The sequence below is a fragment of the Equus caballus genome, chromosome 6 (assembly GCF_041296265.1).
Source record: "Equus caballus isolate H_3958 breed thoroughbred chromosome 6, TB-T2T, whole genome shotgun sequence".
Taxonomy (NCBI): Eukaryota; Metazoa; Chordata; class Mammalia; order Perissodactyla; family Equidae; genus Equus; species Equus caballus.
The window spans coordinates 77,903,414-77,975,502 of NC_091689.1; the positions used below are offsets into that span (position 1 = coordinate 77,903,414).

General features: G+C 39.8%; 1 long non-coding RNA gene across 1 annotated transcript; it reads left to right on the forward strand.

Moving 5' to 3' along the window:
• Window positions 1-4,745: 4,745 nt before the first annotated feature.
• Window positions 4,746-34,529, forward strand: LOC138924798 (uncharacterized). Its single transcript, XR_011440060.1, has 5 exons — window positions 4,746-4,964; window positions 7,249-7,475; window positions 18,462-18,643; window positions 31,080-31,225; window positions 34,113-34,529. It is a non-coding gene; the product is annotated as an uncharacterized lncRNA (long non-coding RNA).
• The last annotated feature ends 37,560 nt before the right edge of the window (window positions 34,530-72,089 follow it).

Sequence of the window (72,089 nt, forward strand, 5' to 3'; positions counted from 1 at the left end):
GATGACTGTATAAGAATTATATCTAACTTCTCCTCAGAAACCATGCAAGCAAGAAGAGAATAGAGTGAAATATTTAAAGTGTTGTGAATAAAAACCAACCAACTTAGAATTCTGTACCCTACAAAATTATCCTTCAAAAGTTAAGAAGAAATACAGACTTTCTAAGACAAAAATGGAGACAATTTGTTGTCGGTAGACATGTCTTGCAAGACATGTAAAAAGAAGTTTTTTAGAGAAAAGGAAAATTACATAGGTCTGAAACTCAGATCTAAGTAAAGAAAGAAAGAGCATTGGAGGAGGAATAAGTAAAGGTGGAATAAAAAATTTCATTTTTCTTATTCTTAATAAAATTCTTATTCTTAATTGATCTGATAAATTTCAAAATAATAATATTAATGATGCATTCAAGTACATATGCTTGTATATGCTTCTGTATAAGGGAAATGAATGACAGCAAAAATACAAGAGATGAGAAGGAGCAATTAGGATTATTTTGTTATTATAAGGTCCTCACACTATCCATGAAGTGGTATAATGTTATTTGAAAGTGGACTTGGATTAGCTGTAAATGTATATTGCAAACTCTAGAACAATCATTAAAAATGTAAAAAAAGAAGTATATTTGATATGCTAAGAAGAAGAGAAAATAGAATCATATAAAATGCTCCATTAGAACTACAAAGAGAAGAAAAAGAGTGAAAGACAAAAATAGGAACAAAGAACAAGGGCAATGAACAGAAAATGGTAACAAATATGGTAGATATTAATACAACTATATCAATAATCACTGTCTAAAGACACCAATCAGAAGATAGAGATTGTCAGAGTGGATCAAAAAACAAGACCCAACTGTATGTTGTCTATAAGAAACCCATTTTAAATATAAAGATACACATAGATTAAAAACAAAGGGGTGAGGGCCAGCCCGGGTATTCTAGTGGTTAAGTTCAGTGCACTCCACTTTGGTGGCCCAGGTTCAGTCCCCAGGCATGGACACACACCACTCAACAGTGGCCATGCTGTGGTGGCAACCCACATACAAAATAGAGAAATATTGGCACAGATGTTAGCTCAGGGTGAATCTCCCTCATTAAAAAAATTAAATAAATAAAAAATAAAGGGGTGAAGAAAGGTATACCATGCTAACATTAATTAAAAGAAAGAAGGAATAGCTATATTAATTTCAGACAGAGCACATTTCAGAGCAAGGAAAATTATGAGGACTAAAGAGGGGCATCACATAATGATAAAGGGATCAATTCTCCAGGAAGACATAACAATCCTTAATGTGTATGCGCCTGATAACAGAGAGTCAAAATGCTTGAGGCAAAAATTGATAGAACTGCAAGGAGACATAGATTAATTCACTATCCAGTTTGAAACTTCAACACCCCTCTATCAAAAATGGACAGATCTTGGGGCTTGCCCCGTGGCTGAGTGGTTAAGTTCGCGCGCTCCGCTGCAGGTGGCCCAGTGTTTCGTTGGTTCGAATCCTGGGCGCGGACATGGCACTGCTCATCAAACCACGCTGAGGCGGCGTCCCACATGCCACAACTAGAAGGACACACAACAAAGAATATACAACTATGTACTGGGGGGCTTTGGGGAGAAAAAGGAAAAAATAAAATCCTTAAAAAAAAAAAAAACCATCAGTTTAAAAAAAAAAAAAATGGACAGATCTTTCACGTAGAAAATCAGTAAGGACATAGTGAAACTCAACAATACCATCAATCAACTGGATATAATCCCCTTCTATATACTACTTCATCCAACAACAGCAGAATAACCTTTCTTCTCAAGCTCACATGGAACATTCACCAAGATAGACACATTCTGGGCCGTAAAACACACTTTAAAAAATTTAAAATAGAAATAACTCAATGTCTGCTCTCAGACCAAAGTAGAATTAAACTAGAAATCATTAACAGAAAAATAGTTGGAAAAATCCCCAAATACTTGAAGATTAAGCAATATACTTCCAGATAACACCTGGGTCAATGAATAAATCTCAAGAGAATTTTTAAAATATGTAGAACTAAATGAAAATATAACTTATCAAAATTTGTGGTATGCAGTGAAAGAAGTGCTTAGAGGGAAATTGATAGCATTGAATGCATACATTAGAAAAGAAGAAAGATCTAAAATTAATAATCTAAGCTTTCACCATTGGAAACTAACAGATGGTGTCTTTCAAGGAATTGGTCCGCAACAGCTAAGTTATCAAATTTGTTCGCATAGAGTTTTCATAGTACTCCTCTATTATCCTTTTAATGCCCGTGGGATCTGTAGTGGTATACCGTCTTTCTTTTCTGTTATTAGTAATTTGTGTCTTCTCTTTCTTTTTATTAATTAACCTGGCCGGAGGCTTAATGATTTTCTTGATCTTTTTAAAGAATCAGTTTTCGGTTTGGTCGATTTTCTCTATCAATTTCTAAGTCTTTGTTCACAGGTGACATGATCATCTATGTAGAAAATCTAACAGAATTGATGAAAAAAAAGCCCTCCCGGAATTAATAAGCAATTGCAGCAAGATTGCAGGATACAGAACTAATGTACAAAAGTCAATTGTCCTATATACCATAGATGAACAAATGGCATTTGAAATTAAAAACATAATACCATTTACATTAGCATCCCCCAAAATGAAATACTTAGAGGTAAAAATCTAACTAAATATGTATATGATCTATATGAAGAAAACTACAAAACTCTGATGAAAGAAATCAAAGAAAAACTAAATAAATTGAGAGATATTTCTGGTTCATGGATAGGAAGACTCAATATTGTCAAGATGTCAGTTCTTCCCATCTTACCGTAAATTAGAGAGCCCAGAAAGAGACTCATATGGATATATATGCAGATATAGTCAACTGCTCTTTGACAAATGAACAAAGACAAAACAATAAAGAAAAGACAGTCTTTTCAACAAACGGTTCTCGAACAACCAGACATCCACAAGCAAAAACATAAATCTAGACATAGACCTTACAACTTTCACAAATATTAGCTCAAAATGGATCACAGACCCAAATGTAAAACACAAAACTATAAAACTCCTAGAAAATAATGCAGGAGAAAATTTAAATGACATAGGTATGGTGATGATTTTTCAGATATGGCACCAAAGGCACAATCCATGAAAGAAAGAACTGATAAACTAGACTTCATTAAAATCAAAAACTTCTACTCTGCACAGGACGCTGTTAAGAGAATGAGAAGACAAGCCATGGACTGGGAGAAAATACTTGCAAAAGACATAAATGATAAAGAACTGTTATCCAAAGCATACAAAGAATTCAAAAACTCAATAGTAAGAAAATTAATAACTTGATTAAAAAATGAGCAAAAGGCCTGAACAGATACTTCACCAAAGAAAATATACAGATGGCAAATAAGCATATGAAAATATGTACAACATCTTATGCCTTAATAGGGAATGGCAAATTAAAACAACAATGAGATACAATGACATGCCTATTGGAATGGCCAAAATCCAAAAAGCTGACAACAGCAAATGCTGGTGAGGATATGGATCAACAGGAACTCTCATTCATTGCTGGTGGGAATGCAAAATGGTACAGCCACTTTGGAAGACAGTTTGGCAGTTTCTTATAAAACTATGCTTATTTTTACCATAGGATCCAGCAATTGTGCTACTTGCTATTTACCCAAATAAGTTGAAAACTCACGTCCACACAAAAAACTGCATACAAATGTTTATAGCAGCTTTATTTATAATTGCCAAAACTTGGAAACAATCAAGATGTCATTCAGTATGTGAATACATAAAAACTGTGGTATATCCATACAATGGAAAACTAGTCAATGCTAGAAAGAAGTGAACCATCAAGCCGTGAAAAGACATGAAAGAAACTTAAATGCATATTACTAAGTGAAAGATGCCAATCTGAAAAGGCTACAGGCTGTATGATTCCAACTATGTGACGTTATGGAAAAGGCACAGCTATGGAGGCAGTAGGATTAGTGGTTGCAAGAGGGGAGGGAGGAGGGAGGGATGAACAGGCCGCGCACAGGGCATTTTTAGGGCAGTGAAACTACTCTGTATGATACTATAATGGTGGAATCATGTCATTATATATTTGTCAAAACCCATAGAACGTACACCACCAATGTAGACTATGGACTTTGGTTGATGATGTGTCAGTGTAGGTTCATCCATTATAACAAATGTACCACTCTGGTGCAGGATGTTGAGAACGGGGGCGCTGTGCACGCGCAGGAGCAGGAGTTTTATGGGGAATCTCTGTATCTGCTACTCAATTTTTTTGTGAACCTAACACTGCTCTAAAAAATAAATTCTAATTTTTTTAGGCATATAATTAAAGCTAACTCTGTCAGACCCCGAGATGTAAATTTTATATAATAAAATGCGAATTTTCTCTTTTTGACTTGAAGCCTTGTCTGTTACTTTCTTCAGGAATGTCATCACAAATAGATTTGTCTGGGAGCTTGATGAGTAAGAAAAGCTATCTGAAAGTAGGCAAGGTTCCATTTGCATTTCACTTGTCTCCATGAATGTGTGCAAATTCTTCAACCTCTTCCTTCCCAAGAGGAAATTCAGACTTTTTAAAGATAAGCATCTGATTATCTATTTTCTTTAAAAATAGCATTTTAGATATTTCCTGTCCTTAAGATGTTGCTGTTGAGCAGATAACAACTTGAACCGTGCTATGTTAGAACGGATGCTGAAAACTAAATGAGCAAGGTTAGTGCTGACATCTACTGTTAGAACTTGAGGATGTGCCACTTTGTCACAAGCAGTTCCTTCCTAAGGAGACGGGCGTTGTGTAGCACTAGTTGCGGGTGCAGGGGGTCAGAGTGACTGGAGGAGAGAATCACCCAAAGCTCCATCATCCTGAAGAAGGGAGCAAGGGAATGACTTCGCGCTTCTTGAGATAAACATGTTGAAGAATCTGGAGCAGAAGATAAATTAATGTCAAGAGGTATTTCCGAATCCTCATCCGGGCGTCTTCCTAAGGCTCTGGCGTCTTTAATAAACCTCCCACTCTGTTTCTCTTGTAATGTTTCTGTCTCTGGCGCTTTAAAGAAAAGGCAGATGTGGCTACTGGGTTTCAGAGCTGTCTGTAGGGGAAGGAGAGAGAGAAAGAGAGGTTGGAAAGCTTCCCTGAACTCGGTCTTTCTCCTGCTCTCCGGCGTTGCTCTAGATTATAAATTGGCTATCTACCTTTTGTTTTAGTCATCTTTATCTTTGTCTGGAAATATTTTCCACTCCAACCTGGGAAATAGCTATGGAATTATGTCACTATGCCTATTTTAAAAGGTGCGTGTCATGTGAGGTCTCACACTCCATCACTCACAGTTACTTATGTGTCTCAGGAATAGCTATTACCTAAATGGGTGAGAAGAGACCCAGAATGCACTTTGTTCCAGTCCAAGAGCAACACGCCTATCCTCACGATGTGCAAAGGGAAACAGCTGTGTGTTGCAACTGTTGTTAGCCAAGGACTTACGTAAAAATTGAGAATGACGGTGTCAGTACCTGATGTCTGTTCAACAGTGTTGTTAATTCCGGGGGAAGGTTGGACAGGCCTGAGAGGATCGACAAGAGGACTCGGGAGCTGTTAATGCAGGTCATCGACCGCCCTGAAAATACAGCTCGTGGTTCTGTGGGGTCTTCTGGTGTTGCTCTCCAGTTCTTGTCCCTTGCTATTGTCCTTCCCTTCTCTGATGGATACCGACTCCCCAACAACAATAGGCTTGTTCCTCAGTACCGTGAAGGACTAACTATGCCCCCACGTGGAGAACACAAAGAAATCACCCACTTTGTTGCCCTCTTATTCACTTGATTTCTAGGCAAATAGGCTAATTTAACTGCCACTTTTTTTTTAGTTTTTCTATTTTTACAGTATGTTATTTGAATATTTAAGATGAGATTAATCTTAAGAAAAATTGCTGATGGTACCTGACATTCTTCATGGAAGATCTAAATATCTTAAAGGATTTGTGTGCTTTTGGGTAAAATCATAAAAATACTTCTTTTATTCATACAGATCTGATCTGAGCACTCTTTGTAAAACTGTTCTTATTCGGTAAGAACAGTTGGCATTTGGGAACCCACAATATGCTATAACACTCTATAAGAATCTGTTTCATAGACCCGTTTATGTTCATGGAAACAAAAAACTTTATGAAACATGACAGAAGAGGTGCGTTCAGTGAGCTAATCAGCTGTTTCTACTCCCGTGATGCTGTTAGAGGTGGTAGTCAGTGCAGGACAGCAGTTAAAAATCCCTGCTCTGGGGGCTGGCCCCGTGGCCGAGTGGTTGGGTTCTTGCGCTCTGCTGCAGGCGGCCCAGTGTTTCGTTGGTTCGAGTCCTGGGCGCGGACATGGCACTGCTCTTCGGGCCATGCTGGGGCGGTGTCCCACATGCTGCAGCTAGAGGGACCCACAATGAAGAATATGCAACTATGTACTGGGGGGCTTTGGTGAGAAAAAGGAAAAAAATAAAATCTTAAAAAAAAAAATCCCTGCTCTGTCAATCATGCAGTGTATGAATCTTTGGATAACTTACTTTGTGCTCAGTGACTCAATTTCCTCATCTGTAAGATGAGGCAATAAGTTAATATACATGTAAAACACTTAATGCTGTTCCTGGTGCTTTGCAAGTTCTCAACTAATATAAGCAGTCATTATTATTAAATGTAAAAAGTTGCTGGTCATATCCTATCTTAGAATAAAAGAAACATCCCAAGTGATTGGCTTGTCTTTCCCATGTAAATGTAAATTAAGTTCTGGGCTTAGAAAATATTTGATTGACTGATAGAATCTCTTTATTTAGAGGATATTAGTATTCCTCTAATTTTCTCTAGGGAAGATTTGTTTTTTTTGAGATTAGCCCTGAGCTAACTACTGTCAATCCTCCTCTTTTTTGCTGAGGAAGACTGGCCCTGAGCTAACATCCATGCCCATCTTCCTCTACTTTATACATGGGATGCCTACCACAACATGGCTTGCCAAGAGATGCCATGTCCGCACCCGGGATGTGAACCAGCGAACCCTGGGCCACCGAAGCAGAAAGTGCAATCTTAACCACTGCGCCACTGGGCCAGCCCCAGGGAAGATATTTTTAATATAATTTTGTTTTGTCAAAAAAAGATAGTTTTTTTTAACTTTGTCTCAATTCTGTTTTATTTTGGTGGTGGTTTGTTTTTGCTTTCTTCTAGTATTTCAGTCTATCTTGTGCTCCCATGTTCTCCTCATTTAAGGGCGCTTCCCGGGCCTCCATCTCCTGTTTTGACTGTTTGGGCTCCAACTTCCAGGATTTTAAGCAGGTTCCCTCGAGGCCTTACTGTGAAAAGAGATCCCAACAGGACAGCGAGCACGTGTGTTGCGGGTGTACAGAAAAGGAACACAGAATTGTTCGACCATCTGCAGTGGGCTCCTTCCTGGTGAGGGATGGAGAAAGGAAGAGGAGCGATGCCAATGACATTAGGTTGAGTACATGTGACCCCTCAGCATTATCTCCTTCTCCCAGACCCACCGCCTCTGTGAGTTGTGTCCACTAACCTGGTGTCTGCCTGGTACCCAGGATGAGCACCTACGTTTTCTGTTTCCTGTGTTTAAAAGACGTTTTAAAGGTATTCATTAGTCCTTTGTCTCTTCTGTATAGTATGAGTAAGTATATACTAACTAACTCTAGAAGAAATTTAGAAATACATGTGTGTTCACTCTATCCCCCCCACGCCAGTTATTAGGCATTCTTTGTCACCGCTGATATTTGTCACCACTGAAATTAAGAGCTAGCTTTCCTCTACTTCTCTGCCCAGATCACTGCTCTGGCCTTGTCTTTTCTGAGCTCTCCACTTTTCTACTACACATTGCTTTCTTCTTTCTTTCTTGTCTTCTTAACCAAAGCATCATCATATTGAGGGCACACTGAGTCACATGTGACATTTGTGTGGTAAAAGATCCCAATTAGATTGACTCAGCTGATGGTGGTTTGTTTCAGGCTTGATTCGACTTGGCATTGAAGTAAGCTTCATGCCCTTCAATTATGTGAAAAGAACAGATAAGATTAACTGGGAGGGGGGTTTCACGAGACTGCCGCCAGTCGTTGCCGTTGACCCTACTCCATATGGTGGGACTCCTACTGTCCTGAGTGGCTCAGAAAAATGCCCAGCGCAATTTACTACACTAAAGTGCCCTCTACAGTTCTGGTACACCTATATTTTTCAGCTAGTAATAGGCCCAAATTTTTCCTTAGTTTTAAAACACACCTCCGATACGCATACTTAGCTTGAAACCAAATATTCGTTTGGAACCCAAGAGATCCCACTGTTTCATTGTCCATCCCAAATGAGATGGTTTGCAGTGCTTTCTTGGTCAAATTTTTCCCTGAAATGGTCTGTTCCAAAAGCCCAAGTCATATTTCATCAATGGCAAGCATTTCTTCAGAAATTGCTGCTACTCTAAATACCAAAGACCTTAAAATAGCTTTTGAACTGGCATTTTTACATCTCGCAGTTTGTTGTGATGAAATCACTGATCCCACAGAAACAAATACTTAGCTGAAGATGTTTATGGTAGTGCTATTTATAATAGTGAGTTATTTAAAACAGTCTGTCAAATGTGGAATAATGGTTACATGCTCCTGATACCTCTATACAAAGGAATTCCATGCCACCATTAAAAATGATGTTGTAAAAGAATATTTATTGACATGGGAAAATATCTTATAAACTGTTTAGTGCAAGAATTGATGTAAAGGAATTTACATGGAGTATATACAGTATGTTCCCATCTTTGGAAAATATGTACATAAATGCATAGAAAAATTCTGAAAAGCTTTCAGACAAAATGCCAATAGTGGCTAAACCTTGGGTGGTGGAATTATAAGAATTTTAATTTTCTTCTATTTCTTAATTTGTATTTATTTTACAATGAACACATGATAATTATGTATTTTTTAAAAGACTTCCCCAAAAAATCACTGCTTCTTGTGAGAACCACCAATAGATGTCGTTTCAGTTCTTCTGCCATGAGAAATGTATAAGGTATTGTGGGAACTACATGGGAAATGAAACTATGTGGGAAATGAAAGAAGTGTACATGAAGGTCATTCAGAGGGTTTTGATGTATAAAACACCAGCATAACCTTGTTACACACAGGTTTGATCTTATTAAACAAATTTATCCAGGTGGTTTCATATTTTGCAAGATATTTTTCTATTGACAGAGCTTTACTCATCCGTATTTAATGGCTCTCTGTAATTTGCATAAGCACTACAACCTTCTGCTACACAGTTCTTCAACCCATAAAAACACTTGAAGCTGCAATAATTTTGTTCTCAAGGAAGATGACACAGGATTTTTGGTCAGGTTCTTCCAGACAGCATGGCAGTTAAAGAGGCTTTGCCTGCTCTGAGCGTGTATAGAAATTAGGAGGCAAACACCAGATGATGAAGGAAGTGCGAATGTAGCTGAACCGGGAAGGGTCATTACAGTCTCCAACTGCAGATGTGAGTAAGTGTCTCGTGTCCTGTCCTACTCTTGGCCTGTGGGCAACAGAACCCCAAAGATCCAGGTGCAAGTCAAGCCACATGAACGTAAAGCATATAAATAAAAATCTGAAATCCCTCCATAGGTTGTTACATATTAAGCCAATCATTTATACAGAGGGCATTGAATTAAACAAGAAGCATACTCTTTTTATCTAAAGCAAACAAACAAGGAAGAAAACATCAACTCCCTGGTGATTTATTTTCTCACCATAGCATTTCAGTTTCTGATGGATTTTGGTACACATCTTGCATGTTCATCTCCGTAGGAATTTCCCTTAAAGGTACCAAAAGAATTGATGCTGCCGATGGACTATGAGGAGAAGAGCTGAGAGTCATTTACAGAATTGCTGTGAGTCCAAGACAGAGGATGGAAAAACCCAAGCCTCTATAGATGTTTTCCAGAGTTTTTAGAGTTTAAGATTCTCTTGTTTAATTCCCAAAGCAGCAATTCCTAGCAGCATAGGATCCCTGAAATATTTAGAGGAAATGATTCCGAAGCAGAAAGGAATAAATCATCCAAGAAATAATCAGAATTAAGCCTCATGTCAGTAGGTGGCATGCGTACACTCGTCTATTCAACAAACATTTATTGAGCACATGCTTAATAAATCACGGGGCCCAAAGATGATTTCCGATGTGCATATGTGACCCGAGACTATTCATTCAGTGGACGTCCTTGGTCATAGGCACTCTGCATGCAAAGTCCAGTTTGAATGAACATCAAGGGCAGCAGTGAGAAAAGAAGGGGCAAGGATGCAACATACAGTGTGTCTGTGTGTATTTGTGTGTGTGTGTGTCTAAAATGGAGGGAGAGCCAGCAAAATTTAGCTTTCCCTTCTTTCCAGGTATCTTTGCCTTGGGAGCTGGGAAAACACTGAAGTATCTCCTTGTCCTTGTCAGCTCTCTTTCTCAAATAAACTCTGGGGCCTAGGATGATTTCTAGGTTTATTCAAAGCTTCCAATTATTGGGGTTATTATTATTTTAGACTTCCTGCCCTGTTCATGAACTGGAGGTAAACTTGCAGTGTAAGTATTTTCTGGAACTAAAAGAATGACAAATTCCTCGATAAAGAGAGGCTCAAAATGCTTTTGCTTTTGTTTGGGTCAGATTTCTTTGCATTACATCATATTGAAAAATATTCCGAATGAGTTATACAAGGAAAAAATTATCTGGAAAAACACAGAGGAAGTTTAATCATTGAAATGGCACTTTCACATTAACTTCATAAAAGGAATCATTAGGTCAATGTGGTTTTATGTGGATTAAATTGTGCTAAATAAAGCACCACGGGGTAAAAAAAAAAAAAAAAAAAAGCCCAAACAAAGGAGGAATGGGTCAAGAAGAAGTTAATTAAGTAATTTATTTACGGCTCAACAATACACCAGACAGTAATCCAAGATTCTTTTGTTACAGATGGTATTTTTCACTGCTTCCCTTGCCTCCTGGTACTTTGTATTTCACATGATTTTAAAAGCAATCCATTCCCAGAGGGTCCAAACGTACAGTCATTTTGGTCTCGCTAATCCACGTGTGCACACGTGTTCCTGCACATCTTCCCTACGTAATAATCACAGATGAGCCAGAGGGAGCTGGACTCAGCATATTCTTCAAGTGCTGTCTGGACAGTGTTGTAAAAATGATGTGCACTGTTGTTTTTTTCACCCATTCTCAGGACTGAGAGTTGTGGAAATTACTATTTCTGAGGACAACATCTGTTCTCATTAAAGAGAAGTAAAATGTTCTTAAGACTCAGCTAGGTGTTTCATTAAAGGTGATCTATGCCATAAGGTATGAGGTGTATCATTTACTCACCTTGAGATGTTACTATGGATGTGCCTTTGTGTAACGTCTGATGGATATAATACAGCGCACTAAAACAGGATCCTTCAATTTAAGAGCTATGTCACTGTGAGTTTGGGAAAGTTACATTTCTCAGGAAGTGTTTAGCTTCAAAGGCTTTCTCTCCCCTTTTAAAATGTGGTAGTATATCTTAAATAGATATACATGTATATGTGTGTGTGTGTGCCTAGATATATAACAGGCGCATAGAATAAAACAAGATAGGTATTATGAATACTTGGAAGTCATGCCACAATAGGAAGTTAAATTGCCTCTGGCAGTTACATTTTAAATCCACACGTTACCGAGATGTGCAGTCAGTCCCCTGAAAGAAAAAGTGTGTCATCCAGGCTGTGGCATGTGGGCCATGAGAAGACTTCCAATCACATGATGTGTAAATAACCAGGGGCCCCCCTTCTGAGCTCTGAAATCTTCAGCACGTCAGTACTCAGGCCCAGCCTCCCACAGGCTGCTCCCAGCCAATGAGTGAGTGTGGCAGGAATGCTAAGGCAGATCCATTCCTGGGAGGCGGAATTCCTACAGCCCACTTTGTCTCCAGCCACCCTCCTCCCATCCCACCCCTGCCCCCAGTAGCCTTGATGAACCTTCTTAGACTGTGTGGCCATCTAGGACACTTCCACTTTCTCTCCTCTCCCTTTCTCCTTCACTTGGGATCAGACTTGCATCATAGTCTCATGGCCTTCCCAGCCTTCTCCGGCTCCCTACCCCCAAAAAATCCATGCATGTTTAATGCCATCTTGACATCTGCTTCCTGGACTAACATACGTCCAAATGAAACCTGATTAATTAGTGTATTAATACATCTCAGGAAAAAATGTTACTCTCAGAAAGACGTTGGTCAGCTCAGAGAGCTCTGTAGAAGGTGCCAAAGAAAAGTGGAATGTCTCAGCTCATGCTCCTCTGACCAGAGCAGAGGACGGGAACACTCCAGCACAAAGACTGTCTTCATTGTGGAATGGGTATGTCTGGTGCCATTAAGTATTCTGTTCATCTGACTAACACACTTGGCTCTGAGATCTTGCTACTCATCCCATGTTCAGTTGCTATTTAACTTCCCAGTAGGTCTCTCTTTAGGGAGAAGATGTGTGCAAGAACCTGGGTCCACAAGGGAATTCTTGGAGATTTTGACAACTGCATACTGGAGACTCAGAACTGTGACTGCTGACTGGACCATCCACCGCCAAGAGCAGTAGCACTGGATACTTGAGTAGGGGTAGAGGGCAGCCTGGTTTCTGCAGGGGTGATTGGGCAGGCTCTGCGGAGGAAACCGTGATGGTGTCTGGCATGTATTCAGCAAGCAGTAAATGTTGGCAGTCATTCTTGTTATTGAGTTGTGGGTAAATTGTCATCTAGAGAGAGAAACTTTAAGATTTCTTCTAAACGTTAGTTTCTTAGCTTCCTAGGGTTGCCATAAAAATGTAACACAAACTGAGTGGCTAAAAATAATAGAAATTTGATTCACAGTGCTGGAGGTTAGAAGTCTAAATCAAGGTGTTGGAAGAGTTGGTTCCTTCTGAGGGTTCTGAGAGAGAATCTGTTCCATGCCTCTCTCCTAGTTTCTGGTGATAGTGTCGGCATTCCTGGGCTTGTAGATGCATCATTTCAATCTCTGCTCCCATCTTCGTACAGCATTCTCCCTGTGCATCTCTCTGTCTTCGCATGGCCATCTCCTTATAAGGATGCCAGTCATGTCGGATTAGGGCCCTCCCATTCCAGTGTGACTTCATCTTGACTTATTACAGCTGAAACTGCCCTATTTCCAAATAAAGTCACATTCTGAGGTACTAGGGGTTAGGATGTCAACATATCTTTGGGGGACACGATTCAACCCATAGCAATCAGATTTGATGATTCTGTAAAATTCCCCAAGAGCATAATTCCATAATGGATGATAAATATAAATTAGGACGTAATTAGAGATGTGACTGACTTTATAGTTGATGTTTCTTCAAACTGGCTTAAAGAGGGGGTGGTGTGTAGAAGAGAGAAAGAGGGGCCTCTTGTAGGAATGGATTCTAGAGAAGGAAGGGGGCCCAGAGAGCAGGTGGCTAATTTCTACATAACAAAGGATTTCCTTTGCTGCCCTTGAGCTCTTGACAGATTTAGGCTAAGGGCTGTGCCCTGAGTAGTTCTCTCACCCCACACCTCTGACCAATTAGATACGCACGCTTTGTCCAACAGTCCAGTCTCCACACATTTCCTTCTAATTCCTTTGCCTCATACCCTTTGTCCCTCTGGGAGGCTAATGCAAAAAATATATCTACTGTTCTGCAATGTTTAAATGATGAAAAAGCACTTCTAGTTGCCACATTGAAGTCTCCTTGCAATGTTAGATTGCTTGCTCTATTTTAGCCTATTAACTATGGGCAAAATAGATTAACTATGTTTTACTTCTCTACATTAGGACGTTAACATCTGACTCTCAGATAATCATTTAAATGTGTGCCACTGGAAATACGATTCATAATTACCTCAGTATTTACATTCCTCAGGGTTGAAGCATAGCAATTTGAACAGATGCTGTTTAAGAATTAATATGGATAGATGGAAATGACAGAGAATTCTACAAAGGCCCAGTGGTTTGGGGAGCTATTCTCCAGCAATTCCTTGTGTTTGATTTAAAAAAAAACAAAACAAGGTAGTGTTGGTGCTCTTAGGCTACTCTGCATTTATGGAATTTTCCAGTGGGGTGTATGTATTCAGGTCACGTACACAGTGAGATTTCCTGCAGTGACAGTACAGATAAAAAGGCTGTGCAACTTGGTGATAATTGTGCTCCATTTAGGCAAACCGTCAGCTGGTGCATTTTTACATTGTCTCAGAAGCACAAGAAATGCTTTTGTGTGCCTATCTTAAATATGAATTCATTAGCACCCAAAGAACAATAGGATGTGTTTTGAAATGCATTTTAATGAGAAATAAGCATTGACAGGGCTTCAGAGTTCATGTTTCTATATCAATTTAAAGCCATTAATTAATCAGTGGTTATTTCCTCAGTAAAATTTAGAAGTAAATAAAACTTTTCCTCCCATTTTCTAGGAGTGGCTTCCCCGAAGCCTGTAACATATTTTGGCTATCCATCATCCCTACCTATTATTATTATTATTGGATTAGAGAAGAAGGTTTCGTGTCTCCTAACCATAGAAGGAGGGGATGGGGGAGAAAAGGAATATTAAAGTAATCTATGTTTTTTTAGTTCAAGGTGTGACCTAGAGTCAAGATGAAAGATTGTGTACTGTCCATGAAATATCTGTGGTTCTCACCACTCCTAGTTACTAAGCATCAATGTCCCCTAACACTTTGAGGTATATCTGTTAGACTTTCAAGTCTTTCTAGAAGATAATCTCCGTGGTGTGTAGTACCATGCTGGTGAAGTGTTGGTTTTTGACTCACTGCATATCAGCAAAGATGCCTTGAGGATTACTCAAAGATGTGGAAACTACTACAAGTATAGTTGGACTGGTGCAGCAACAAGTCAGCCATTGCAAGGAAAAGATGGGTGCAGCACGGAGGCTATGAAAGTTTAAGATGTTTCTTGTCATAAACAAGACAGAAAAGGCCTAACATAATTGAAAGTGTTTAACATTAATTTCCAAAGAATTTAGTCATAAGCTAGACTACCCCCTGGAAAGAGGCTTTTGCAAATAAAATCATTATTAAAATATTGTGTAAATTCCCAAAGTTGAAATAAATATAAGGGGAATTACCTTTTATACGTAGGTTCTCTTAGGAAAGAGAAAGACTCTCATCTCTCTCCTCTCAGTACCTCATGGCGTGTTTAGCTCTCTCTTCACATCTACATTATCCCTGGCTCTCTAGTGTCTAAAATGGTAGCCACTAAGCACGTGTGACTATTTATACCTAGATGTAAATTAATTAAAATTAAATAAAATTTAAAATCCATTGCCTCAGTCACACCTACCACATTACAAGTGCTCAATAGCCATATGTGACTTATGTGACTAGTGGTTACTCTGTTGGGCAACACCAATTATATCATCATTTCCATCATTGAAGAATTACTTGCCCTTCACTCTCTAGCCATTTCTCAACAATCTGGATGATAGGCAGCATCTATCACTCTGCTTTTCTATTAATATCCACTTTACTGATTATAAAACTGAGACTCAGAGAAGCAAAGATTCATGTTCAGTTTCACATAATTAATAAGCAGCAGAACACTCAATCCCAGCTCAATTGTCTCCAAATGAGTTCTTTTGTTTTTCACCATCATATCACTTCTACTCTGAGTCGGTAATAAGTTTTCTTTTCCATATTGGAAATAAAGAATAAATAGTCAAAAATACCACCATTTAAAATAAACACTCCAAAATCAGAGTTAAATATTTGGTTTAACTAATCAGAGAGAAATCTGTGTCATCAGTCAAGTTATCAGTATATTGAAAGCCTCAGTGTAGTGCTCAAGATAGCCATTGCCTTTTCAACCTTGTAATTTCTTTTGATCTGATGGTCGAAAAATGCAATTTTTGCTTGTTTTAATTTTCTCCATAGAATATTCAGTATGATGAAATGAGTAGAAGATTAAGAGATAAGAGACCTGGGACATAGCCCAGGCGGTGCAACTAACTAACTGGATGTGACTGAAAAAGTCAGTTCCATTCTGAGTCCGCTGCCTTAGCCATTAAAGGACAATTTAGATGAGTTTCTATATTCAGGGTTGATAGTTGCTTGATATGCTCCAGTGTGGCCACACTGTTTATTAAATTATTGAAATAGCGCCATACAGTTGGTAAACAGCACCCCCTCCCCAGCCCCCTGGATCTTCCCCGGGGATCTTCCCATCTTCCCATGATATAAAAACTGAAGGGTTAATGCCAGGACAATACGGGCCTCCCAGGACCGTGCTCCAGCCCACAGCTGGCATTCATTCTGAATGTCAGTTTTCATGTTGTAATGGTTATTAAATATTTTGTATATATATATATACATCCTGCATGCATCCAAATATATGTGCACAATATTCCCATTTATCCTGTGTATAGGTCGTCTGTTTGGTTTAGCTTAAGTTTGAAATCTAGACTCGAAGTTGGTAAATTATTCAAGATGTCTATCAGGCTTTCAGCAAATGAGTCAAAAACCGTCATCCCTCCGAGGAACAGGAAGGCAGGAAAACGAGGACAGGGCTGCAGTGGTCGCATTCTGGTTTGCTCTCCATATGTCGATATAGCTATAAGTTCTGGGAGCAAATTCTTGTTGTCTGAATCATTCTACATCAATAGTCAGCTCGGCCTCTTGAAAGTATTTAGATAATGGATCACCCCCCTAAAAAACTAGAAAAAAGAGCTTAAATTATCATCTTTGACATTTAATACATTTCAAGATCATTGAACCAGATTCTCTTCCTATGATTCACTTTATACTTCCTGAACCAACATTAATTTACCTCTTAAGACACCTGACAACTTCGGGGAAAGAAGTATAGAGCATCTAATAACTTATTCATAAGGTTCCAGTCACTGCTGATTTTAAAAGACATATCTGTTAACTTCTCATTCAAAGGTCCCCCTCTCCGCCCTCCCTTAAAAGTTAAAAATGCAATTTCTACAGGACTAAGAAGGAGCAATTTTTAGATTATGTTTCAATCTAAATTCTCAAGTTCAGAACTTGTGCTATTAGTCTTCCAAATACTACTTTTGCTAAATAATTAAGGGTTCTTTCAATCTTTCTGTGCAGACACAGTCTCAGCTTATCTGCTAGTTTTCCTCACAGTAGCAAGATGGCTGCAGAAGCTCTTGGCATCACATCTTCACAAACCAATATGAAGAGATAAGTAACATTTCTCAGAAGTCATCCCAGAAGGCTTATTCCACATCTCGTTGTCCAGTATTGGGTCTTTCCTAAGACAGTTATTGAAAGAGAAGAAGGGATCTCCATGACTGGCTAAGATGAACCAAGATCTAAGGCTAGGGCCAAACTGCTCGCAGCGTTCATGGAGGATTGGGTTCTGTTAGTGAGGAAGAAGATATGGGTGTTGTTGGGTAGGCAATTGTTAGCATCTGCCACACAGAATGGCCTTGTGGGATACACATTATTATTTCCCCCAATTTGTAGTTGAGTAGACTGTAATTTGACATGGTAAACAAGGTGCCCAAGGATGAGAATTGGTCAGTGGTAGGGCTGTGATTTGAACCAAAGTCTGTCTGGCACTAACGCAGGTATAACTGACAACTATGCTCTACTCTCTCTTGGCCACACACTACGTTCACTCAAGATTTTGGCTTCTATCTCTTCACTGCCATCGTTCTCAACATCCTGGGGGATTTTGATATTTGTGTGGGTGACTCATAGAATCCTAACCCTAACATTTCCTGACACAACTTCAGTGGCCTTTGATTCCACTTCACTGTAGCCTCTCACTCCCTTGGCTGTACCTCTGATAACTATTCCAGTGTTGAATCTTAAGTGCTAATGTTTCATGCTCTGACACAACCTGCATCCTTCCTGCCTTTCCTTATTCTTACTCCTTCCTATTTCTCCTTCTTTACTCCCACTATGCCTGTTCTGTAAGCTCCGGGAGTCCTCCAACCTCCCTTCCATCTGGAATGTCTATTAGAATTTATGAACTTTCAGGCATCTCAAAGCCCCAGTCAAACCCTCTTGATGGGGTTCAGGACTCACTACCCCAAAATATGGCACCTTGGGATAGTGAATATTCTAAGCTGAAGGAGTTTGAGAAAGTGGCAGAAGCAGGAAGTTCGCTCTGACCTTCTCCCCTGAAATAGGTCATAAAACCCTCATGTGAGAGGTGCCCTTCTGTACCCAGAGGAAAGAGCATGCTTGTCTCAGAAGACAAAGGGACCCGGAGAAGAATCCTAGCAAACAGGCCTTGCTAAGTTCCCCCAGTTTACAATTCTTACCCTATTCTTTGACCTGTCAGATCTCCCAATGACTGTCCACTCTTCATCAGACCGAGCACAACAATACTTGAGTCTAACTGTTTCTTCAGGTCTCTATTTCCTTAAGAAGGCTTCACGTCACATAAAACTTACACTAAATAAATGTGTATGCTTTTCTCCTTATAATCTGTCTTTGTCAGTTTAATTTTCAGACCCAGCCAGGGACCTAAGACGATCAAGAAAAACGTTCTTCTCCCCTATGCTCTCATCTAGAAGAGAAGGAAATGGAGGCTCAGAATGCTGATCTGAGTTGCCTGAGATCCCACTGCTAGAAATTGCAGCGAGAGACTGGGACGCTGGTCCCCTCTGGTTCCAAGTCCAGGCCAGTGTTTTATTTTGTTTTTTTCCCCCACTCTATCCCTTTAGGTTGAGTCTTTCCTTCTGGTAAGGATTTAAAAATACACTAGATTTAAACAATATTTTAGGATATTAGCCATTTGTACTAAAGTATAATATACTTTATATTTTAAAAAGATTTTACAGCATGCTTTGCTAAGGTCAGGAAAAGGATGTAGTGATGAGATGCCCCAAAGATAAAAACCCTTTTTGCAGATTTCCTCGCTGATGGGAAGTCAGTAAGTGAACAGTCAGAGACAGGCAAGTACTCACACTTGGGGAATTTCAGGCGGATAGTCACAAGATAGATGAAGTTCTCGAACGTTCTCTTCAAAATAGATGTTGTCATGAATTGAATTGTGTTAAGATAAAGACAAAGGCTCAGGAACAAAGTGGTGTTGCATTTTCCTTTGTAGCTGACCTCTGGAAGGCATAGCTTAGATTCCTACTTTGAAATTAAAAAAAAAAAAGACCCAGCATAAAGTGTAATATGAAAATACTCAGTGCTACTCTATTTCCTGGAAAACAGGATTTCCTGGGAGTATGAATGCTTAATTTCATTGATCTGAAATGACAGATTTAGGTAATCTGGAGATGTTGTTGTCAGTGCCGTGGTGCCAATTCCAACTCCTAGTGACCCTGTGTACAGCAGAGCTTTCAGCATTACAGCAACATGCAACTGCCACAGTATGACAACTGACAGACAAGTGGTGTGTAGTGTGGTTCCCTGACGCGGAGACCAATCTGGGCCAGCGGTGGTGAGAGCGCCGGATCTTAACCACTAGACCGCTGGGGCTGACCAGTCTGGTGATGAGACCTTAGTATTTCCAAACACATACAAACGTTGCTCTTTCTTAATGCACTAGATGGGTCTTAGTTGTTTACTGGCTTGATCAGAGTCGTATTGGCTCACACAATAATACCACTTACACTGAAATTGGCTTCAAGAAAACACAAAAGTGTTGATCAACAAATGAGCGATAAGATATTGAGGGTCACAAAGAATTCCCTACTTTGGCTTAATTTGTATTGACTATGACTCATCTTCTGAAACAGACTTTATCTGTGTAATCGATAGTCTTCCAGTTTGGGGTGAGGTGATAGGATAAGGATTTTGGAAGATGTTTTTGACTGTAAGAAACTTCGTAAGTACCCATCACAGTTCTCAGTTAGGCTAGGAACAGAGAGTATCCTGATCATTTAAAGTATTTGTTTAAATTTTATATAATTACTGTGGCCTGAGAACAGATCTCCAGGCCAGCTTCAGTACCGTCCCCAGCCCCGCCCCGCTGGGGAAAAGAGAGAAAGAAGAAAGGAGACAAAGAAGGAGGAGGGTACAAAAATTCTGTGTTTAATTGCGGCTGTAAATGCCAGCAGATGACTCAAGATCTGACGGAAGTTTTCGCTGTGAATCACAGGGAGGAATGTGGAGAAACTATTTTCAAGACTTCCACATCCTTGGAAGATTTTCCTCAGTGGTAAGCATGCCAACAGTGGCCATCAGTCTTAGATCAAAAATATATGCTGTCTGGCACACTGGTCCTTGGTCACTTCCAATCTCTTTGGAGTCTGGGGCTATTTTAGTTGTGCCTTTTGGTTGTGTGGGTATCACAGACACATTTCACTGCTGCTCTGTTCCGGAACTGGTCTATCTTTTGGCCACATATCTTGCAAACAATTCATGGAGGAGACAGAGGAATGGACCTCAAAATTCTGGAAATAAGGAAAGTAAGATTGTTTCTTGAAAATTAAACTAAGAAATAAGTCCATCATAATTTGGAGAAAAGAGAGAGGTATAAAGTCCCACCAAAATCATGGGCAAATCTGAGTTTTGTGTATCTAAGCAATGGCAAGAAGTGGATTTATCCAGTCTACCTGGCCAGTGTATTTATATGATAGAGATGGACATGGTGGGCTGTCAGTGTCAATGCTTGTTGCATATTCTGTTTGCTTAACTAATTCCCCTTGTTCCATTTCCAGTTCCCCAAAGTAAAATTCTCATGTATTTTGCACTGGTAAGACTGACTTGAATGTGGGGGTCTCCTTGACAATTATATTTCTCTTTAAAATTTAATAGATTGGCATCCTGTGTTTCTACCTTATGATCTTTTTAGTTTTGTTAGCATAAGGTACATCTCTAAATCCAAAGAACTCTGGGTTACTGATGAGTTTCAGAGACCACAGATCTGAGATCATTTCCTAGAAAGTGGTAGCTTCCTTCCCTGAGATGGTCTCCTTGTGAGGACCTGTCTGGGCTGCTAGCCAGCCCCCTCTAGGCAACGCCCCACCTGTCTCTTGAGTGCGCCTGCTTCACTGTCTGTCAACCAGCCTCAGGAGAGATGCCATCGCTACCATGTTCTTTTCCTCAGGGAGTCCTTCAAACACTTCGTTTGGCAGTCATTCCTCTTCCGGTAAGGCCTTGTGGTGCTCAGCTCCACAGTTGGATGATTTGGCCCCACCTACAATGGAAGAAGGAATATAAGTAAATCAGAGAGAGAAGAAAAAGCAATCACTCAACCCAATGGAAAATCCATTGCTCTGGTGATGTATAGGATTAAATGATTGTAACACTTTTTCCTGGGAGTTTCGTGTGCATGGATCAAAAGTAGACTCTCCTTCCTTTATAGAATGCTTTATTTCAAAGAACTCATCAACCTCAAGATTTCTCACTTAACCCTCAGGCTTTCTTGCCTAATCCGATTCCATAGCTGTCACGTCAAATTCATCTTTAGTGCTAGGAAATTCAACTATGCAGTGCACTTTTTCTCAAGAGAAAATTGTAACAGGGAGCTTTATGGATTGTCTTTATTTTATTAGATTTGTCATCCAAATTTAACTTTTTGTTCATGACCAGAAAATGTTTCAAAATATAAAATGCTCAAATTAGTGTCAACTTTTCAAATGTGAAGTCAATATAAGTTTCATACCACTTGGTAACTTGTGTTAGTGTTGACTTAATAATCCACGAGACTTAGAAAAGCAATATGCTTATTTAAGATAAAAGTAGATATATATATATATATTTGTGTGTGTGAGGAAGATTGGCCCTGAGCTAGATCTGTTACCACTCTTCCTCTTTTTGCTTGAGAAAGATTGTCTCTGAACTAACATCTGTGCCAATCCTCTATTTTGTGTGGGATGCCACCACAGTGTGGCTTGACGAGCGGTGCTAGGTCCACACCTGGGATCCGAACCTGCAAATCCCAAGTCACCAAAGCAGAGCACATGAACTTAACCACTATGCCACCGGGTTGGCCCCAAAAGTATATTTTCAAAATAAAGAGGCCTAGGCGTGTATGTCACTCTGCGCATAGCTCCCCTGTGGATCACACTCTTCAGTTTCAATATTTCAGAGCCTCTCCTGGTTACCAATCATTAACTGTTGTCCTTTTAGCTACCAAGAAGGCTGTGTTATATCACAGATTATCCCTGACTACTGAAATGATTAATTTGGGGGTGGGAGGTGGGGAAGATTTAAAAAAATATAAACTCTACTGAATTCGAGTAAAGTTACTTTGTAACCGTTCAAGTTGTCATAAACCAACTAAATCTAGGCAAATTCATTTAATAATCAGAGAAAAGAAATAGTGACTAAATCAACGGAACTCAAGCAGCGCTTCAGATCGTCTGCCACACAGCCAGCATTGTGGGATATACTGAGGAGTTTCAAGCATTTTACAGGAAAGGGGCTCATAGAAAAGATGGGACAACTAGGGGCACCGTCAGCTCTAGGTGCAATTGTAGTCTGCTTATCATTGCAATTCATATTTTTGTGCATTTCTTTCCTCTAGAGATGGTGAGTGTCATAGGCAGTAGCAGCTGAATTCATTTATGTTTCTACATTCTCAGCTCCCCTCCACCCTAGCTATCCATTAGCTCTCAGCGCAGTGATGGGCATGAATAAATAGAGAAATAAGACATGAAAGGGATGCATAGAGGCTGCAAACTATGGTCCTTCCATTTCCTCCTACAAAGTAGATGCCCGAAAGAAGTCTTCAGGAATCAGCCTCTCCATAGCTCAGCCTGGCACCACCCTCTTCTTCTCTCTTCTCCTTGTGCCTGTGGAGCCATCAGGTCCACTTCTATGACTAGATGGGCTGATCGATTCGAACAACTAGTTGATACAGCTTATAAAAATAGCCACACTGGCCTTGTCGGCACAATCGAGATTTCAGGGAAAATGAGTAGTGGTCTGAGTCAGCTGCTCATGAAATTCAAGCAGGCAGGCAGGACAGTAAGGACAGAGAATTGATGGTGACCAAAATGTCCCCAGACAACACAATACCCACTGAGGAAATGGAGACAGAGATAAACAAGTGAGTAGAGGAAGGTGCCAGTGGATTTTTAAAGAAAATAATTTCAGCTGACATTCTATTTTAAAAGATTATGTCAACCTGCATTTATTGCAACATAAATAGAACAATTAATTTAATGACTTTTAAACATGACAAGTAACATGGTGATTAGAGTGGTATAATTGTCCGCAAAAATTCCCACTATTACCAGATTTAATTTTCTAATAGTGAACCTCACAGGCCTTTGGGAGAGTCTGCAGTTGGACCAATGTATGGAATATTTTGAAGCCAGAAAAAAGATTTTATTCTCTGTTAGGGTTTCTGTCTAGCTAGTAGATTTAATCAGAATGCATGTGTGATAATCATTAGTTCTCTCTCATCTGTTTAATATCCATTTGGCTTAAAAATCAGAATATTGTATCTTTAAGAAATTTGAAAGAGTCAATTCTGTTGAATCCTGCTGGTTATTTTTTACGCAACTGAGTGTGTGTGATCACGCATACCTGCAGCGGGTGTGTGGATACCCACTGTGTATTTTCCTTGCTAGTACCAACCAAAAAGTACGAGAGGCAGGAGGACAAAGATGACTCCAATACTTGGAATAGTGGTTCCCATGAAAGTGGAATATGCATTACCAAAAGTGGCGAAAGTATGTGTGCATATTTGTGCCAAAGGTTCTGCAGACTCAGTGATTAGCTTCAGTAATTAATTGGTCGATGGGTGATGTTAATGCTTTTTTGGGCTTTTAAAATTAATACTTGTAGTAGTAGATACTTGTCATAATAAATACTTTTAAAGTTCGAGAGGAGACCCCATCCCTGCTGGGCAGGAAGAAGGAGAGGTGGGGGAACTTACCTCGACTGCTTTCCCAACAGAAATGGACCCCACTGCCCCAGGGCGTCCCTTCTTACAACCGGGACTAACAGAGCTTAGTCACAGAGCGATTTCACAAACCTCGACATCAACCTGTGGGGTCTGAGAGAGGAGGAACCCGAGGCACCAAGATCTGAAGGCCTCTCTCAGGAGAACACAGCAAGGGATAGAGACCGGATTTAAATCCAAGTGTTCTCCGGACCCCAAGCCCTTGCCAAGGGATCACTGGACAAATCGCAGGCAGATAGCACTCGTTTCAGACAGACAGCAATGAGGCAATGTGAAATCTGGGAATGTAAATGAAGGCCAGCTCCTAAAACTTACAGGCATCTTAACTGATGAGACCTCTTAAGATCCCCCCAAATTTCTTAAAACTGTCAGTTATTATCCACATAGCATTATAAAAAAAAGAACTTTCAGATTTAAGGATTTTAATGGCAGAATAAAATTCATCCTAGAATAACAAGAAATTTTCAAAATAATGTACATATATTTTTTAAAACATTCCCAAAGCTGCTTTGGGAACCAGAAGAGCATAAAAAGATTAATAAAATTAAGTCTGAAAAGACCAGAGATTCTGGGAGGGAAGAGGTGGTTCGATGCTTTGAAATTACACTTAGGCTAAATGACTGGAGAAATACGATGGTAATTATATTACAGTACAGTCTCCTCAGGTCTGAGGACATCAGCCAAGGGCCAGAGTTTCACTCTGCATATCTCAGGCTTTTGTTGGAATAGTTTTCTAAATTTTTGTCTTCTTCAGAGAAGAAGAAAGCAAACTAATGTCAGGTTTTCCTCTAGAGGACACACAGACACACACGCACACACACATACCCCACACCCTCCTACTCATAGATCCTGTGCAGATGAATTTAGTAGACAGACCACCCCCTCAGGTCATTCTCTTTAAAAGCCAATTCAATGGGTATTTTTTAAAGACTTTTTTCTCTAAAGATCACTGAGATAGTCTTTGAAAGGTTGTAAAAAATATGCCGAGCACATTGTAGATGCTTGTTGCATATTTCTTGGCTAAGTGAAACAGCGTGGCTTGAAGGGGGAGAGAAAGGGGATAGCGAGGCCAATTAAGTGACTGTTTCAACAGTCCGGCAAGCGGTGATGAAGACTTATTTGGAGGCAGTCGGAAGAAGAGGACAGACACCAGGGCCACCAGTAGAGTGGACTTCCTTATTGAATATTTGGTATCTTCCCACAATCTAGAGAAACTATTGAAGACTCTCCATTAAGTTCCTTTATCTACTTCTCTGACCTTACTCATTCTCTGTGAAAAGGTTTGTTCTCTCCTAATCATCTGGGAAGTAATCAAAGCTAAAACACTTAACTAAAATCAATTATATTCCAATAACATTGGAGGCAATTGCTACACTCTTCATGATATATTTTACAGATAAAACATTCATTCATTTAATGCAGTCAGGTCTGTAAAGTTTAAAATCAAAGCTAAAAAAAAAAAAAGGAGTTTTTATCCTCAGGAAACAACAATATCAGAAGAAAAAAAGAAAAGAAAATGTCGGACTATCTATCACTTACGTGAATTCTGGAAGTGCATGTATTTGCCAATTACATTTTGATACTTTGAGAATTTAGGGAGAGTGGCTCCTAAGCAGTCTGAGCCCTGTTGTTGAGACTGGTTCTTGGATGAGCCAAACTAGATCTCTCAGGAAGAGAAGTTTTTTCTCTAAACAGAGTGCCAGTTCCCTTTGAACTTGGTGACAAATGTGAAACTGAGTCCTTGGTTCCTTCTCTAGATTCACTCCTGTATACAGAATTCATGAGAGTCTGCTAGGATTTGTCCTCAAAAATTGCATTGGCTTCATCTGTTGATGCCTGTGGACTACTTTTGGTTGGGGAGGCAGAGAGTAAAAGGAAAAGAGGTCACCTGCAATCCTAATGTAGACTCTAAGGAGTTCAGGGAGAGTTTAAGAAATTGGAACTAGTGTTAGTTCAATTCAATGATTGTGTATAAAGTGACGGCTATACGTTTATCAATGAGCCTTGCAAAAATTCTTACATTAAATTGTTGTCATAAGATTTTTAAAATTTCTGGTCTGTGCATTTGATTTGTTTTCAGCATTCCTTCTTTTGATGCATCCTAATTTGACAGGATATGTTGTCTCCATTCTCATGAGTAGTTAGCACAAAGAACTCTCATCCTTGTTACCTGTTATCTTCATCAACAAATAAGAGGCATAAACTGCAAGAGAAGCAAAAAGTTTATTTGGGGTCTCAAGAATTGCAATTAGGGGAGCATAGATTCAGATAGAAAGCCAAATAGTGTCTCACTAGGGAGTAAAAGTCAGGGGCTTTTAAAGGCAAAGAAAGGAGGTTGTATTACAAAGAATTTTAATTAGAGTTGGAGGCAGAGAGCTAGTCTTGGGTAAACATTGATTGACTATTGATTCTATTTTCAGAAAGTCCACAATCCTCAGTCTTTGTAATCCAAATGTCCGTTCTCTTGCTGACTTCTCAAACAATCACTTGTAAAACAATTGCTGTTTTGGCCCCGTCCAAAGGTTTGGCCGAGTCCAGGGTTCAAGACAACAAGGCAGTTTCTCTGGAAAGGCAGCTCTGACACCATTTAAAATGGCTCCACTATAGTCAACTTTGACTTCTCTTATGTGTGTCTTATTATCAGCTGGTTAGAGGTGCTGAGAAAGAGTGCTATCCTAGAGACAGGATTTGCTATCAGGCAGAAGTATCCGGTAGAGAATTAACCACATATGCTTGGAGTAAAGGGTTGTAGTGTGTTGAAAGGAACAGTTAAGGCTACAGAAGGATATTTTAAAATTATGGCTCATGTGCAGCATCTGTAAAAGTATGCCAGTGTTCCTTCCACTTATGTGGCCTGATACTTACGTCATTCACTTCAAAGTTGGAAATGGCCTTATCAGTATTCTGCTTTTATTTTGAGGATTTCAACTTTTTCTTTTCCCATATGCCCATGTAAATGAGCCATGGCTGTAGGGGTTGGTAGAGGGCAGTGGAGGAGTAGATGAACTCTCCATCTGCGGAAATAAAGCGTTTGACATATGCTCCAGTGCAGGACCTGGATAGGTCACGTGGGATGGAAAGAATTGCAAACAATTCTTCTTAAGGGCACTAAGGACAAGCCAGAATGACTCCCTGGTGCCTTTGAGGTCCATGTGCACTCCAAGTTCTGGAAATAGAAAGGGTTTCAGCAAGTTCTGCCAGATGCCTTGTCCTGGCAGGTTTTCCTCTTATTATTCCCCTTGACCGCCGCAGTGCAACTTCCCCATTGCCATGTGCAGGTCAGCAGCTGTGCAATCAACAAATCAATCAAATAGGCAGCCATTGGCTTTTAGGAACTGGCTCCAGGGCCACAGTAAAGGCTCCTGTGAGGATTATGCTCAGCCAAATCTGCCAAGGGCACAATGAGAAGGATCTGTCCTGGGAGATTTTATTGTTCTCAGCTCCGAGGCATTTCTCTATGAAACTTACAGGGGTTGTTTTTGACAAGAAAGTATGAATTCGGGGTATTTGGTGTGAATGCATTTCCTCTGCATTTGTCAGGGTTGAAATGATTAAGGCCCATATGTAGCAACTTTTTTCTGGATTGGGAAGTGATTAAAGCAAGGGTGGAGACACCTGGCCCTAGTGCGTTTGATTTCCCATCTGTATCCATGGTGGCTGCCGCTCATCCATCACGAAGTTCCATCATAGAGTTCCCACTCAACCCAGCCACAAAGCTTTCTCCATCCAACATTCCAGGAATTCTATTGGCATTGTATGTGAGATGCAACTTCTTTGCCTAGATTAGGGAGCTCCAGTTCAGGCTTATTCTAAGAAAGCTATATTTAGGACAGGATTCCTTAGCTGACCCCTGACTTGCCCTGGAGAGGAAACCAAACCTTGGAATGATCCAGAAACTCACCCAGGCTTTCAGAAAGTATCAGGGTAAACAATGCCAACTGTCTCTGTCTCATCCTAGGTTGTGTTAATCATAAATCTGGATTTATTTCCAGAGAAGAAAAATGCCAATCTTACCTTTATTCAGGCTGCACTGTCTCATTTCAGACTGTGCTACAAGAGAGTCCATAATTTTTGCTTTAGTGAAAAAAAAATGATTCTGCGTGACTTGTAATGCTCTTGAGTAATTAGGTGAAAATTACTTTAGGTAGTTCCTTCTCCAGAAATAATCGGATTCATGCAAGCAGGAGTGGCAGAAGGAGAAATTATGTGTATAAAGTATTTCTGTTAAGGTAACAACATCCATTTAACCAATACTTATTATGTGCCAGGCACTGTTTTAGTTGAAGGCCAACAGAGAAGAACAGCACAAGGGTCCTGCTTTTCAGAAGATAGAGGGTGAACCCTAACCAATAGTCAACACCAGTGTGTACCTGTTGTGCAATAGGGACTATATGCGCGATAAGGAAAGTATGAACCAGATGCTATGAGAGCCCAGAGAAGGAAGTGCCTGATACCTGGGACCTCAGGAAAGCTTCTCAAAGGAGGGAAGCCATTGAACATACATTATGGTTTCATGTTAGATATTCTCTGGAGCATGGAAAGAACGTCAACCAACTCAAACTCAAATGACTCAATCTGTGCATAAGACAACTTGTGGCTTTGAAAGTTTGCCTCTCGGTTCTATAAAAGTTCACAGCTGCAGAGCTCAGAAGAGTTACAAGGATTCTGCTTCCCCACTGTCACATTGTGATCCTGGTTTAATGCTACATGGAACTGTCTTGACAAGGTCTAGATCAGGTTTGATTTTGGCTTTGGCTTTTAGCATACAGTGTATTCTCCTTCACACGTCATGTACTCAGGTCACACCATGACCTGGTCCAAATATGAGGGCACCACTGGTTTTGCAAATGATTGAAGCATTACTCAGAACCTGCGGGGGATAAATCAGAGGGCTGTCTGAGTTCTAAGAGCTTTACTCTCAGGATGGCTTGGCTTCTCTTCATTGCAAGCTATTGAAGCTATTCCGGATAAGCCTTGGCAGTCAAATCTGGAAAACCTCAGGAGCCATTGAGATGATCTTTGCGGAGCTCCCACTGGTACAGCCAGGGCGAGGATCCTGATTTAGAAGTTTCTACTTTGGGTGAGGACACACAACCTTGGTCAAGAATTCAGTGTGGCAATAAAGTGAGTCATTTGCGTAAAGTGAGTGCCGGCAGGTGCTCCTGCCCAGTTACTGCCCGAGGGCTTCCACCAAACACTCCAGGCTGCCCCACGGCCAAGGGCAGCTGACAGGGTAGAATTGCAAGGTCTTTCGCAATGGCAGAATTTTGAACCACTTCGTTTTCTCTCTTAGAAAAATGCACAAAGTTGGGGGGCTTTTTAGTTATTGCCACAGCGTTGAGGAATTTCTATAGCCTGGTTCTTTTTATCTGGAAGCATCTCTTTGCTCAGAATGGTCTAGCCCTGCAGTGGATTTGATGATTTTTACTTCAGGGTTGAAAGAAGACTCGTATTTGCGTGTTATCATTTGTCAAAGCCCACCTAATGTGGGAGCCGCTCAGTAGGCCTGTTTTGTAGTAGATGCTGGAAAAGCTTTGTAATTGGAGTCCAAAGACCTGGATTGAAGCCTCTAGCTCTGCCCAGTATTAACTGTGTGCCCTAGGGTGAGTGACTTAACTTCTGTGAAACTCCAGATAATTACGCATGCACCATGGGCAACAGCTCTAAACCTCAATTGTCATTTTTATAAGAGAAAGTGTCCAAACTATAACTGTTTTTCTAACATGTATACAACAGTTTATTTCCTTTCGTTTTTTAAGGGAACATTTTGCAACTAATTTTTCCTGGAGGACTTGATAGAAGACTATGCTAGGTGACTTGATATATCTCATAGGAGCATTACTGAGTGATTTCTTTAGCCACTGTGCCAGGCATTAAACTAGGTGCTGAGGACACTGCTCTGTCCTCAAGGACTTTACAGTTCTGAGAGGGAGAGAGCCAAGTAAAGGGAAACCTACAATGGAGTACAAGGCTGTGGTGAGATTCATCCATACGGTGCCAGGACAACGACCAGATAGAATGCTCCTCCTGTTGGATGTACACAACCCCGCCTCAGAGGTAGTCTTGCAAAAAATTGAACTTGAGGGGCCGGTCCAGTGGTGTAGTGGTTAAGTTTGCATGCTCTGCTTTGGTGGCCTGGGGTTCCCCAGTTCGGATCCTGGGTGCAGACCTACACACTGCTTGTCAAGCCATGCTGTGGCAGTTGTCCCACATATAAAGTATAGGAAGAGGGGCATGGATGTTAGCTCAGGGCCAGTCTTCCTAAAAAAAAAAAGAAAAAATTGAACTTGAATTTGATCAAATCACTAACAATTTACAGGAAATACAGGGAACAGAGGAAATGATACCCCAGGAATGCAGTCGAAAAAATCCAGATGGTGGGAAACTCTACAGGACAAAACACTGTCTTTTCAACAACAACATAATTTGCAAGGAGGGAAAAAAAGGTGAAGAGGGTACCTACAGATTAAAGAGATTTAAGAGACTTATTAACAATTAAAACGTGTGGATTCTTATTTGGACCCCGATTCAAATACTGTTGAAAATAAAAAAGACTATTATAAGAAAATTGCAGAAATACAAGCACTGATAAGATCATTGATACTAACAAATTATTACTGATGCACGATTGTGATAATGATAATGTGACTCTGTTTATAAAGCAGATCCTTGCTATTTAGATATACATGCTGAAATATTTACAGATGAAATCATATGAATCTGGAATCTGCTTGAAATGATTCTGGGAATGCGGTGGAAGTGGTTGAGAGTATGGAAGAAGCAAAATTGACTCTGAGTTGATCATCGTTGAAGTTGGTTGTGGGGTCTATGGTGGCTTATTATGTTATTCACCCTATGTTTCCATATGTTTGCAATGCTCAAAACTGAAAATGTAAAAAGAGAGCAAGGCTGACTGCTTCAAATATCCTGCTGAAATATCCATACCTTTCTAAGAGCACGATTGGCTCTGGTTCTGAGGCAAAGCCTTTGTGTATCAGCCTGTGAGTTATTCACAGAGACTGTCAAGTGGACGGTTCCTCTGGGAGTCCAAGGGGCAGGTGCTATAATGGGTCCTTGACCAGGGCAATCTTAGGGCAATGTTTGGGGAGCGAGCCCAACTACGTTGGGTTTAGGATGACTGTTGACCAGGAAGTGAAGACAATTAATGTAGACTTCTGTTTTAAGGAGCAGGGAGAAGATTTGAGTTAGAAGGGAATTGGGATTAAAATAGATTTTCCCTCCCAGATAGAAATGATTGAAGTTGTGGTAAACGTAAACAAGACGGAGCCAGCAGATAAGCAGCGGCACCCCAACAGAAGTAAGGAGTGGAGTGACATCTGGAGGAGACAGGAAGAAAGGAGTGTGAAAGAGTTGGGAGTTTGAAAATACTGGTAAGTACTTAAAACAGTAGTTGTGGGCTTTATATCACCCTAAATTAGAATTTTGTATCGTATATATCTGATTATATCAGAAATGACTTGCAATAACTTATGAAAAAGATAACTTATTACAGGACTCCAGGACTGTCTTACAGAAACTTACAGGAGAAATGCACCTGCCTTTGGGGAAGGGCTAACGCCAGGAACTGGACCTGTGCTCTTCTGTCCCTTGTCTCTATGTGTCTTTGTACATGTGCTTCATTCTCTCTAGAACTGGCGTGGAATCTGGCCACTCCATATTTCTCCAGAATATAGGTTATAGCTACTCATGGCAAAGTAAACATGTTCCAATGTGTTACAAATTCCCAGCAGAGTCAATCTAATTGTACTTCCAATCTAATCAACTATAACCAGGGAGCAAGATCATAAATAGGAAGAAGCAACCAGAGGCCCACAAACTGGGCTGGAGAGGGAAACAGTTGTGAAAGGAGAGAGGCTGGGAACAAATTCCAGTAGGTTTCCACTAAAGGTTTAAATGTAAAAATAAACCATGATCACACAGCTACCAGCTGGAAAGGGAGGAGTATTTTAATAGCCTTTCAGATAATTGTGAGTATTCTTCTTTGATGTGATATGATAACCTGGCAAGTGACTTTTTTTTAAGGATTCGTTGTAATATGGAATATGAAACTATATTAAAGAACATATTATGCATTTTAAAATCTATTGGTCTATCTTTAAAACAAAACATGAAAATACTAAAATAATACACCAATAAATAACTTTGTGAAGTTTAGGGAAGATCTTCCCAAACATGACACATAAAAATGGAAAGCTTTAAACATCAGGAAACACAATCAACGAGAGACAAATGATACTCTGGAAAAAGTATTTGCAGCATACATGGCAAAAGAGTTGACATTCTTAATGAATAATGAACACAATTAATGAAATAATTATACATTAATACAAGAAAAAATGCACATTTAAATAGAAACAGATAAAGGAAACGGCTAGGCAACTGACCAAAGAAGAAATTCAAATGGCAAATAAACATATAAAAAATGTTAAATTGAGTAATATTCTTTAAAATGAAAATTAAAACTATGAGCTACCACTTTTTCCTCATCAGAGTTAAAAATAGGTGAAAAAGAGTAGTGCTGTGTTGATGTGGATGCGGACAAATAAGAACCGTTATGCACTCTTTTGGGGACTGTATTCGTTTCCTATTGCTGCTGTAACGATTTACCCCAAACTCGTGGCTTAGAGCAACACTTACTCTCTTACGGTTCTCAAGACAAGAAGTCTAAATGGGTTGGCAGGATGATGTACCTTCTGTTGGCTCTAAGGAGAGGCTGTTTCCTTGCCTTTTCCAGCTTCTAGAGGCTGCCCTGATTCTTGGCTCACGGCCCCTCACCGCTCCAACCTCTACTTCCATCATCCCTTCTCTTGCTCTGACCCTTCTGCCTTCCCCTTAGAAGGACACTTGTGATCACATCGGCCCCCCCAGATAATATAGAATCATCTCCCCACCTCAAAATCCTTAATTTCATCACATCTGCAAAATCCCTTTTTACCAATAAGGTAACATATTCACAAGTTCTGACGATTGAGACGTGGACGTTTCTGAGGGGAGGGTCATTATTCAGACCACCAGGAGGACTGTTTCGGTATAAACTTTCTGGAGGAAAATTTGGCAATATGTATCAAAATCCTTATAACGTACATTTCTTTGATCCAGTAATTCTATTCTAGGAATTTATCCTAAATGTTAATTAAATAAGTGCGCAAAGCACAGGATCTGTCTGTAGTATTTTTTTAATAGAAAAACTTGGAAATAAAAAGCAAGATTTGGATTAAATATATTGTACGTCATCCAAATAATAGACTATCATACAGCCATTACTAGTGATAATCTGATTTATATTTATCAATATGGAAAGATCTCCACTGTTAAGTAAGATCTCCAAGTACCAAAAGAGTTGACATAGTATGATTCCATTCTGTAAATGTATATTATGTATATATGTATACATGTATGTTTACATAACAAATCAGCAAGGATATGCACAAAAATTCTAGTGCAAAATATTGTTGAGTTGAAGGATTTATTACTTTTTCTTTTTGTTGTGGAAAATGGAAGTGAGACCTGACTGGGGTGTGTAAAAGGATGGGCAGGATTTAGCTGAGTTTGAAGGCCATGAATCTGCAGAAAGGACCACAGGAAGACCCTTGAGGATATTAACAAGTGGCTGGATCTTAGAATCTGGGTGGGCGAGGGAAACAACAAAAGTTCGGAGGGGTCTTACAAATCAGGAGAAAATGGATGGAGGAATGGAATGGAAGTCTCTTTCTAGAGAACATAATCTCATTCTCTGCTGCTCAGTTTTTGTAAAAAGTAAGAAATAATATTCACTAAGAATTGTCAGAAGAATGTAAAGCCCCTCCATTTCTCTTCTAGAAGTTTTCTCTAGATAAAGTCAAACAAGCAGCTAGAACTCTGTACTGAATAGAATTGTCTAGGAGCCTTTGAAATCACTTACCTTAAAGGGCATCGGCGCCAGAGCTTCAGCCTAAATGAGGGGTGTGAACAGTAACAGCCTAGAAAATTCCTCGTTGCCTTGACAGTAGAGCCTGCTGCTGCGCTCAAGGTCACCACCCTGGAGCCCCACCTGAGAAATTTCAAGACGTGACTTCTACTAAACAACTGGTATCTTGTATCCAATGTGGCGAATCTGGTCAGGTTTCTCTCTTCAGCTGCTAGAAACCTGACAGCAAAAATTGTGGCCGCTTCTGTAATTGCGTCTCACCCAAGAGCATAATCTTCTCATTGTCTTCCATGAGCTGTTCTATTTTTACTTTTTCTTCACCCTGATTTCTTTTTTTTTCCCTTTTTCAGGAAGATTAGCCCTGAGCTAACATCTGCTGCCAATCCTCCTCCTTTTGCTGGGGAAGACTGGCCCTGAGCTAACATCCATGCCCATCTTTCTCTATTTTATGTGAGACGCCTGCCACAGCATGGTTTGCCAAGTGGTGCACAAGTCTGCACCTGGGATCCAAACCAGTGAACCCCAGACCGCTGAAGCAGAACGTGCGAAGTTAACTGCCGTGCCCCCAGGCTGGCCCCACATTAATACTTTTTAAAAGCATCATTTTAATAACTACATAATATGTTTTAATGGACGTACCACAATTTATTTACTATAGTACATTTAAGGTAACACAGTTAAGATAAATAACACTAATAAACATCACCATCCATATATTTTTCCTACATTTCTCATAGTTTCCTTAAAATAAAATCCTATAAATTAAATACTTTATGTTCTTATTGAATTGTGCTTAATTTTGTGAGTTGATTTACAATATCTACCAACATCAGATTATGTGAGAATTCAGTGAGATGAGGTATGTTCCTATTTTCCTGAGCTAAGTTGGAATAAAAGTTGTGGTCATACAAGCACTTGAAGAATATTAAAGATCTTCTTGACCATTTCTTCTCCACTAAAAAAAAGGGAGGAGGGAAGGAACAACTTTTGATGTGGGATCCTTCCCAGATTTTAAATTATTGTTCCTTTCCTCTGGGTTCTCTAAAGTCTTGCCTTAATGACCAGACTCTCTCTAAAAACAGGCTCTGAGACTCTGACCACAGAGGGAAGGTTCTCTTACAGTCTCTACACAGTTAAGGAAAAGGCAGAGACCAGGGAGCCCTGATCCAGTGACTTGCAGAGAGAAATTAACCTTCAGTTTTTTGGGGTTTTTTGAGGAAGATTGGCTCTGAGCTAGCATCTGTTGTCAATCTTCCTCTTTTTTTCCCCCCTTCTCCCCAAAGCCTCAGTACATGGTTGTATATTCCAGTTGTAGGTCCTTCTGGTTGTGCTACGTGGGACACTGCCTCAGCACGGCTTGATGAGCAGTGCACAGGTCAGCGCCCAGGATCTGAACTGGCGAACCCTGGGCCGCCATAGTGGATCATGTGAACTTAACCACTCGGCCACAGGACTGGACCCAACCTTTACCTTTTCAAGGTAGAGAAGAGAAAGAAGTTTGTTTTTCTTAGACAATGCCTGACCTTCTTTGTAAAGTCTAATTCTATTCTTACATGTTGTAGACAAGAATGTTTCAAAGTTATATCCTATGTAAGGTTAAGTCACTTTACTGAGCTTGAAAAATACTGATTCATTCCAAACTCTCCTACCAGTAGACTGTACAGTTGTTCATAATTGAGGAAATTGGATTAGAATGAAGCTTCACAGAATCCAAGGAGAATTCCTTATTTTTCAGTTGCCTCCATGTCCAATTGTGTGAGGCATAATTCTAAGATGGCCTCACAATTCCAGACTCCTGGAATAATGTCCTGTATAATCTCTTCCCCTTTCACGTGTATGGGACTTAGGAATATGGTAGGATTTCATTCCCATGATTAGGTTACATTATGTGACAAAGGTGAAAGGATTGCACAGATGTAATTAAGGTCCCTAATCTGCTGACTCTGAGTTAATCAAAGGCATAAAAACCAAACAATCCAATTAAAAAATGGGTAAAAACTTGAATAGATAGTTTTTCTAAATAAGATACAAATGGCCAATAAGGAGATGAAAAGATCCTCAACATCATTAATCATTAGGGAAATGCAAATCAGAACCACAAGGAGATACGTCTTCACACCTAGTAGGAAGGCTGTTATACAAAAACCAGAAAAAAGCAAGTGTTGGTATGGATGCACACTGTTGGTAGGGATGTAAAATGGTATGACTGCAATGGAAAACAGGTAGTTCCTCAAAATTAAACATTGAATTAGCATTCCATCCAGCAATTCCACTCCTGAGTATATACCCAAAAAAATTGAAAGCAGAGATTCGAACAGACGTTTGTATACCAATGTTCATAGCAGCATTAGTCACAAAAGCCTAAATGTGGAAACAACCCAAATGTCCATTGATGGATGAATGGAGAGACAACATATGGTATATACATACAATGGAATATTACTCAATTTTAAAAAGGAATAAAATTTGAATACATACTACAGCATGGATGAACCTTGAAGACGTTATACTAAATGAAATAAATCAGACACAAAAGCACAAATGCTATATGATTCCACTTATATGAGGTACCTAGAATAGGCAAATTCATAGAAATACAAAGTAGAACAGTGGTTATTAGGGGCTAGGAGGAGGAAGAAATGGGGAGTTATTATTTAACAGGTATACTGTTCAGTATAGGATGATGAAAAACTTCTGGAGATCAATAGTGGTAATGATGATTGCACAACTATGTAAATGTGCTTAATGCCACTGAACTGTGCACTTAAAAATGGTGAAAATGGTTTGGCAGGGTGCATTATCCTGGGTGGGCCTGATCTAATCAGGTGAGCTCTTTATAAGAGAGCTCATGGCTTCCCTGAGAAAGATTTATAGCAGCAGAGATGCTCTCCTGGATTTGGAAGAGTAAACTGCCATGTTGTGGGGAGGGCCATGTGGCAGGAAATAGCAGGTGGCCTCTGGGAATTTAGGGCTTCAGTCCTACAGCCATAAGGAACTGAATTCTGCCACCAGCCAATGAGCTTAGAAGAAAACCCCAAGTCTCAGGGGAAATCGTAGCCTCAGCCAGCATCTTGATGTCAGCCTTGTGACATCACTGAGTAAAGAGACTCTGAGACTGTGAGACTCTGAGTAAAGCGTACAGCTAAGCCTCGACTCCTGAGCAAGAGAAACTATGAGATTATAAATACATATTGTTTGAAGCTGCTAAATTTGTGGTGATTTGTTCTGCAGCAATAGAAAGCTAATAGACAGACACTGCTGTATTTATCAGTTCTCCTCATTAATTAGACAAAATATAACTGTGCTACTCTCACTTTTGTGCCTCAGTAAAGCAGGGCCCTGAGATGAGGACTTGCCTGTGTGTCTGTGTGGTTCCTTTGCCCATCCCAAATCTTGGATGCATATATTTTTTTAAGATTTTATTTTTCCTTTTTCTCCCCAAAGCTTCCCGGTACATAGTTGTGTATTTTTAGTTGTGGGTCCTTCTAGTTGTGGCATGTGGGATGCCGCCTCAGCGTGGCCTGATGAGCAATGCCATGTCTGTGCCCAGAATTCGAACTAGCGAAACCCTGGACCGCTGAAGCAGAGCGCTCGAACTTAACCACTCGGCCACGGGGCCGGACCCAGATGCATGTTTTGATTGATGATGATTGTCCTCAATGTACAAGATCCTGTGCTATCCCCCCACCCTACCGTCGCTCCCTCATGCACTGGAATCATCCTGAAATGATTTGTAACATTCCCTTCATCCCTGGCTCAGGGTGTCCTAAGGTCTTTGGGACCAGCGGTCCCTAAATCACATGACAGCTTTTCCTGTTGTGATAATAGGGTGAGCACAGTGGCAAATCGGTGGCTGGTCTGCTGCAGCAGCTCAGGTGATGCATTCCACTGCTGCCCCCCACACTGACCTCATGCCCGAGTAGACCAGCTTTCCCCTGCTTCCATCCACAGACACAGTTATCTTTCAGGCTCAAGGAGCCTCAGCATCCCACCCTTCACAGAACCAGCACCTTCTCCCTTGCAGGCCAGTGGATCCTTTTTTAGATTCTCAAACACAAACATCTGATCATCCACCTTTCTCAGGGGCTTGAGTGACGACAGGAACACAATGGTGGTGGTGGAGAGGGGTAAGGAGCTGATGTCATCTTTCACACTTCAAAGGTATTCAGCAACCCTGGGACGACCAAGGTCACACACATAGACACACTTCTTCTCTGGAAGACCATCTCCTCACAGATTGCCAGCCCCGTGGTTACCCTCGAATGAACCCCGTCTCCAAGAGGTTTGTGGGGAAGCCAGGAGAGAGGAGGCAGATCGCGCATTCTGTCACATGCATCACTGGTTTGGGACAATTATTTTAATCCCCGTGATAGGAACATGTTCATATTTCCATGTTTGCACAATACTTTTCAGTCTACTTAACTTGATATCCAAGGACACTATAAGCCAATATCCAATTTAATAGTTTTATTAAGAAAACAGTAAAGAAATAAACTTGAGTCAAATAGATGGCCTCATACAAATGGTATCTCCAATACCGTCAGAGACCAAGCACGTGATGGACGACGCTATTGTAGTTTTCTTTAAAAAGAGCGCCAGAGCACTGCGTCTCTAACACCCTCCCAAAGGTGACTAAATGCTAGCGGATAAACTTGTATCCCCACTAGGGACAGAACAGCTCATTTCTTACCTTAAAAAAAAATATTTTCTGGCTTCACAGGTTTTTAAAGAGCCTGTGCTTGAAACTGAAATCATACAACACGCTGGAGCAGGGACAATTCCTGAGTGTTGCTGGGGCTTCTTTGGAAAGTTACCCACATAGAAACATTGAAATTTCACTTGAGTGTAGAATATATTTGCAGAGAAAAAGAGAATGCAAATGAGATTGCAATCAGAAGCACCGTATTTCCCATTTTTAAAAAAATATGTTTTTAGAAGTGCCTTGTTTTTCAAAATAGGCAAATAAGGACATGAAGACATACAAACACTCAAGCATTGACAAAGAAAACTTCTTCTTTCATGACTTTTTATTTATTTCTCTCTAGTAGACCAAACTCCAACCTGTATATTCAGGACTGGAGCGAGAACCAGGATGGAGAAAAATTTTAAGGACTTTGTGTAAAGAAGGTCTTGCTTCCCTCCCGAGGCCAGCGAGAGATGGTGAAGCAAGCAAGGATGGAGCAACACCCCAAAGCTGTGACACGCAGGCCCCACCAGCGACTGGCCTTGGGCCCCTTCACCCCCGTCACTCCCTCCACCACCTCCCCAGGCTCTCCCAGCTCCCTGGGATCCCAGGCTCTCCATGCCCGGCCCAGTCTGCGACCAATGCCTGGGCTAGGCCTGGCTGGTGTCTCCTTGCCCTCTAGGCCTTTGCCTCTTCCTCCAGGGAGTCCTCCCTAATGCCCTTCCCAGACTGAGTCCGTCTGTGCTGCATGTGTCATGTCTGTGAAACGTAGAGGACATATGGCTCCTCCAGTAGGGGCACAGGAGTCTGGGAGGGAACCAGTGGGAGGCTGGCAAGAGGAAGCAAGGAGAAGCCAGCACAGATGCCTGAGCAACTGACTGAAGCCTTGTCGTCTCTGACCTTGGAAGTCAGGCCCTCGCTCGGTTACCTGATCTCACGGCTCAATTTGCAACTGGAAGCACATCATCGGCTCAAACGAACGTTGGTTGAATGAATGAACTGGAGGAAAAGAACCGGGGAGGCAGAGGGGGTCTGAAAACCTCGGGTCGGGTCTGCATCCTGCTGTGTAAAATGAGCTCACACGCGCACTGCAGGAGATTCCAACAGCCTGGCCTGGGGTCTCCTCTTCCATCAGGGCTCAGCTGAGCCACCGCCTGCCCCAGGAAGCCTTCTCTCAACCCCACAGTTCACTGGGGGTGGGGGCAGGGGCACCGTGCATAAGCTCGTTGTTGGAGGGAGTAATGGACCAAGTCCAGAAAGTTCCATTGCAAGATGATGAGAGTCAGGGAGGCAGGGTGGCCTCATGGGCTTTGCCATTTTCTTTTTCTTACCTTGTTAAATTAAAAGCAATTTTCAAAAAAGTGAAAAGAAAACTCTCTCCCAATAAAAGGATCTTCCAGCTGGAGTTGGGATCCTTCCTAGGAGAGTATCAGTATTTTCTCTGTTCTAGGGGGAGTGCTGGAATATATCCTGGGGCAGACTCTCCTTTTGTTCTGGAGGAAGCCACTTCTGTGAGCCGGTTTGGTTTGAGGTCTGTAAGATTCTTCATTGTTGTGGGGAGAAGTCCCAAGGAAAGCCCCAAACCAATGAAGTGATCCTACTGCAGATGTTTCAGAGGGAGGTGTTGAGGGCTTTTCTTAGCGCTGTACCTTGACGTGTCTTCTTGACAGGACTAAGCCTCTGCAGGATCAGAGCCACCATGGAGCAGCATGGAGACTGGGCAGAGAAATCAGCCAGCTCTGCTCACCGGTCCGTGAGGTGCTAGTCTTCCCAGAGAAAGGGCAGCTTTTTCTAATTTTCACGATGTGCCATAGAGACTAGAGTTTCTGAGAGACAGTATACAACCCCTGAGACCATGCCAAGAAGGACCTAGGGATCTGATCTGATCTCTACCATTTACCAGAGGAAAGACTATGAAGAGGAAGTAAACTGAGTTTGGTTTAGAAGCGCTGGCTCCTTGATTTTGTTGCCCAGACGTGGTATTAAGCCTGAATAACCCAGCCTGCAGGAAATGTGTTGTCAGCTGTTGAGAGTGTCTTGTCTGAGCAATGGAGGAGGGAGATGGAGTGGGCAGATGGTATGCTACGTGGAGGGTGGGAGTGCTCCTAAGCCAATGGGTGCTCCCACTGCGAATCAGCCTGGGATAGGAAAAGAAACAGGTCCAGGAAGGGGAGAGGGCTCTCTAGAGCCAGAGAAGTTGAGCCTGGATTTCGGGTAGGAGGACACCAGCAAAGATCCTTGCAAGATGGCAGCTGTCTGAGGATCAAGGAGAAAGAAGACCAATAGGGGATGACCTATAGGAGGGTACGGATTAGGCACCTAGGAAGAGTGATAGCTGGATATTTTTTGACCACATTACAGTCCATTCAGCAATCTCCAAGCCTTCAGTGAAGTTTATTTAGCTTTGAAGAAATAAAGAAGATGCCTGGACCTGCGCATTGGGCCACTGCAGCCTGGACAAGCCGTTACACAAGAGGGGAGTTGCGGTTTGGAGAAAAATGACTGGCTAAAGGGACGAATGCAGGGGAACCATCTTCATGGGACAGATAAGCATTCTTTGAGGACTATCAGAAACACTTGGCGAGGGCAACCAGAAAACCAGGACTTCATGCAGTTGTTCAAGTCAGGAGCTTGGATGAAGTTAGTTGGTGTTAAAGGAAAGGTTGACTCTGGAAGGCTAGAGGTGGTGGGGACATGTGAGATCCCCAGGGGAGAACGAATGGCTAGAAGGGAAGGGAATGTGGCATTGCTGACTCCAAAGTGCCACAACACATTTTTCTTTTAGCTCTCAAAGTGAAAAGCTGACAGTTCCATTCCTATAAGGGGAAGGCATTTTGCTAGATGGAATCTCATTTTCATTTCCTCTCTGTTGTCACTGAAACACTGATTACTTATAAACATTTGTGCAAGAAGAATTCAGATTCAGATTCTTTGTTTAAAAATTACATAATTTTTAAATTAAATACATTCTTTCAGTACTCATTCAAAGACAGAAAAACAAATCAGATTTTATGTTTTTGCCTCTATCACTCGTTCGATATTAACTAGTTACCTGCCTGTTTTTCTGTCTCTCAGTCATCTTAACTCAAATGCCTGCAAAAAGCCAATACTGCTTAGTGTTAAAATAAAATAAAAAGCCCACTTCAGAAAATCGCATATTATTTTATTTTATATAAAAATGCATATTACTTCCAGATGGTCAAGTCTAACCCAACCAGAAAAAGGCTTATTAAAATAATGCATAAAATCTGAGGAAAACAAATAAGACTTAAAAGCAAAAAGAATAGTTATTAGAATTACAGATGCGTAATTTCCCTGGAATGCTAGTGATCTGAAGTAATCTAAGGAAATGTTTACTTTGGTCTACTTGCAACTTAGTATTACTCTATGGTGATTTGAAGTGTTGACACTGAACCAATAAAATAAACGTCTGTAATGAAGTCATAGATGTAAATTCCCACTGCAATTGAACAAGACGCAGAGAATTCCACTCTAAAACACCACTGCCAAGCACTATGGGGACCACTCATTTCTATTTGTTTTCAACAAACAAAATTTAACATAAATTGTAGGTGTTAGCAAACTAATATTTTTTAAAAACTTGAAAAAAATTTTTCATTTTCTCCCAAAGCCCCCCAGTACATAGTTGTGTATTTTTCATTATGGGTACTTCTAGTTGTGGCATGTGGGACGCCACCTCAGCATGGCTTGATGAGTGGTGCCATGTCTGTGCCCAGGATTCAAATTAGTGAAATCCTGGGCCACCCAAGTGGAACACGGGGCCAGCCCCTCAAACTAATATTTTTAATAAATAATGAGTAGGAAGACAACAAAGCTGCCAAAATTGATATGCAAATTAGTCCATAAATGAGCATTTATTGAGCTCCATTCATGGGAGGGCACAGAACTAGATGCTGGAGTTGAAGATGTGCGTGGGACATATGTCATTTCTGCCTCACAAGGCTGACTGGCTAACCTGACATTGAACAAAGAAAGGTAAAGAGTTACACAGAAGTACCCAGAAGTGGGTAGCATGGAGGAAGAAGCATCAGTGAGGTGTGTGCAAGCTCAGTGCCCCGATATATGGGTGGTTAGAGTCCATGAGAAGGGGAGACATCAAAAACATTTCAAGAAATAATGGCAGATTTACTTTTCCAAATTTGATGAAACTGTAAACAGAGTCAAGACATTCAGCAAATCATAAACACAAGAAACATGAAGAAAACTACACAAAATTACATCATAATCAGAATTTTCAATAAAGTAGTATAAAGGGAAAAACTTTAAAATAATGTGAGAAGGAGGGGGAGGCATTACAGAGATAAGAAAGACTATCAATTGTTATTCAGAAACAGTGCACACACACATGTATGGACAGCTAATTTTCGACAAGGAAGCCAAGAATATACAATGGAGAAAGGAAAGTCTCTTCAATAAATGGTGTTGGGAAATCTGGGCAGCCACATGTAAAAGAATGAAAGTAGACCATTATCTTATACCATACGCAAAAATTAACTCAAAATGGATTAAAGACTTGAATGTAAGACCTGAAACCATGAAAATTCTAGAAGAAAACATAGGCAGTACACTCTTCGACATCGGTCTTAGCAGCATATTTTCAAGTACGATGTCTGACTGGGCAAGGGAAACAAAAGAAAAAATAAACGAATGGGACTACATCAAACTTAAAAGCTTCTGCATGGCAAAGGAAACCATTAATAAAATGAAAAGACAACCTAACAATTGAGAGAAAATATTTGCAAACCAGATATCTGATAAGGGGTTAATATCTAAAACGTATAAAGAACACATACAGCTCAACAGCAAAAAAACTAACAACCCAATTGAAAAATGGGCAAAAGATCTGAACAGACATTTCTTCAAAGATATACGATGGCCAACAGGCACATGAAAAGATGTTAAACATCATTAACTATCAGGGAAATTCCAATCAAAGCTACTATGAGATATCACCTCACTCCCATCAGAATGGCTATAATTAACAAGACAGGAAGCAACAAGTGTTGGAGAGGAGGTGGAGGGAAGAGAACCCTCATACACTGCTGGTGAGAGTACAAACTGGTGCAGCCATGATGGAGAACAGTATGGAGATTCCTCAAAAATTTAAGACTAGAACTACCAAGCAATCCAGCTATTCCACTGCTGGGTATTTATCCAAAGAACATGAAAACATAAATGCGTAAAGGTACGCATAAATGCATAAGGTACCTTATGTTCATTGCAGCGTTATTCACTATAGCCAAGACTTGGAAGCAATCTAAGTGCCCAATAAAGGAGGAATGGATAAAGAAGATGTGGTGTATATACATAATGGAGTACTGCTGAGCCATAAGAAACAATGAAATCCAGCCATTTTGGACAATATGGATGGAACCTGAGGGTATTATGCTAAGCAAAATAAGTCAGAGGGAGAAAGTCGAATACCATATGATCTCATTCATAAGTGGGAGATAAAACAACAAACAAACAAACACATAGAGACAGAGATTGGATTGCTGGTTACCAGAGGGGAAGGGGGGGGGGAGGAGGGCAAAAGGGGGTGATTAGGCATATGTGTGTGGTGATGGATTATAATTAGTCTTTGGGTGGTGAATGTGATGAAATCTACACAGAAATCGAAATATAATGATGTACACCTAAAACTTATATAAATGTTATAAACCAATGTTACCACAATAAAAAATAATTTAAAAAAACTTTCAAGTGAGCGCACAGTGGAACAACATTGTTAAAATAATGGGGGAAAAACCTGTCAACTGGCTATAATTCTAAATCTGGCAAAAATATCTTTCAAAACTGAAGGCAAAATGCATTTTCAGACATATAGAAAAGCTAAAATAATTTACCACCAAGAAACCTTCACTATAAGAAATGTTAAAAGAAGTCCTTCAGGCAAAGAAAAAATTATACCAAATGGAAGTCTGGATCTACTCAAAAGAATGAAGAGTCCTGAAAATAATGAATACGTGGATAATAATAATTGCTCTCTTATTAATTAAATCTCTTTGAAAGTTAAGTGATTGTTTAAAGAAAAATAATATATTGTAGAGAGTTATAAAATATACAGAAGTAAGATATGTGAAAACAACACTACAAAGAAAGGGAGGGGAAAAATGGAAGTACATGGTTACATTGTTCTTATACTTAACACAAAATGGTATAATATCACTTTAAGGTAGACTGCGATCAGTTAAAGTTGTGTACTATAAACCCTAACACAGCCACTAAAAACACAATAAGGACTTACACCAACAAGCCAACAAAGGAGATAAAATGGAATCATTAATAAAAAATTAACCCAAAAGAAGGCAGAAAAGAAAGAGAAATTAGAAAAAACAGATGGGACAAATAGTAAATGCAAGATGATAGATTTAGACACGACCAAATTAAATTTAAATAGTATATATAGCCCAATTAAAAGGCAGAGATTGTCAGATTGGATTTTAAAAAAGCAAAACCCAATTATACACTGCCTACAAGAAACACATTTTAAATATAGAGATACAAACAGGTTCCCAGTAAAAGAATAGGAAAAGATTTAGCATGCTAACACAAGTAAAAAGAAAGCTGGAGTGGCTATGTTAATACCAGACAAAGTAGATTTTAGAGCAACGAATATAATCTGGGATAAAGAACGTCATTTCATAATGATAAAGGAGTTAATTCATTAAGAGGATGTAACAATTCGAAACACTTATATACTAATAATAGAGCTTCAAAATACGTGACGCACACACACAAAAATGATAGCATATCAAAGAGAAATAGAGAAATCCACAATTACAGTCAAAGATTTAAACAGCGCTATTGACCAACAAGACCTAGTTGACATTTGTATAATGCTACACGCATTATCAGCAGAGCATATATTCTTCTCAAGTGCACACAGAACATTTACCAAGATATACGATATTTGGGGCCATAAAATAAGCCTCAGTAGATTTTAAATCATTCAAATTACATAAAGTATGTTCTCCATTAGTGATAGAATTAAATTAGAAATAAGTAGCATAAGCATCTGAGAAATCCTCAAATATTTGGAAGCTATATAACACACTTCTAAATAACCAATGGGTCAAATAAAAACTCAAAAGAGAAATTAGAAAGTATTTAGAACTGAATGAAAATAAAGGCACCACATACAATATTTGTGGAAGGCAGCTAAAGTGATACTTGAAGGGAAGTTTATAACACTAATACCCATAAGAGAAAAGAAGAAAGGTCTCAAACAACAGACCTCAGCTTTGACTTAAAAAAAAAGAAAAACGAGTACAAATTAAAGTCAAAGTAAGCAGAAGAAAAGAAATAAAGATCAGAACAAAAGCCAATAAAATAGAAAACAGCAGAAAATCAATGAAACCAAAATCCAGTTCTTTAAGAAGATCAATAAATTAGTAAACTTCTCACTAGACTAATTAGGGAAATGAAAATTAAGCCACAAATTACCAATATTAGGAAAGAGAGAGGTGACATCACCCTAGACCTAACATATTAAAAGGATAAGAAAATATTATGAAAAACCTTATATCAATAAATGTGACAAGTTAGATGAAATGGAAAAATTCCTTGAAAGACACAAACTAACAAAGCTCACTCAAGAAGAACTATATAACCTGAAGAGTTCTATATGCATTAAAGAAATAGAATTTTTAATTAAAAACCTTCCCACAAAAAAAATTCCGGGCTTAGATGGCTTCACTAGTGAATTCTACCAAACATTTAAAAAAGCAATATCAGAATTCTTCACAAACTAGTCCAGAAAATGGAAGAGGGAGGTATGTTTCCAAATTCATTTTAGGAGACTAGGCTTGCTCTGATACCAAACCCAGACAATCACATTACAAGAAAAGTAAAACTACAGACCAACATCCCTAATGAACATAGAAGCAAAAGTGACCACAACTGATAGGGGCTTATTCCAGGAATGCAAGGTTGGTTTAACATTCAAGGGCCAATCAATATAATTTTTCCTCTTAACAGATTAAAAAAGAAAAATCATAAAACCATCAAATAAACACAGAAAAAGGATTTGATGAAAATCCAACATCTATTCGTGATTAAAACAAATCAACCAACCCACCTCTCAGTAAACTTAGGGAGCAACTTCTTCAATCTGAAAAAGGACCTCTCTACAAAAACCCTACAGCTGACATTGTACTTAATGGTATGTTTTCCACCTAGCATAAGAAATAAGACAAGGACATCTGCTTTCATTACTTCTATTCAGAATTTTAGTAAAGGGTCTAGCCGGTGCAATAAGGCAAGAAAAACAAGTAAAAGAGATCCAGTTTGGAAAGGAAGAATTAAAACTATGAGGTGCCTCCCTTGTCTGGTTGCTTCTCAGTCTTCCACTGTCTATAAGTAATGCCTCATTGATTTGGGGCTTGATTTGGCCCGGCGGTCCTCTCTGTGACTCAGACCCCTATTTTAGCTACAGGCCCTTGAATTCTGGTTATGACTCCCATTTGGTCCCTGATTCAGGAATTCCACCCTGTGGGCTTGGACTTGGTGTCGTTTCACTCCACCGCTATTACTCACTCTGGTCAACTTCTGAGCCAGGCTGTCAGGCAACTTCCATGTCCCACTTTCATGTTCCATGTCTCATGCGAATCAAGGCAACTCAGAGGAAAGTAGAGTAAAGCCAAGCCAAGTCAAGTCAAAAATCCTCTCTTCTAATAACTATGCTTATAGATACCATTACTCTGATGCAGCCTGAGAAGCATTGACTTTGAGGGCTCCAGATGTTACATGGGGACAGTCTTCCCTCAGCATTTCCTTTACTCTAATACACTCCCATGCTGTGGGACTTCCACTGCAGTGAGAACTCAGAACATAAGTCTCCAGCCACATGTCTCCCCTATGAACTTCCCCCTTCCTCTTCCCACAATTTCCAAGGCCAGGACAGGGGCACCCTTTCAGCCTTCTCAAGATCACAGCTCTATGATTCAATTAGACAAGACTGTATTTTGATATGTCAAAGTAGGAGCTCTAAAAGAGTGATGTCAACATCATGGTGGAGTGAGCTCTTCCCTTAGTCTCTCCTCACTAAGATAAAATGAAAAATACATTCGTAAACCAACAGAGGACATTCACACAATGCAATAGGCATCTGAAAGATCCATGCAGCCATACATCTGAAGGTATGGTGGCTGCCCCCCAGGAGGAAGTGGAAGGAGGTAAGCAGATCTCCTCTCCCTCCCCAGCAGCAGTGATCTAAGGCATAGAACCTTGTGTGGCAGCTGGCACATGACTTTGAGAGGAGAAGGGGAAAAAGTAGTCCTCTGCAGGAACGCTTTCACTCTCAGAGTTGCCTGCCAGCCCATAGGAACACTCCAGACCAAGGTGGCAAAGCAATTGAGGTGGTGTCCCCACTAAGCTGAGCTGCTCAGGAAGGCAGACAGTGAGTTCAGAGTGGGAGTGCATGGGAAAGAAAGTACCCCTGTCCCCCTCCTGCCTGGTGGACCAGCTCAGCCGGTCAGCCAGAGCAGGGGATCCCTGCCAGAGTGCCTGCTTCTATATATGTAAAGCATCAGCAGCCAGTGGGCAAATACAGACAGGCCCTGTGAGCACAGCTTCCAACTGGACAGGCACAACTGTCAGATGTCACAGTGGGCTCAGAAAACACAGCTTCTACCCCCTCCAGTGGTGGCAGGTGGAATCTGCAACCAGATACTACCACTATGTGACAGTAAAAGTCCACCCCATCAAATAGCATGAAGAAGTATATTAACACTCCAGACCAGAAGGGAAATGACAAGTACCCAGAAATCAATCCTGAAGTCACAGAAATTTACAATCTAAATGACAGAGAATTCAAAATATTTATCATAAAGAAAATCAACAAGTTATAAGAAAACTCAGAAAGACAGTTCAATGAACTCAGGAATAAAATTAATGAACAGAGGAAATTCTTCACAAAAGAGATTGATACTATTAAAAAAATAAGAAATGTTGGAGATGAAGAACACAATGAGTGAGATAAAGAAAAATATGGAGTCCTTAAAAACAGATGATATTATGGAGGACAGAATTAGTAGTTTAGAGGACAGAAATATAGAAATGAGTCAGATGGAGGAGGAGAGACAACTAAGTCTTAAAAGAAATAAATTCTCTGAGAAATATCTGGCTCAATTAGGAAATGCAACATAAGGATTATAGGTATTCCAATGGGAGAAGAGACGGAGAAAGGAGCAGAGAGCTTCTTCAATGAAATAATAGCTGAGAAATCCCAAAGCTGGGAAAGGAGCTGGAATTACATATAAATGAATCTAATAGAACTCCTAATTATATCAATGTGAAAAGACCTTATCCAAGGCATATATTAGTAAAACTGGCAAAAGTCAACGACAAAGAAAAAATATGAAGGGCAGCAAGGTTGAAGAAAATAATCTACAAACAAACCCTTATTGGAGTTTCTCAGTAGAAACCTTACAGGCTAGGAGAGAGTGGAATGATAGCTTCAAAATCTGAATGACAAAAACTTTCAGCCAAGAATACTCTATCCAGTGAAACTATCCTTTGGATACAACGGAGAAATAAAACTTTCTCAGAAAAATGAAAGCTGAGGGTTCATCACCACAAGACACCACATACAAGAAATGATCAAGAAGTGCCTCATACCTGAAAAAAAAGAAAGACTTTACAAAGCCTTGAGCAAGAAGATAAATAGACTGACAAACTCAGAAAATTGCAGCTCCCTATCAGAACAGGTTAGCAAACACTTAATTATAATAGTAAAGATAAAGAGAAGGAAAGCATCAAAAATAACTATAATCACTTCATTTTAATCACAAACTCACAAAACAAAATGGAGTAAGTTGTGACAACAATAACTTAGATGAGGAAGAGGAAAGGGATGGAAACTGCTTAGGCTAAGGAGATAAGAGGCTATCAGAAAATGGTCTATTATCTACAAGATCTTTTATGCAACCTTATGGTAACCACTAAACAAAAAAATCAGAACAGAAACACAAGTGAAAAATAAAGATAAAACCATCATAGAAAATCACCAAACTGAATTGGCAGTCAGAAATACACAGAATGGAAAACAAGAGAAATACAGAACATCTGGAAAACAAGAGATAAAATGGCAATGTTAAACCTTGATATATCAAAAATTACTCTAAATGTAAATGGATTGAATTCTCCAATCAAAAGACACAGAGTGGAGGCCAGCCCAGTGGCATAGTGGTTAAGTTTGCATACTCTGCTTCAGCTGCCCAGGGTTTGTTGGTTTGGATCCCAGGCATGGAACTACACACTGCTTATCAAGCCATGCTGTGGCAGGCAGCTCACATATAAAGCAGAGGAAGATGAATATGTATGTTAGCTCAGGGCCAATCTTCTTCAGGAAAAAGAGGATTGGTGGCAGATGTTAGCTCTAATCTTGAGGAAGGGCTAATCTTCCTCAAAAAAAAAAAAAAAAAGAAGACACAGAGTGACTAGATGGACTAAAAACAAGATCCAAAAATATTCTGCCTTAGAAAATACCTCTCAACTCTGAGGACAAACACAGGGTCAGAGTGAAGGGATGGAAGATAATATTCCAAGCTAATGGCAAACAAAAGAAAGCAGGTGTTGCCAAACTTATATCAGACAAAGTAGACTTCAAGATAAAAAAGGCAATGAGAGACAAGCGGGGCAGTATATAATGATAAAAGGAACACTCCAACAAGAGGACATAACACTTATAAATACATATGTACCATACACAGGAGCTTTGTGTACTTTGGTACATAAAGTACATAAAGCAACTGTTAGCAGACCTAAAAGGAGAAATTAAAGGCAACAAAATAATAGTAGGGGATCTCAACACCCCACTTATACCAATGGATAGATCATCCAGGCAGAAAGTCAGCAAGGAAATAGTGGAATTAAATGAAAAACTAGACCAGATGAACTTGATATATATATAGAACACTCCATCCAAAAACTGCAGAATATACATTCTTCTCAAGTGCACAGGGGACATTCTCAAAGATAGACCATATGTCTGGAAACAAGACAAGCCTTAGTAAGTTTAAGAAGATTAAAATCATATCAAGCATCTTTTCCAACAATAATGCTATGAAACTAGAAATCAACTACAAGGAAACAGATAGGAAAGTGACAAATATATGGAGACTAAACAACATGCTACTGAACAACCAATGGATCAATGAATAAATTAAAGGATAAATCAAAAAATGTCTGGAGACAAATGAAAATGGACCATGCCAACTCATATGGGATGTAGCAAAAGTGATCCTAAGAGGAAATTCATAGTAATACAGGCCCACCTTAGCAAACAAGAAAAATCTCAAATAAGTAATCTTAAACTACACCTAACAGAACTAGAAAAAGAAAAACAAACAAAGCCCAAAGTCAGCAGAAAGAGGGAAATAATGAAAATTAGAGCAGAAATAAATAGAAACCAAAAAAGCAGTAGAAAGGATCAATGAAACCAAGAGCTGGTTCTTTGAGAAGATAAACAAAATTGACAAACCCTTAGCCAGATTCACTAAGAAAAATAGCGTGAAGGCTCAAATAAGTAAAATTAAAAATGAAAGAGGAGAAATTACAATGGATACTACAGAAACACAAAGGATTATAAGAGAATACTATGAAAAACCATATGCCAACAACTGGACAATCTAGAAGAAACAGATAAATCCTTAGATTCATACAACTTCCCAGAACTGAATAAAGAAGAAATAAAGAATCTGAATACACTAATTACAAGTAAATAGATTGAAACAGTAATCAAAAACCTCCTCAAAATAAGTCCAGGACCAGATGGCTTCTCTGGACAATTCTACCAAACATTCAGAGAAGACTTAATACCTATCCTTCTCAAACTCTTCCAAAAAATTGAAGAAGATGGAGCACTTCCTAACTCATTATATGAAGCCAACATCACCCTGATCCCAAAGCCAGATGAGGATAACACAGAGAAGGAAAATTACAGGCCAATATCACTGATGAACATAGATGTAAAAATCCTCAACAAAATATTGGCAACCCAAATACAGCAATACATTAAAAAGATCATACACCATGATCAAATGGGATTTATACCAGGGATGCAGGGATGGTTCAGTATCTGCAAATAAATCAATATGATACACCATATTAACAAAATGAAGAATAGAAACTACATCATAATCTTAATAGATGCAGAGAAAGCATTTGACAAGATTCAATGTTTATTTATGATAAAAACTCTCAATAAAATGGGTATAGAAGGAAAGTACCTCAACATAATAAAGGCCATAGATGACAAACCTACAGCCAACATCATACTCAATGGTGAAAAACTGAAAGCCATCCCTCTGAGAACAGGAACAAGACAAGGGTGCCCACTCTCACCACTCTTATTCAACATGGTACTGGAGGTTTTGGCCAGATCAATTAGGCAAGAAAAAGAAATAAAATATATCCAAATTGACAAGGAAGAAGTGAAACTCTCTCTGTTTTCAGTCAACATGATTATTTATATAGAAAATCCTAAAGAATCCATCAGAAAACTATTCGAAATAATCAACAACTACAGCAAAGTTGCAGGGTACAAAATCAACTTACAAAAATCAGTTGCATTTCTATACTCTAATAAACTAACAGAAAGAGAACTCGAGAATACATCCCATTTACAATCACAACAAAAAGAGTACAATAACTAGGAATAAATTTAACCAAGGAAGTGAAAGACCTATACAATAAAAACTATAAGACATTATTGAAAGAAACTGATGATGACATAAAGCAATGGAACGATATTCTATGCACATGGCTTGGAAGAATAAACATAGTTAAAATGTCCATACTATCTAAAGTAATCTATACATGCAAAGCTATCCCAATCAGAATCCCAATGACATTCTTCATGCAAATAGAACAAAGAATCCTAAAATTCTTGTAGGGCAATGAAAGACCTCAAACAGCTAAAGCAATCCTGAGAAAAAACAACAAAGCTAGAGGCATCACAATCTCGCACTTTAAAATATACCAGAAAGCTATAGTAATCAAAACAGCATGGTATTGGCACAAAAACAGTCACACAGATAAATGGAACAGAATTGAAAGCCCAGAAACAAAACCACACACCTATGGATAGCTAATCTTCAACAAAGGAGCCGAGAACATACAATGGAGAAAAGAATGTCTCTTCAATAAATGGTGTTGGGAAAAATGGACAGCCACATACAAAAGAATGAAAGTAGACCATTATCTTTTGCAATACACAAAAATTAACTCAGAATGGATTAAAGACTTGAAGGTAAGATGTGAAACCATAAAACTCCTGGAAGAAAATATAGGCAGTACACTCTTTGACATCAGTCTTAGAAGCATCTTTTCAAATATCGTCTACTCAGGCAAGAGAAACTAAAGAAAAAAAAGAAACAAATGGGACTATATCAGACTAAACAGTTTCTGCAAGGCAAAGGTAACCAGCAACAAAATGAAAAGACAACCCACCAACTGGGAGAAAATATTTGCAAATCATACATCTGACAAGGGGTTACTCTCCAAAATATATAAAGAACTCATGCAACTCAGCAACAATAAAACCAAACAACCCAATCAAAAAATGGGCAGAGGATATCACCAGACATTTTTCCAAAGATATACAGACAGTCAACAGGTATGTGAAAACATATTCAACATCACTAAATCACTAGGGAAATGCAAATAAAAATGACAAAGAGGTATCACCTTATACCTGTTAGAATGGCTATAATTACCAAGACAAAACATAACAAATGTTGGAGAGGATGTGGAGAATAGGGAGCCCTCATACACTGCTGGTGGGAATGCAAAATGGTGAAGCCACTATGGAAAACAGTATGGAGGGGGCTGGCTCCCTGGCTAAGTGGTTAAGTTCACATGTTCTGCTTCAGCGGCCTGGGATTCACCACTTTGGATCCTGGGTGCAGACCTACACACCGCTTATCAAGCCATGCTGTGGCGGCACCCCATATAGAAGAACTAGAATGACTTACAACTAGGGTATACAACTATGCACTGAGGCTTTGGGAGAAGGAAAAAAAAAAAGAGGAAGATTGGCAACAGATGTTAGCTCAGGACCAATCTTCCATAAGAAGAAAAAAGAAAATAGTATAGAAATTTATCAAAAAATTAAAAATAGAAATACCATAAGATCCAGCTATCACACTACTGGGTATTTGTCCAAAGGACATGAAATCAACAATTCAGAGACCTATGCACCACCATGTTCGCTGCAGCATTATTCACAATAGCCAAGATGTGAAAGCAATCCAAGTGCCCAATGACTGATGATTGGATAAAGAAGATATGGTATATATATATACAATGGAATACTAGTCAGCCATAAGAAACAACAAAATCGTCCCATTTGCAACAACATTTATGGACCTTGAGGGTATTATGTTAAGCGAAATAAGCCAGACAGAGAAAGACAGACACCACACAATTTCACTCATATGTGGAAGATAAACACGTGGACAAAGAGAACAGATTAGTGGTTACCAGAGGGGAAGGGAGTTGGGGGGTGGGCATAAGGCATAAAAGGGTACATATATATGATGACTGAAAAATAATAATATTCAACTGAAATTTCACAATGTTATACATGATTATGACCTCAATAAAATAAATTTTTTTAAAAACATGGGGGCCAGCCCTGTGGCCGAGTGGTTAAGTTCATGCACTCTGCTTTGGCAGCTTGGAGTTTGCAGATTCAGATCCTGGGCACGGACCTAGCACCACTCATCAGGCCATGCTATGGCGGCATCCCACATGGAGGAACTAGAGTGACCTACAACTAGGATATACAGCTATGTACTGGGGCCTTGGGGAGGAAAAAAAAGAGGAAGATTGGCAACAGATGTTGGCTCAGGGCCAATCTTCCTTTAAAAAAAAAAGTAGGAGCTCTATGACATAGAAATTTCTCCTTCTCTTAATAAAGCCCAATTTTTAAGACCATCATCTAAAGATGCAGGAAAAGTCATCTGGTTAGAGACTCAAAGATGATCAATGGTTTATTTGTTTATTAATTCATTCATTCAATAAATATTTATTGTCAAAACTACTTTCCTGGGGTGTAGATACAATGGTATACAGGAAAAAAAGGCCTTGATGTCATAGAGCTTATAGTCTAGTGAGAAGGAATAGAACATATAATCAAATAAATATAAATATATAATCTAAATTCAACGTTATGTTTTATGAAAATAAACAAGGCAGGGTAGGTGATAGAGAACAATGGGGTAAGAGAGGAGATGGGTGCTATTTGGAAAAGAGTGATCCAGCAAGGTCTCAGTGAGATAAATTTAACTTGACACCTGAATGAGGTGACAGAGGGATCTAAATACAGATGCAGAGAAAGAATGTCCAGGCACAGGGCAAAGCAAGAGCAGAGGGCCTGAGGTGGGAACTTGCTTGGAGAGTCCAAGGACCAGCAGGAGGCTGGTCAGAGGCTGGGATAGCTAAAACAGAAGGTGAGAAAGGAGAGGTGGTTAGAGGGAAACCTGGAGACACAGGTAGGGGCCAGATCATACTGGACTTGGTAGACCAGCTGTTTTCAAAGCTGGGGACCCATGGGGTTTCCCGAGATCCTCAGGAGTTCCTCCTTTTCCCAAAGACTTTCCTGTGTGAGGCTTCTTCATGTAGTTCAAACAAAACAACATATTGAGACAGATTGAATGCAGAGGCAAATACAAGAATCCAGCTGTCTTCTTCCAATCCACATATGAAAGAGATTGGCAAAAACATAAATAATGCCCTTCACCTCACTATAGCATTTTTGTTTCTGAAAACATGCCTTTTTTTCATGAAATGTTATTTATGTTAACACGTAATAGGTTTATTATTATTATTTTAAATGACTTAAATAAATATTTTTAAATTTTCTTGGTTTTAATTTTTCGTGTATTACATATCAGTAGATATAGGCCACACAAACAAAAGCTCTTCAGAGGCCTCAATGGTTTTTTAAGAGTAAAAAGGGGTCCTGAGAGCAAAATGTTTGAGAACCGTTACTGTAAGACATAGTTAGGATTTTATTCTAAGGATGATAGGAAATCATTGGGAAGACCTGAGCAGGGGACTGATTATATCTGACCATGGTCTTAAAAGTATCTATCTGACTGCTGAGCAGGAAATTAACTACAGGGAGGGAAGAGAAGAAGCAAGAAATGGTAGAGGTTGCTGCGTTAGTCCAGGCAGGAGATGACCGTGGCTTGGCCTGGGATGACATAAGCGGAGGTGGTTAGAAGTGTCAGATTAGGGATATATTTTGAAAGTAGAGACAGCAGAATGTGTTGATTAAATGGATGTGGAGTATGAGGGGAAAACAGCCAAGCCTGACTCCAAGGACTCTGGTCTAAGTCCCCGGTTGGATGGTGATCCAGTCTACTGAGAAGAGGACAAAAGGTTAGAAGAGTTTCCAGATACTTCCAACGTCCTATCTCCCTGGGGCGAGAAGCTCATGAATTCAATCTTGCACTTTGAAAGGGTAAGAGGAGGGTCCGGCCCTGTGGCTGTGTGGTTAAGTTCACACACTCCACTTTGGCGGCCCAGGGTTTCACCGGTTCGAATCCCGGGCGCAGACATGGCACCACTCATCAGGCCATGCTGAGGTGACGTCCCAAAAGCCACTACTAGAAAGACCTACAACTAAAATATGCAGCTATGTACTGGAGTGATTTGGGGAGAAAAAGCAGGAAAAAAGAAAAAGATTGGCAACAGTTGTTAGCTCAGGTGCCAATCTTTTTTTTTTTTTTTAAAAAAGAAAGGGTAAAAGGAAATAAAAGGGAGAAACAAAAAAGCATCTATTTAATGTTTGCAAAATGTCATCCTCCGTTACATTATACATAGTCTAATCTTAACTATGTAAAAAAAATGCATAGAAAAAAGGCTCGAAGGAAATACCCAAATGTTAAAATGTTAACAGTGGTTATCACTGATCAAAGATTTACTGATGTAGTAAGAGGATTTCATTTCCTGTTGTATAGGTTTCTGTATTTTACAAAGCTTTTACAGTGAGTATTTACTATTCATATACTCGGAAATAAATTATTTTTAGAACTGTCTTAGCCCAGAAGCACTAAGTAGTGTATATGAACTTGAGCAGATCTCTATCTGAAGAGAAGGTGTCCTCCTTTGAAAATATGTCAGTGGACAATGCTTTATAGATCAAGCAGAGTTTCCATCCTGGTTCGTCAGGATATTTATACCTGTACAGGGAACTGTTCTCTACCACAATATTTTCTTCAACTTTTTTTTAAATTAAAATTCAATCCAGTTTAGATTTGACTCCTCGGTGTGAGAAAGAAGGCTTCTCGATAGAGGTTCTGAAAGGCCCTGATTAACACAGTTCCCGAAGAAGCATCGGGCTAAGTTCAAAGTGAGCCACTTGTTTCTTGTGTCCCTGTGCTTGTAGAATGAATTCAACGTCAGCTTTCGAGAATCTTCTTAGAATGAAGACACATTCATCAGCGAGGCTATACATGTGACACTTGAATAAGCAGGGAGCAGATAGAAGGAAGTTCCCACTGTGTTGGTGAGCTGGCTTTCCTAGTGAGCCTGCCATGTCTCCTGGTTTGACAAGCTGCTGACTGAAAACCTTGGTCTGTGTCACTGCTGTGGCCAGAGGTCAAAGTGAGATGGAAAATGGAAATGCCTTCTTCAAGCCTGATAACGCTCACTTTTCTTAGTTCCCTTCACCACCTCAAAAGACTGTCAAGGTAATTTTTTGGTTTGGTATTAAAAGAGCATTTCGTCCCAACCAAGCACTCAGCCATTTTAAAATCAACAAGACTTAGTAAAAAAAAAAAAAATACCTCTCAAATCTCCATAAGGGCCTTTGGTGTTAGAGAATAATGTCCACAACTTGATTATAAAAATAGCCTTAGTCACCGCGGTGGTCCTGGGGCCTCCTGATGTCCAGAGCATTTATGCATCTTTCTCTTTCACAAACTCTACCACTGGAGCAGAGAATCTTCTGGGATACTGGGAGGTTGTGAGGGGTGTGACCGTTGCTCCATGGGGCGATAAAGGCAGCCTCACTGTTGTCTGCAGCCTTCCTCTTCCAATGAGCCCCACTCTCAGGTCTGCCCTCTCACTCCTTCCAGCTCCTTCCTGGATATAACAACCAACTGGTTTCCTGTGCTAGCTGACCATTAAGGTAAGATGGAAAATGTATATAAAATATGTAGGAAATTCAGGCCCAAACCTCCTTGGGTGTCAAGGCCATTCCTTACACCTTATCTCATCACTCCTATTTCTGGTCATGGTTTTATCCAGCCTTGCCATTGTGGGGTCACCTTTCATTTTTCTGCCTGGCTTCTGCCTCGATGCCCATACAGTCACTCCACAAACCTGGAATTCTTCCCTTCTACCCATTTCTCCCAGGGGGGAAAAGAAAACAACTAATGAAGAAGAGAGAAAGTTAAATTAAATTAGGAAGAGTGCATTAAAACATAAGGAATAATCACTACTTTTTCAGATGTCAGATGAAGTGAATTTCCAAAGAAATTGTTGTGCATAATTTCTGGGTTTAGTTAAGAGAAGAAGTGGTAAGTTCATGGTGTGCATGACTGAACGTGTTCATTCACCTACGGGAAGAGTCTTGGGCAACATGGTTTCCTAAAGTCTCTGCTAAAGCTGTGGTTCCATGATTAATACAGGGGAAGTGAATTCAATTCATTCCACAATCTGATTACGTTGACACAATAATCCAGGTGGTAAATACATGGCAGAGATAATAAAAGCACTTGCTAAAATTTTGGAAAGAAAATAAGTAAAGTTGTTCTCTAGGAGGGAAAAAGTGGTCTAATCTATGTATAATGAATGAGATTGGTCATCATGTGGTAAACCTAGAGATGGCAAGTGTGTGCTTGAAGTGCTTTGCAACAACCAAAACTCCAATCAAGGGCATCGTGTAATGTCAGGGAGTCAGGACTATAGTATAAGGGAAAACCTAGTCAGTTTTACTCTACCCTGTCTGGATAAAGGCCATGAGAACCAAAGGATAACGTAAAGCATAGAAGAGAGAAGGCCAAGAGTCCTAAGATAATAGTAGTTGTCAGTCTACATCTTATGAGGAATTTGGCTGAACACAGATATGACCATTTAAATGTGTGTGCTCTGGTGGCATAGGGGTAAGTCACAGAGCCTCATCTCCTCATAAAATATTCCCCCAGTTTATCTACAGTTTTTTTCATTCATTATAGTATTCACAAAGTGACTCGCTAATTATTAACTCAGGTTCCTAGCTACTTCAATATTAATAGGAGGCATCTAAGATAGAAATACAGACAGTCTGGTCGTTAGCAATTAAGATCCCTTACTTTTTCTTTTTCTTTTTTTTTCTTACTTTCTCAGATAAATGCATGTAGTCACTTGAATAGTTGCTCTGCAGAAAACTTTAAATTTAAAAATCCTTTACTTCTTATAAAAATAAAATCCTTTACTGGCACTATGTAGAGAACAACACATACTTTCAATAGGTCGTGAGGAAGATCAAATAGAGAATGTGTAGGACACCTATGTAAGAGCCATAATAGAGCTTTGGTATTTCTCCCCCCCTTCCCTCTCCTTGCTTCCATTCAAATTATAATAAATAAAAGTTGCAAACTAATGTTAGCTAATTGATATGGAGTACCTGCTCAGCAATCTAACCCTAGCTGTCTGTGTCCGTGGGCATGACATTGATCCTCTCAAGCGATCAGACTCCTAAGATAAACTGAGAGTTTGGAGTAGAAGATGTCCAATTTCCCTTCTATCTCCAACCGTCAAGAAGACTAAGTATTGGCGATTGGTCTTTATAGGATCATTATGAATCCATTCAATTGAGATCCAATTATTCTGCTCAATTGATCTTTCTTAATAATAAAATCAAATAATTTAGACAAATTTTCAGGTTAGCACAGCAGCAAATTAGCAATACCTAACAGACCTCCTCTCAAAGTCTCATTAAAATACCCATGAGAACATGCAAAAGGATGAAAAGCTGACCCCAGCATTGTAAACTAAAGATAAGAGGAGAAGATACGTCAAAGCTCAGAGGGACTTTCCACTAACTGCATCATCAATGGGGAGGGATTGAGAAACACATTCTTGGATGGCACAAACACTACCCTTTGAACCAGAACAGCAAGAACAACCCAAAAGCAAGAGGAAGACTTTGACTCTCCCCCACTACCTGCCCTTAACTCCAGGATGAGGGGTTACACTGACCAGAAAAAGCAGAGTTGTCCTCTGAGTCAACCAAAGTCAACCTCTCTTTTTTCTCCATCAGCAATTCTATTTCTATGTCCATGCAGAGACTACATTTCCCAGTGTGCAGCTCAGCCTGAAGTAGAGGAGGCTGGGTAACAGTGTAATAAATACCAAGTAGGGTTAGGGATAAGAATTGTACTGAAAACTGTGGGTGGCAAGTGTTCAGGGCAGGGGGAGGAGTGCTGTTTTTCATGTACTACACTTTCATTGGAATTGCATTTCAATCACCGTCAGAAATCACAACTCCTTCCAGTAGATGTATGCTGGGCCTTTAAGGTATCATATACAAGACCTATAACCCTGTTTCGCTAGACCTGAGAAGGAGAAACAGCCAGTGCCAGAGTGAGCAGCGAGGGAGACTAAGACCGACTCACTCACTCTGTCTGTTGGTAACCCAATACTGAGGCCTATGGAATTATTCAGGAACATCAGAGAAAGAGGTATTTATACTAAAGAGTCAAGGGAGAGCTTATTTTTTAAAATGATTGCTACAGAAGCAAATAGAATGGTTCTTTGTTTTAAAACATTTACTTCACTTTTTTTACTAACTAAATATTCTCAGTCTCTTTTAGTGTTTGGGAGCTGTTTCCTGATTCATCTTGCTTAGAAAGGTTGTTTTGATGGTAGCTTTTCATGAGAATTATCCAAGATAGTGGATTAACTAGCGTAAAAATATCACCTTTAATGGCTCTGTCAACTGGAATAGAGCAGATGTAATTCATCAACTCTGTGATTGAATGTATTCCTAATTTGAAAGTAAAAACCAAATGGAAACCCCTGTTGTGTTCAATAGTGCATTAGACACAGCTCAGGAAGAAGGATTTTGTTCTGCTTTCTCTTCAATAGGTCACATTGAAAGAATGACTGTAATATTCTAAACTATCATATTATTGCTTTCAAACTGGTGCTGGAAAAGTTGAGAGTCTAGGTATTTCCTTATAAAGTAAAAATTTGAATAAATGAAAGGCAATTCAGAACTTGCCCACTTTTCACTTTATCATCGGGATAGCAGATAGCTATATTTTAGATCCTGTATTTCTCCCCTTAAATTTAGATAATGTAGTTTTAGGAATATGTTCATGATTAAGAGATTTTCCCCTTTTTCCACACTTTTAATGCTTTCCCTGTAGGACTAGAGAGGTGACAGCAACAGCAGGAGTGATCACAGCCAATGGTTGTTGAGCACACACTGCTTGTGTGACCATGCGCCCATGCTGTGCTCAGCATTTCATATACACTGTCTCATACGATCTTGACGATCACTCTAGGAGAGAGGTATGTGATTTTCCCCATTCTACAAATAAGGGATGCAAATATCAAACATCCTGGAGAATGTTCTTTGAGAAAGAAAATCTGTAAGAGTGGAAAGGTATTGGTTCATAGAATATTGTGGTAAATTAAATCTTACATGTAACCAAGAGAATTTCTACCTTAATTAATTAATTAAGTTCAACAAATATTTACTGCGTGCCTACTATGAAAATTATTGGCACAGACCGTAAATAAACAAATGAACAAGTTGTAGTTTCCATAAAGAAAAATGAAACATGACAAAGGATTTGACAGTGATGGGAAATGATCAAGGACTTGGAGGGTGTGGAAAGGGTGGCTGTGGATGGTCTCTCTGAGGAGATCGCTTTTAAATTGAGGGCTCAATGACGTGAAGGAGTGAGACGTGAAAATCTGGGGAATAAGGTTCAAGACAGAAAAAACGGCAGTTGCAAAGACCCTGGGGTGAAAACAGACTTGGTAAGTTTAAGGACCAGAAAGAGGGCCAGTGAGGCTGGATCAAAACTAGCAGGAGGAAGATTGAAGAAAGTTTGGACATGTAGCCATGGGCCAGAGTTTGTAAGGGCTTTAAGTCTGGTAAGGACTCTGGATTTTATTCTGTGTGAGATGGGAAGCTCGCTAGGAGTTCATCCAGGTCTCTGCTCTCCTCTTTCTCCTGGGCACACAGCCAGACCAAATTTCACAGTATAAATTGCACTTAGATGTGGTCATATGAATGAGAACTAGCCAGTGGAATATGAGTGTAAGTGATGTGCAAGACTGGCCAATAAAAATCATCCACACACGCATCTCTGTGCCATTTTTCTTTTCTTGCTCTGTGGGATGGAAATGTTAATAGCAACCTTCAAATCCGTATGTTGAAGATGACAGAATCTCCATCACCTGGGACCCTAGTGGCCACATTGAGAAAAGTCTGGCCAACAATCAGTTCACTTACCCACAATTCTTATGTGAGAAAAAATTAACTTCTATTTTGTTGAGCCGTAACATATTTGGGTCTATGTATTACCACAACCTCATCTACTATACTACCTCTGAATATCCATTTAGACCATTTTTATTGCAATAGGACCCCAAATTTCCAGTTCAGCATATGACTACATGGAATAAAAATTATATTTCTAAGCCTCCCTTGCAGTTTCGTGTGAGAACACAACTAATTTCTGGCCAATAGGATATGCATGCATGTAATATGCACATTTTCAGGGTTTTATCCTTACAAGAAGAGGCACACCTTCCTCTTTTCCACTTCCCGTTGGCCTGAAAGCAGATGCGGTAGCACGGAGCCATTTGAATGTGGATGAGAGTTATACACTAGAGCGATAAGTTATGGGGATCCTGGGTCCCTGATCTGTGGAGGCATCATTAACAGCCTTTCTGTCTTGTTAAAACTGCAGTTATTTGAGATCTCAATTTCAATAGTTACTTATATGTTAAATAATCCAGACTCACTGGATGGTCTTAAGTAAGGAAGACATAATTGAATATAATCTGGTTTATATTTGAAAACTTTGGCTTCTGGGTTTGGAATAAACTGTGGGGGCCATAGTAAAAGCAAGGAGACCAGTTAAAAGCCTATCCCAGGAATCCAGGTAACAGATAATGGAGAAGGCTGAGGGGGAGAGAAGTGGTAGGATTCAGGAAGTGTTTAGAAGTTTGAGATAATGTACTTGGTAGAGATGAGAGATAAGCTGGTTTCCAGAAAGAGAAGAGGAGAGAATGACTCCATAGTTTATGACTTGAACAATTGGATGAATGGTGGTACCACTAACAGAGACAGGGACCACTGGGGAAGAAATAAGATTGGGGAAGGAAATCAAAAGTTCTTTTTTGGCTACTCATCCAAATGAAGATGTCAAGTGAGTTTAGCAGTGTCCATTTGGAGTTTAGGGAAGATACTGAGACTAGAAACATAAATTTGGGGAAATCAAATTAATACATTTCTAAGGCAATGTGGTTAAATCTCCAGAGGTCCTTTTGAAACCACGAACCCAGGTAAACAGAGGCAATATCATGTTGGATTGGCCCAACATAACACTGGATATTTTCTTAATTGGCGATAAAATAGGACTTAATACATAGTATTTTTGTTTATTCTTAGTTGACATGTATAACAATAATTTGAGCTCTGAGTCCTCCAAAAGATGACGTAATATTTGAAAAGACTTAGGGAAAAGAATTATTGGCCTGAGACCCAAGAAGATCACAGTGAATTGTCTTCTACCTATTGTTTTTAATCACGTTAACTATAGAAGTGTTCTTGTCTGTCTTGCACTGTCTCCCAAAGGAGTGGGAAAACCTTCATCACTGGAAGCTCTGCTTGCTGAAGAATAGAAAGAAACGGCAGCTGAACCTCCAGAGGCACAAAATAAAAGACGCACCTCTCCCTGTTTCTCCTCCCCTTTCATCTCCCCCCTCGTAGTGGATACATATTCTCTCAGTAACTATTGTCTATTTTTCCTGTTTTATACTAACCTCACCACTAGCTGCCTAGGAAGGCATTGAATTATAATTTCCTAAGGCTCTAGGACTCATAGAGCCCACATGTACAATGGGTTTAACTACATAAACCTGAATGATGTTTCCCAGCTAATGTAAGTACAATTTTCAAGAGTCTGATCGATACTTTTGAGATGGTTAAAGATGTATGGATGGAACTTTGAAGGGTGGAAGACCAAAATCAAATAGCCTATTAAATTGTGTCTGAGCGGCAAAATGATGTCCTATGTTTTTCCCAATTGTTTTCTCTCTCACTCCCACATTCAATCCTACCTTAATTACTATTGCTACTTTATGTCACCTAAACCAGTAGGTATATTAGCTTCCCAGGGATGCTGCCACACGCACACACACACACACACACTGTATTTTGAAGCCCTAACCCTCAATGTGACTGTATCTGGAGAGAGAGTCTTTAGGAGGTAAACGAGGTTAAATGAAGTCGTAATGGTAGGGCCCTAAACTAACAGGACTCTGGTCTTATAAGAAGAGAAAGCTAGCTGTCTATCTATCTACCTTCCTATCTCTGTCTCTCTCATTTTCTCTCTCTCTGCCATGTGAGGACCCATCAACAGGGCAGCCATCTACAAGCTAGGAAGAGAAACCTCACCAGAAACGAAATTGGCTGGCACCTTGGTCTTGGACATCCTAGCCTTTAGAACTGCAAACAAAAAATTTCTGTTCTTTAAGCCACCCAGTGTGTGGCATTTCATTATGGCAACCTGAGCAGACTATCCAACCCCACATCTAGCCTACTCTCCTTTTTAGCACTATCCTGGAAGGACATATCCTCAGAGTTTTGATGAACATTCCCCAGACTTGCTATGTCTCCTTATTTCTGATAGGTGGCAGCAATAAAGGGCTAAGCAGCAGGAAACAGAGCATGTTTCCTAGAAAGGAGTTTGTAAGAAGCCCAGCTCCTGCAGCATAAACCAAAGTCATCTTTATAGATTTCTTTAATGGAAGTTTCTCTTAAGTCAGAATCGATCTTTTTCCTTGAGTAAATTTGTTTTTTCTACTTTTCCACAAGTCAAGTCCTTGATAAGTGGGTGGGTTTATCGTTCAAGCCCCTGCTCTACAAGCTTTGTTATTCATCATTGCTTTCAGAATACAATCGTGCACCACATAATGACATTTCGGTCAATGACGGACCGCATATTTGACGGTGGTCCCATAAGATTAGTACCATGTAGCCTAGGTGTCTGGTAGCTGTACCATCTAGGTTTGTGTAAGTACACTCTGTGATGTTCGCACAATGATGACATTGCCTAACAAGGCATTTCTCAGAACGCAGTCCAAAGACCTGTCAATTTGTGGTTGCAAAGGCCTACCTTGCCTCGGCTCCTACTCCTCTTTTTGTGAACGTTCTAACAGGTCCAACTGACACGCTGACTGGCCTTGTTCTTCCCACCTCCACACATTTTTGCATCTCATTCCCTCTGCCTCACATGCGCCTCTCACACCGCCAGCCAGATTGATCTAAACAGCACTTCCTACTTCACCTCCTGCCTGTTCTGAAAAGGCTTTGCTGGCTCCTCCACTTTTTAAAATATTAACCAAGACAATTTTACTTGATGTGTGTGTAAGGTCGATCACCAGTTAAGCCGAAACAATTCTATCCTGAAAGTACAATCATTCACTCCCATTAAGTAGAGTTAAAACAGAGTGCAAATCACCAAGACAGATAAGAACTCCGTAATTGTTCAAATTTTTATTTTCACACATAGTGTGAGAAATGAACTTGGGAATCAACTGAATTTTATGGAAAATGAAACAGCAAATACATTAGACCCATATTAAAATAGAAGGTCAATTAAATTTCCAAACTTAAGGATAGAACAGCCACAGATAAACTTGGATCTAAGAGGTCCAAGTCTTTCAAACTCCCCTTGCTGTGAACGGCTCCAGAGCTCAGCAGCATACGGGAAGCCCTGACAGGTGAGCAGAGCCACGCTTTTCTGGTGCTGCTCTGATAATGTTGTCCACATTAGGATCACCTCTGCTGCACTCAGAAGTTGTCTCTTCATTTGGGAGCTTTCTGGTCTACCCAGGGCTTCCCTCTCTCCAGTGGTACCTTCCCTCATATCCAAGCAGGCAGCTGCATCGCCTTCCTGACTCAGTTTGTGGGAGCTTTATTTTTGTTGTGTCACACTACGCCCAGCACTTTGCATAGGGTAAATATTAAAAAATACTTGTTTTAAATATATCTATATCTAAATATTTCTGTCTATACAAGGGTAATTAAAAAAAGAATGGCAGATTTGAAAGACCTTATAAGGCCTCTTCTGACTCGAGATGCCCTGATTCTATGAAGTTTAAAGTGTATGAAAACACATTGCACGGAGGCTCCCAGTGTTGGACAATAACTCTCTTTACAGTGGCTGCTGCATTTCCCACATTTCTGTCATTGTCCAGAAGAAGGTTTGATAAGCCCACTAGATGATTTGGAATTCTTCCAGGCCTCGTGAGCCCATTGTTTGCAATTTTCTAACTGGCATTTCACAATCATTGGACCCAGAGGAGACAGGCTGAAAATTTGTTGGAAGTGATGGAATTTTCCAGTTTTGGAGAAGCATGCTAATAATTCAGAGATATCTCACTCCTGTCGATGTCCCAACAAAAGGTTAATGAGAATGTAATTGCCTGTCAAAATTTCCCAAGTATAGACTAGTTATCTTTGCTTGAAGATAGCTGAAGACAGTTGTATACAGACTCAAATTAATGTTTAATTTAGATCTTTACCAAAAAATGAAGCCCCAAAGAATCTGCTCTCTTGATTTAAATTTGAACATTCTACCCCTTTTGATTCTCATTTCCGTATATTGGGTCCATGCATGAGAAGTTAATAGCTTTGTGGGACAGTGACATGGAGAGGTGTCCATGTCAGCAGCACTGGGAGGCACAAAGACTGAGTGACTTTGGGGACACCAAAATCTCTGATGCTTCCAGATATAACTTCTTCTGGTCTTCACTCAGCCTGAAGTTTCTATGTTTGGAGTCATATTTATGGAAAAATCAGTTTTATACAGTGGTAAAAAGTATACACACACACACACACACACACACACACAGAGGAGTGAAATGCAAAATTCTAAAAAGATATGGAGGGAGGCCGGCCCCATGGCCGAGTGGCTGGGTTCACACCCTCCACTTCAGTGGCCCAGAATTTCACTGGTTTGGATCCTGAGCATGGACCTAGCTCTGCTCATCAAGTCATGGTGAGGTGGCGTGCCACATAACCCAACTAGAAAGACCTACAACTAGAATATACAACTGTGTACTTGGGGATTTCTGGAGAAGAAAAATAAATTATATATAAAAAAAAAGATATGGAGGTACAAAAAGTCTATAAAGTAGGAAGAAGGAAGAAGGGGATCCCTATAAAGGAAGAAGAAAGTAAAATTTGATAATCTTGTTTGAAAATTTCATTTGATGTGGCTCCAGGTAAAAACCAAAATCTTTTATGCCAAAAAATCTTAAAAACCAAAAGCCTGTATCTGTGTTTCAATATGCTCGGGGTGATGCTATTAGCTGTCATTCTTGTGAGCTATTCAACCCTCACAAACACTCTCCATTCTCGCCTCTTCTCTCCCATGCCCGATGTCTTTGTTCAGCCCAGCATCTCTTGTCAGAATTTTAAAAACAACTTTCTGATGTCCCAGCCTCTACTTTCTCTCCATTTCCATCCAGAGCTAAACCAGATACTCTGCTCTGCTTCGCAAGCCCCAAAGTGTTGTGGTCCTGCAGTAGGAAGTCTCAGCTCCTTTGAGTGGCCTTCAGGGCCCTTGTGTGGGGTCCTTGCTGGCTCACTCTCTGCTCTTCTCCCCAAGCACATTATCCTCCAAGCACAGCCTTAGTCTCCCCGTTCTCTAAACAACTGCCAGCGCTTGAGCGTTCTGTAAACAAGTTTGTGATTTTTCACACTCTCCTTGGGTGTCCTTCCTTTTGCTCTGCCTGGCCAAACCTTCCTAATCCTTCCTGGCCTCACTCAGCTGCCACACAGACATTCTAGGCAGAATCAGACTGTAACCTACATGCATATGATTTCTGAGTCCCAAGCTCCTCCTCCCACCATGGTACCCTGACTGGATTGTAAAATGCAAATTGTGACTCTGAAGCAAGGGGCAAATAGCAGCTGTGTCCCCGTGGCTTAGGTTTCTCTTCACCCCACCTCACCCAACGAGCACAACAAATTCTGGTCACAAGGTACCCCTGCCCATCCCCATCACCTCTGGTATCCTCTTTCTAAGTTTCTCAAAAGGGCCCAAGACTGGGAGGTCAGATTCAAACTAAAATTCTCACATTTCTTGAAGTTCCACACAGGAATTTTAAGGAGCCGCCCCCACTTCTCCTCCTACACTGGTTCTGTCCATTCACGAGGGACCTCAGGCACAGGCACAGTCACGTGGATACCCCAGCCTGCATGTCCAAACTTAACCTACACCCGCCCTCAAGCTCCATCGCTTGGAAGATGGGGCTATTTGGGAAAAGAATTCCGGGGTCATGGGTACCTAGCATATGGTAGAAGGGAGGGCGTGGGCCATTGTCGTCCCAAGACCTCTTGCATTATGGGAGGGGTATGGCCACATCCACCTGGGCCTTCTGATGAAAGCGAGTGGTGGGGGTGGGGTAGGAACCAGGATAGGGGCTTCTGTTGTCCTGCTGTAAGAGGATGAGGTAGTGGTGTGTCTTCAAATAAAAGGAATTAAAGACAAGTCTCACTTGGTGAGCTGTTTGTTTCTCTAGAACAGCAGATCTCAACCAGGGCTGATTTTGCTCCCTGCAACATGTGGCAATGACTGGAGATATTTTTGGTTGACACAATATGAGGGGGCTGGGAATTGCTACTGTGATTTAGTTGGTAGTGACCGAGGATGCTGCTAAATATCCTGCAATGCACAGGACAATCCCATCATAATACAAAAAAAAAACCCTCTGAATGTTAATTTATGAGTTGGCTATATATAATATTATTGCCAAATAAATCTTCTTAAAGCAGAGTTTGGCTCATGTCATTTGACTCCACCCCAATTGTCTATAGACCAGAGTTCAAATTTTTTAGCTTGGCATTCAATATTATTCTTGATCTGGACCTTACCCTGTCTATCAATTTCATCTTTCTCTACTATCTCTTCTATCTACACTACAGCCAGACAAACATTTCAGAATGCCGTGTGGCCATCTGCCACATTTTTCCCATCAATCTTCGGTTTACTTAACCCCATATCCAGTAGTGAATTAAGTCCCCAGCTGGACCTGCTAATGTAAAATGTTCACAAGTCAGAGACTGTCTACACTTAAACAGAATTAATTACCCAATAACACACATTAAGGCTATACCAATAACAGAATAATGACTAGCTCTTGGGGTTGGGAAGATTAAAATAATGATAGCATGTATCAATCATTGTGAAAATGTTACCATTATGATGGCCCTAGCACATAATAGGTGCTCAATAAACAGTCCCTGTCACCACCCCATAATAGAAAAAGCATTCCAGGTAGGAAAACAGCTTTTGCAAATAAATTTGTTAGGGTAAGGCTACTTGCTATAAAAAAGAAAGAAAGAAAGAAAAGAAGCTTAACGACTTAGTACAATGGAAGCTTATTTCTCACTTGTATAAAATCCAAAACAATTGTTCCTAGATGAGTGCCAGGAATGGAAGGAGGGGTTTAGGACTGGAGGAAGTTTCTGCTCCACACCATCATTCAGAGCCCTAAGCTCTTGGAGGCTCTGCCACCTTCTACATGGGGCTTCCAGTGTCATCCTGTTTGTTAATACCCACTTGGCATCATTTCTGCTCATACCCTACCTGCAAGAACTAGTCATTTAGTCATACCCGGATGCAAGGGAAGCTGGGGCCAGGAAATGTGGGCCCAGGTTGGTCAGGGCTTCTCAGCAACGGCCCTAGACTATAGAAATGGAGTTCACCATCTTTGCCTCAGCAAAGCCCAAGGGGAGAGAGGAGATGAAGCGATACGCCAAACAGTGAGCAGGCTCTGTTATGAGAATATGTTATGAGAATATGAATGGGAGCTTCATGGCAGATGAGAATAGTTAGACAAGGGCAGAGAGCCAGATAGTGGGGGACCTATGACTTCATCATTATGAACTTTATTTTGATTTAAGTGACAGCTATAAATTAGACTTTAAAGAAGTGTTCATTGATAACCTTGTTTAAATCAAATACTGTAGCTTCAGAAAAATGTTTATTTCATTATAAAATGAACCTGGTTTTCATCCAGGCATATCTGCATAATTAAAAAAATGAATCATTGCATCACTGAGGACTCTTTTCACAGAATTCTCACATCGCTTCCAATTATCCATTTCAATCAATGTGCTTTCCCATTGCTTCAGTTACCTCAACGGACTTTCAGATTCTGCTGTGGGTTTGTTCATTTGCTGTTGTACTTAATTGCTGCCTCTGCTGTGTTTGGTTCTCCTTTCTTTTGGCCCAGACTATTTCTTTCTTTCTCTTTTTTAATTGAAATAAAAGAGGACATCCATACGGTGATGGATAGCAAAAAAACCCATCAGCATCCAACAAATATTAGGAACCACTTCAGAGAAACTCAAAGACATTATGTCTGGGTGCGTTTCGGTCCCGTGTCTGGTGTAATTAAAATGTCACATTTTTCTAGACTTGTACGATGTTGTGTCAGACATGAAATTAATCTTAACTACACAAATTTTGACATTTCCATACCTTTATTAGAATGTTAAAATAGAATTTTCCTTGAAATATGTCAATATAAAAGACTTGTTACTTTCCTGCATGATAATTTTATATCTCCTGCATCAACTTTCATTATCTAGAGAAAAACATTTTTGATCTTATAATCGAAGTCAATGGGAAAAGGAAATTTATTGTATAGAAATTCATAGTCACAGTCAACTTGTTGATGTTTGTGTTCATCTGATAATATAATGTACCTATACCCATATAATCCACTGTCTTAATTCTCCATAGCTTTCCGAAACATTGTTTTGTTCTCCTGATGCTTGAGCATCACTGCTATTAGTGTGCCATCTAGTGGTTCATGTTGTGAAATTTTTTGTTCTTTGTTGAAGTAGAAGCTGCTTTAAACGACATGTGGAAAGGTCCAATGGATTCTTTCTTTGGTACAATGGAGGGATAAGACTGTTACGTAAAATAGCCAATGGCAAAATGTTGACTCATCCAAACATTTACAGGAGATCATGTGTAAATTCTTATTTAGCCGATTAAATTAAGAAACGAACCTTTCACAACAGTTGAATATATTTGTTAGCTTATTGTAGCACGATACACAAACCATATGCATATTGGCAATATACCGAAAACCAAAATGCAATGAAATAAACTTGACTCTAAATTTAAATTAGCTTTGATTTCACTCTTGTTATTCAGACGATCCTTTAGGGTCCTATAGATGTATACTTTGAATATTTTTTTTTTTAAAAAAAGACATATTTGAGGGGCCAGTCCAATGGCATAGTGGTTAGGTTCACGTGCTCCACTTTGGTGGCCTGGGGTTTGCAGGTTGGGATCCTTGGCTCAGTCCTACACATGCCCCTCAAGTCATGCTGTGGTGTCTTCCCACATACAAAATAGAGGAAGATTGGCACAGATGTTAGCTCAGGGACAGTCTTCCTCAGCAAAAAGAGGAAGGTTGGCAACAGATGTTAGCTTACTACCCCAGTCTTCCTTGCCAGAAAAAAAAAAAAAAGCATATTTGAGCTTTCTGCTTGATTGGGTTTAAAGTTAAATGCAATCCTATACCTATAAAGGACTATACCTATAGGAATCAATGTGAATGGTGGCATGCCCACCATTTTAATTGGTCCTTTGTAGAATTATAACCACATGATCTTATATATCACCTTATTTGTAATGATTATTAAATACACATTGAGAGATAATAATAATGGTTTTTATCTTTTAGTCATAGAAATGCTTTTAGATGCCTTGTTTTCCAACCATCTCAGAGTGATAGAAGAGATTCCTTTAATTGCTGTGGACTTTTTCAGAGGTAAGTTATGAGAGAATGAGTGATTTTGCTATTGAAGACCAAAGGGCAAAAAGCAAAACCATGTTCTCCAAACATATACGGATAGTATTAGAAAGAAGTATAAGAGTTAGTTATTGCATGTTGGCCCTTGGAAACAACCATTTTTACAGTAAAACATAAATTATATTTATTATTATTAAAAAGACAGTTATCATAAAGACAGTCATTTCAGAATAAATTTCTGTGAATCAGATACAGGAAAACAGGAACAATAATATCTTCCAATTATTAAATTCTTAATATATGCTAAGCTCTTTACTTACCTTGTCTCATTTAATCTTCACAATGACCTGACAAAGTATTTCACAGCAAAGAAACTGAGGCATGAGTCATTAAGTGACTTGGTTAAGCAACTTGTTCCAAGTCACATCGCCAGTAAAGGGTCTTGTCTGGATAGAACCAAAATGCATTGGATTCTCTCGGTCTTGTGCTCATAAATGTGATGAAAAGTATACTATAATGACGGTATGAAAGCCTACTTGTCCATACTTCTCAACACAGCCCAGCCAAGTGCAGAGCAGCAATGCATTCTCCTAGT